The sequence below is a fragment of the Prionailurus viverrinus genome, chromosome B1 (assembly GCF_022837055.1).
Source record: "Prionailurus viverrinus isolate Anna chromosome B1, UM_Priviv_1.0, whole genome shotgun sequence".
NCBI lineage: Eukaryota > Metazoa > Chordata > Mammalia > Carnivora > Felidae > Prionailurus > Prionailurus viverrinus.
The window spans coordinates 176,664,786-176,736,874 of NC_062564.1; positions in this window are offsets into that span (position 1 = coordinate 176,664,786).

Consider the following 72,089-nt stretch of genomic DNA (forward strand, 5'->3'; position numbering starts at 1 on the left):
TTCTGTGATGCTGGTGTGGCATCTAGAGAGAAACAGAGCAGGCAGTTCTAAGTCCATTTGCGTGGAAACTCAGAATATGAATAAGACAGATTTGGGAAATGAACTGTTGATTATTATCATTATCTCGTTTAGGCTGTGGAGGTCCAGCACAGATTTGAATACAACACTGTAAGAGGAGCATGGAGAGACACTGGTGTGAGATGTCAAAATGCTCCCGGATCTTCTCGGGCAGCAACGTCTTGCTGTGAAAATAAGTAAGTCAACAACAGGTCAGTAGGTTTGAATTGTGGAACATGTCAGAATGCCTCACGAATTTCCAGATTCCCAGATTCCCTCATGAATTCCTTACGATTCCCAGAATTTTCTGGAGAATTTAATTGAAATACTGGATTTTGTATGGTCATTTGATATAGTCTCTGACTGTTGTTATTTGGTTACCAAACAGAACCATAAATAGTAAGGGGTGAACGGAAGGTCTATGTCTATGTTTGTCTCTGTCTCTAACTATCTATTAAAAGGCCAGTTTGGAACAGCCTAATAATGATGTAAATTATTGTAGAGATAGTCCAATCAGCTCTTTTGTATTGGATTGAATTCCTTTCCTCATGGCTTGGTCAAGCACTGATCAATATCCACATTGTCAGGGGGATCATTACCTATTGAGGAAACATATTCAATCCACTGATGATACTGAATATTACGTATTGACCTCAGATTTTTCCTCTGTTGCCTCCCCTTACTTGTTTTACCACTCAAGGCCACACAGAGACATTTATATTATTTAAAATGACCTATCATAACCCACTTCTCTCCAATAGGCCATGTATTTTGGGTTTCACAAGCTATTCTTCATGGCATAAGGTACTCTATCCATTTCTTATTTTATATCACATTTTTACTTCCTCATTGAATTACTCTTTTTGAATGCTAAATCTAGCAGGACAAAAGAAACTATGCACAGATAAAACCATACTAATCTCATCATGGCTTTCGTAGTCACATTTTGATTAAAATAATGCAGTGTATCACTGACATTTAGAATGTTTGTGATGAAGATTTGAGGGGCTATGCCTTTCTGTATTCTGGTGTATTGTTAAATTTTAATTACTATGTGCCAAGAACTATGCTGTTTTACAATCATATCTATGATTTTAATTTTACTATCATCCCCATTTTAGGGATGAGAAAATTAAGCCTAACTGGAATTATTTAACTTCCCCAAATGGCTAGAGCATCAATCAGGTTTCAAACGCTGATCTTTTTGGTTTCAAAACCCATGCCTGAGATGTCTATGCAAAGCTGTAGGAGAGTGAGATAATGGTGCAAAGTGTAGCCACTAATCTTAGTGGGTCCTGATACTGATTTTAATTATGCTGGGCCAGGGTTGTAATAATCCTTGTGCCTTAGACAATGCCTGATTTATTTATGCTATCCTCAAATATTTTGGCGGTATTGTTCAGGGTTTTAGCACACATAGCAACATCACACTTAACAACCGAGTGGAAGGTTTGTATATGAACCCCCATGCAATTCCATAGCTTGGTAAATTAGTTTGCAAAGCTCCCCAAGCACCTAAATCTCTTGTGGCCAGTGGGGATAATCTGAGCCTTGGTCAGATAACAGTTCTTTACCAAAACAGGGATTACTGGTAATAGCAACCTCATGTTCAAAGTTCACAAACTTGCAATGATGGTGGCAGTGCTGTAAGTTCTCTCATTCAGGATATTTGTGACAGTTTGCAAGGTCACAGAGTGTAATATAGGATGAACTGGCTGAGTAAATTTCATATAGAATGTTGCATGAGCTAGAGATTTCATGTAAAGTACAGCGAGACTCAGACTATCACCAGGACTCATTACAGTTTCTATGCGACTGCTGGGAATTCATTGTACTCTGTGAACAATGATAATAACTGTCTGTGATGTTTGTTTTTGTTTGTTTGTTGAGGGGCTGTAGTTGATTTAGAGAGCCATATGTGTGATCTTCTAGAATGTTTCAACAAGCACATTTTAGAAAGAGTGCCCCTTTGGGAACAGGGGGACCCATCCAGTTTAGCTCCCTTAACCCTACTCCCGCTTTTAGTTTGAAACAACATATTTGTGTCTGTATTTATTCATCCAACAAGTATTCATTTAGTGATTGAAATGAAATATTTGAGATAATATACTAAATGAGTTAGTCCTTGTCCTTAAGGAGCTTAGAGTCAACTATAGAACAAAGACAAGTTTATTTGCAGGTGCAATTTTAATTGCAATTAAAAAAATGATTTTTATTATTCGTGTGGTGTCTTTTGTGGGTCAAAGTTACAAATGTTGCTGAACCTTAGGAACAATAAGAATTAGACATTATTAGAATTCAATGTCTCTAGACTCTTTTCTGCATATATGTTTTATTTGTCTTCCTCCTTCTTTGTCACTCTGGGTCTCAGTCTTGCACATCATTGTCTCTTACTCTATCTAGTTTATCTTATTATAAACAAATTTTTGTAAAGGACTATGTAGTGAATATTTGGGGCTTTGTGGACCATATAAGTTCTGTTTCAGCTACTCACCACTGCTGTAGCATAATAATAACTATGGAAAATATATCCATGAGTGAGTTCCGATGAAAGTTTATTTATGAACACTGAAATTCGGATTTCACGTATTTTTTACTGAAATGATGTATTTTTATTCTTCTGAGTCTCAATAATTTTCTTAAATTGTCAACAGTTTAAACGTGTACAAACTATCATAGTTCAAGGGCCATATGAAAACAAGTTTATGGCTCATAGTCTGCCAACTCATGCTCTATATAGCAAAAAAATGGCAGCTGCTAGTTCATGAGCCTTATATCTTACAACTTAGAGCAACAATAAAATTTCTGACTAAAAATTCTTACTCATTATGGGCCAGAGGCTCAGGGACATGTACAAAATGACCTCACTGAGAAGAAATATATAAAACAAAATAAGAGCAAATGGGTATTGGTGTGACAAATGGGGTGAGTTTCCGGTCAAGTGGAAAGTCTGCTTAAATGAATATTGTGTCCAGTTCAAAAATTAAATGGGTGATTTCAATATAGAGACTTGGAGACATAATAATTAGGGAGGCACAGGGGAATCTTTTTTTTTTTTAATTGGCCTATACATAACCCAAAAGAAGGAGATATTAGCAAAAATGTGCAATGTGTAACCAGAGAAATGATATTGGTACCTGCTCAATAGTCTGGAGTAGAGACTGAGATGTGAAGTATGCTAAAGATAAGCCTAAAGAGAAAAGCAGAGAATCGTAACATTATATAAATCATAACAGCCCTCCTATGCTATCCCTAGGAGTTTGGAGTTTCTCCAAACTCATGATGGTTATGGATTGAATTATGTCTCTTACCAAAGATGTGGAGATCTTAACCCTCAGCACCTGTGCGTATAAACACAGGATTTTTGGAGATGGTCAAGTTAAGATGAGGTCATTGTGGTGGGCCCCAACTCAATATGACTGGGTATACTTATAAAAAGGGAACATTCAGACACAGAGATCTACATACATAGAGAGAAGACAATGTGAAGACACAGGGAGAAACGATGTCATCTGCAAGTTAAGGAACATCTGAAGCTACCAAAAGTTAGGAGATAGTCACAGAACTGATACTCCCTTACAGCTTTCAGATGGAACCAAACCTGATGACATCTTGATTTCAGACTTACAGCTTCCAGAACAGTGAGACAATAAATTTCTGTTGTTTAAGTCTCTTTGTGGGACTTTGTTATGACAGTCCCAGGAATTTTTTGTTCTGTATAGGTCACTGTCTTGTGAGCAATGAGAACAGTGATATCAAATTCAAAGTTTGAGATTAGAGGTGTTCCTTTGAAATCCTTAAAGATAGAGAAGAAGTGATTTAGCACCAAGAATCTGGGGCAGGTATCAGAGGACCAGGCAGCAGAACACGAAACTGTTCACTTCAGCATTTTCTTCCAGTTAGAATGTGCTGGAATTGTTGCTTTACTGACAGCAGCAGCAGCAGCAGCAGCAGCAGCAGCAGCAGCAGCATTACTGTCAACCTGTGAGTCAGGTTTAGCCACACAGACTATTTGATTGTTAATTCCATATTCAAAGAAAATGTGACCATAGGAGCCTTCAATATTTGTTTGTGGTAGTTGTCACCGTTTTTGTTATTTTGATTTCAGGGGCTTTGTGTGTGTGTGTGTGTGTGTGTGTGTGTGTGTGTGTGCCAATTTGCTCCTAATTTTCTTAAAAAAAATTAATTGTTGTGAATGTCACAGCTATGGAGACATATTGAAAAAAAAAACTCATCATATGCAATTGATATAGATGTCAACCTTTCCCTGAAGCCTGTCCTATGTGGCATGCACTGGCATTGTTTTTAAGTTAGCTTTGAGTTTAATTCTAAGCACCCAGAATTATATTAATTTATTAACTGACAACTTGAATCCATTATTGAACTAATTCAGAGTAACTGTATGTCTTAAAGATGTAACAGTGTAGCATCATCTTAAGGGTTGAAAGTATTAAAATTGTAGAGTTTCAAACTAGCTCCCAATTATTTTTTTCCTAAAAACTGCAAAAACCAGGGTGCCTGGGTGGCTCAGTCAGTTAAGCATCCTCCTTCGATCCAGGTCATGATCTCAGAGCTCCCGTCTGGATTCGAGCTCCCGTCAGGCTCTTTGCTGACAGTTCAGGGCCTGGAGCCTGCTCCAGATTCTGTCTCTGTCTGTCTCTCTCTGCCCCTCCCCTGTTCACACACAGTCTCTCTCTCTCAAATAGAAATAGAACATTAAAAAATTCATTTAAAAAAAACGGCAAAAACCTATTCCTTGTAAGTAGTACATATTACATATAACATAATATATAATTTACATCTACAAATTATCATCTACAAACAGTATATAATAGATTTAAACAATTTTTGTGTCTATAAAAGAATCTATTGAGAGTCGTAGGTGAGCTCCAGCTGAAGATGAATAATATGTAAAAATTTGGGATGGAGTGCCCTGTGAGGAAAAGGAACCAAAGAATTGCTCGCAGAGAGTGGTCCTGAACACACCATGATGCTCCGTCAAACTTCTGGCTCCACAGGTCAACAGAGTGAATTTAGAATACTGGATACAGCAAAGGAGTTAGGGAAGGGAAGCCTGGATACAGAAGGACCAGAGGCAATGTATCGTTTGTGGGGACGGATATCCTCTGGCCAGGATGGGAAGAGGATTGGGCATAAAATGGAATCATGGGGAAAGTTCCTTTGAAGTTTGCACTCATTTCTCTGCAAATTTGACTGCTGTCACTCTCTGCTCTCTCTGTGTCTCTTTACATTAGTGGGTGGAGTCCATTTCCCTGCCTTTTGGATCTGTGACTTGCCTTTATTACTAGAACATGGGTTCAGCCCTTCAGAGACTCGTAAGTTCCTACTTTTGCTCTCTTACAACCAAGCTGTCATGTTGCAAAGAAGTCCAGGCCTTTTGTTTGTTTGTTTGTTTGTTTGGAGAGAGAGGCCATGTGGAAAGGCCCTGGAGTCTGAGGCAGTATGTTGATGGAGAGAGACCAAGTGGGGGAAGATAGAGGCCCTCTATTCAGCCATTAGCTGGCTCTAAAGGCTCTGAAGTTGTGAAAGAGGTTTCCTTTAACCTTCCAGCCAAGCCTGTCCAGCTTGAGTGACCTCGTGTAGGTCTACAGGGAGACATCTGCCTAGTCAACATAGGGAATGATGAGAAATGGTAAATCATTGTTGATTTAAGCCACTAAGGTTTGGAATGATTTGTTATGCAGCAAATCACATTTCCTGTGCTGAAGTCGAAGAATTATGAATAACTTCTTTCTGGCAGAGAGAATATTAACAGAAGTTAGCTGGCTGGAGTAGTGATGGATAATGGAAAATTATGTTTTCTTCTTTGAAAGGGAACTTCAGTAGAATAATAATCTTGACTTTTTATGTCTTCCTTACTTATTCTGCCTAAAGGATATTAAATGAATTAAATCTTGAGTGGCTTTGGAAGGAAAAACAAAGAACTTTCCTTCCTTCCTTCTTTCCTTCTTTCTTTCCTTCCTTCATTTTTTTCCTCCCTGCCTTCCTTCCTTCCTTCCTCCCTCCCTCCCCCATTTCTCCCTTTCTTTCTTTCTTTCTTTCTTTCTTTCTTTCTTTCTTTCTTTCTTTCTTTCTATCCTTTTTTGTACCTGTTCTCCTCTGCTCACCCATCTCTTGAGACTTAAAAGGGATAAAAAGGGATAATTCCCACCTGGCATGACCTGCCTGTTTTTGTTTGCTTAAAGATTTTATTTTTAAGTAATCTCTACACCCAATGTGGGTATCGAACTAACAACCCCAAGATCAAGAGCCACATGGTGTACCAACTGAGCCAGCCATGGCCTGTCTTTTTTTAATTTGCTATAACTGGGTAAGTATGTCTATCTAAATCTGAGATTGGGTGTCAGAAGGACCACTTTCTCAAATGTATAAACCATATTCTACAACATTAGCTCTGTTGGTAATATTTGGTTCCCACTAATCAGCTGTCTTACTGAATTCCTCAGTCATTTAGAAGTTGGGTGGTGAAGAGGCTTACCATGTACTGAGCACTATTTAAAGACTGATACTATTAACCTCAATTCAGAGAATAATGTTTTAAAATTCACTTTATAAGCAAAAGCTTTATAAGCTGATTGTTAATTCTTAACTAATTAATAATGTATTTAGTTTTATAAAATATTGATATTCATATATTTTAAAATTGTCTGCAGGGACTAAACAAATGTTTTGTACCTTAGCTTTGAAATGCATTTGAAATCACACTTTCTGATTAGAGAGAAGGTCTTTGTTTTTCAAAAAAGAGTAAACTCTGGCAAGCCATATAACATTATAAAGCAGATAATTTTGCAAGAAGAAAGGCTTTATGGTGAAATTGGATGCAAGCATATGGATTAGGAATCAGAACGCCTAACCCTTTTATTGATTTTTTCTTTTCACTCCTTTCTTCTCATCCCTCAATTTACTCAGCTAATCAGCATAGGACAGTCTAACTCTCCAGGTGGTTGTGAACATGAGATGAGTAATGAATAATATACAGGAAACACTTTGGAAGCCATCACAAATATTAAAATACGAGGTGTTATTCAATATGTTCTCACAAATATGTATTACGTCTTTCTGGGAGTTAGCTGTCTTTGGGTACACTCCAGGCTAAGTGAAACTTCGAAATATTTTGTTATTTGGGGCCCAAGTAAACAATTCCTACAATTCCAGCTGGAGTTAAAATGAAAGTTGAGTCAGGATCATTACCAAGTGCAATAGACCTTTCTGTAGTTGTTTTGCTGTCAGTTCAAATTTTTAAGGACTTTATGTATCCTGCTCTCTTAGACCTTATGGCTGCACAGTTGACCACTATTCCCTGATTAAAGTTTAAAACCACAGCACCCTTAACAGGTCATAAATCATCTCATTCGTAAAGGTGCAGATTACAACAGGGGCACAGCCTCATCACTTTTATGGATGACTGTTTCTGATTAGGCAAAGCATACAATAGGTATATTTTCTACGCCCGACAGAATGCCTCTGGCTCACAATGGTGCAAGGAACATCTGTCATTTTCCCTCTCAAACATCCATCAGGCAAAATTATTAAATCAACATGCATCATTTTGGTATAATAGAACTAAAATCACTGTTATAGAACATAATTTTGGGATTGATTTTCCCTGCTTTGAAAATAAACAACTTGGTTTCACGTTCATGGTTATGTAACAGCAGGAGATCATTATCTTGTGACAAAATTCCATTTTATTGACATTATCTCTAAATGATCCCTTGATAGGATATATAAAATTTAATATACATTCAATTTAGAAAGATTTCATTCACATCATACTGACATATATCTGTTTTCTATTTATTTTACAGCCTACATTTGAATCCAAACACAATATTTATTTCTCTGATGTTTACTTCTTGCTCAAGTCATGCAAACATAATCCTGATGAAAATTTTGATCTAATACACAGACTTTGACACCAAATGGCTGGATGGTGACTCCTGTCCCAATAGTATGACCTTGGACAGGGGGCTTGCTCTCTAATTGGGTTTACTAATCTGTGAAATAAAGACAATAATAATGTGTAATTCATATGATGCTGCCTGGATTGACTGAGTTCATCATACATCTAACCTACTTAAGACAATGTCTGGCATATAGTAAGAGCAAAATGACCAACATTCATTTTATAGTATTCGTGCTTTCATTCATGTTTCATTCCTTGCTTGGTTCTGTGGCCTAGAGCAACATGTTTCAATTCTCTAAGCTGCTGTGTGCTAAAAAGTCTTCTACCTTTCACGTGTTTGTGGTATTAGATGAAGTGATATTTGTAAATTATGTTTTAAAAGAGTATAGAGGAATTCCCTTGCATAAATGATTCAAGGCAGTTTTGAAGCTGATTCTTTAAAATAGTTGCGATTATGATACTTTAAGAAATCATGTACTACAACGCATTATTGGAAAAGCTGTTTCCAAATGAACTGTGCATCACCATGCATATTTTCCCTTTCCTTCTGCAGTTCTGTTCTTTAACCTTCCTAATTCAGCTCTGTGCGCCAGAAAGCTGACATCTATGGACTGTATCCCTCCGCACCTTTGCCCTATGGCTTCCTGGTGAGTTTGACCTAAGCAGAGAATCAGTTGGAGATTAGAAATCAGAAGCAAGGGGAGTACAAATATGTATGACCTTAATTCTCTCCACCAGGTCACAGGGAATTGAGTGTTATCTCTTTATTGAAAGCCACATCTCTGTTTGGTGGCTCTCACTGATCTCAGTTTGGTCACTGCTTCCTCTCCTGGCCCACTTAGACCTAGAGGTAACAAGGCTCCAGCTCTTGCCAGCCCGGGGAACTTCAGAATCCCTCGTCAATTTTCCCAGTTCAACTGCTAGCTTCCCTTGTGAAGACCACCTTTATTACTCAGTTTTAGCGTGCCATCTGTTTTCTGTCTAGATCCTCACTGATACATGTACCCAAGTTTTAATTGTAGAGTAAGCAGCCACATCTGAAACATGTGAAAATGTTAAGTGCCTCAGAGAGATGAATTTTATGGTTCTTGAGATTCTTTAGTGTGTTCAGGGTGGTAGTTGAAGTGCTTGTTTTATGTGTAATCGTTTTGAAGATGTGAAAGTATTTGTCACCCTCAGTAATACAATTTTTTTTTAAAAAAGTGTTAAAAAGTATAGTGCCTTTTGGAAACATAAGGTCAGATTAGCATTCATTTGGATTTCACAAGGTAACTGAACACAGATTTGAATTGTAAAGTAGCTGTAATTATCTTTTTAACAGACACAGTAACTCTTCTTGGCAACCAGCACTGTAATTATAGACATTGTGTTCAGTACAAACTTCCATGTTTTTGACAGGCTGGAAGATGAAAAGATACACAAGGACTTCCTGTTGTTAGTCTCACTTTTTGTTTCTTTACATCTCTTTACATCTGAAACTACGACCCAAATGGGATTTATGCTTCATTATTCATGACATATTGTCACCTTTAGAAGAAAAAGAAAGTTTGCCTTCACGGAATAAGGCTGAATTTTAGTGTTGGGATGCAACTTATTGTTTGCATGATGGTAATAATCTTTCTAAATAATAAAATGTGCCTAGATATTGCAATATTTGGGTAAGACAAATAATGTTACAATATAATAATAGTAAAAATGAAGTAATTCTTAATAATAAGATACAGCACATCAGAGGTACTGGGAATAACAAAACACAACATAAAACACAAGAAAAATGCTAGAGAAGATATTAAAAAATGCATTTCTGTTTGGGATGCCATTTTCAGGGCTTAAGATAAATAGAAGTGGTCACCAGAGCAATTTTTGGTCGTTCAAGCAATTCTGCCCCAATTAGGGGCAGAAATATTCATTCACATTCAAGAAAGCTGCAAACCAAGAAATCAAACTCCAGTGACCCTGATTTTCAGGTCCTCAATTTCTCTCACACTTCACCTTTCGAGCTGGTCTCACATTTTCTGGCTCCCTTCTGCCTATTTGACTGATAAATGCCAATATGTTTACAGATACCAGGGAGAGATTTTTTGCCTAAATTCTTGAGAATGCAATTCATATTTTTAAAAAATTCATACCTCCAATAAACTTCTTTTCTATTCTGACCTGAGATGAAAATATTTATTATAGCAATTTGCAGGGTGACTGTATGGATATGCACGGAGATGAAGAAAAATTTATTTCAGGGGGAAAAAAAAACAGTGGGAGAATTAGCTTTAACATTTTCAAGAAGAAAGTTTAGTGGGAAGAAAAGGAAGTGTCTATGATGTTCCAGACTCTTAACATATTTTGTTATTTATTATGTTATTATATATAATAAAAATTGTATATAGAAAACATTACTATTATCTCCTCATCTTCCATCTACTTTCTCACAGGGGAAACAGCCTCAAATTTAAGAGAGATAAAACCCTCCTCAGGTTCATACAGCCTGCAATTTTTACAGCTGAGAACACAGACATCTCTGGGAGGGGGATAGTACACATGTGTATGTAAGCCTAACAGTATATACCGTAGGCTAGGTGGCTTAAGCAGTGGAAGTTTATTTCTCCCAGTTCTTGAGTCTAAGAACTTCAAGATAAAGATGAAAGCAGGCAGGTTTCATTCTGAGGTCTCTTTTCTTGGCTTTTAGGCAGTCTTTATCGCACATGATCTCTTTGTGTGTGAGCAGAGAAAGAGAACTCTAGTCTCTTCTGGTTATAGGGACACAAATATCAACAGTGACACCACAATTGTGACATCGTCTAACCCTATTTATCCCTTCATGGCTCCACTTGACCATATCATCACATTAAGGGTGAAGGCTGTAACACATGAAGTTTGGAGATGCGGACATTCAGTCTATAACAAAGAGGGTACCATATATATATATATATATTTATTTATTTATTTATTTATTTATTTTCAAATATAAATTTATTATATAAATTTATTATATATTATTATATATATATAATTCGATCCATTGGTATTCTAAATTAGATGATAAAGAAAGTTATCCCATGGGAGGTTTCCTTCCTTCCTTCCTTCCTTCCTCCCTCCCTTCCTTCCTTCCTTCCTTCCTTCCTTCCTTCTGGGTTTATATGTGACTAGGAGTAAATGATATGTCCCTAACTAGTTATTTCCATAGGAAATATACAGTCGTTACTCATTTGATCTACAACTTGACTTACAATTTCATCATTTTTTGAATAATGAAAAGATTTTATACACATTTTCATAGTGTATACTTTAACACTGTATAATGATTTTTCAAAATAATAAAGAAAATTAAAATTTTAGTTCCAAATCATTACTCAGCTCTTAAAACTCATCTCACATATTTGTAGCCTCTGAGGTAAGAATAAAAAACAAACAGAACAAAAACAGTGCTGATTTTAGACTTCCTTCTGATCAATTCCTTTCTTACAATAACTTCAAGCTTGTATACGTGTGTATATAAGTTCTTTGCTTTATAGGCATACGTGTATTGAGAACTATTTATATAATCCTTCAGGAAATGATAAAATTGATTAAAAAACAAGACTGAGACTTTTAATAATACAAAGTAAAGAAAAATAATATATTTAGATAAAAATGAACAAGTACATATAAGAATAATTTATGTTTTCAGAGTAAATATGAAATTAATGAAAAACATTTGAAGAGAAAGTACAAGATACTGAAAGTTAGACTGACAATTAGAATAGTTACATGTAATTTCAGGGAACATAATTTTGAGGAGAACAGAAGAATAAATAATCCAGTACTCTTTAAACTGTAGTGTTTATTTTTTAAGTTTATTTATTTTTTTGAGAGAGATAGCGAGTGGGGAGGGACAAAGAGAGAGGGAAACAGAGAAGCACAAGCAGGCTTCACACTTGACTGAGTCATGAAGGTGCTCCTTTAACCTGTAGTGTTTTATGTTATGGTGCCAGCCTTTCTTTCAAAGATTTTCCCTCCCCTCTTATTGTAATGTTGATAAACTAACTAAAAGTACAAAGCTATTTAATTTGAATAAAATAGCCTGTGTGAGTTATTACAGTTTAGTCTTCAGGAAATTAGCAAGATAAAGTCAGACCTACTGGCATATTTTGAGAGACTCAGTCAAGCCCTTCTTTCCATGTCAATCTAGAAGGAAGCCAAGCAGGCACTTATCATTGCTTTATTAGGGTACTTCAAGAATAAATCACAACCTACTGAGATAACATACAGATTTGGTAAATGTCAAAAGTAAGTTGATTTATTACATTAATTGATTACATGACAGTTTCCTTTTTAGAGGAAGAAGTCACAAAAAATTTAAGAATTGTGATATTGTCTATGCCAGATGAGGTTAAAAGATAGAGCCCATCCCAATCAGTGAAATTACTGAATAACATGGTCTGGGACCATCTGGGACATCCCATGACATTACACAGAAATTATAGAATAAGCTGCAGTCAATTGCAATCCTACTCATAAACAAATGCATAATTTATTATCACGCCTACTTGGATTTAGTTGGACCTATCAAAAATCTTGATATTTTCTCCTCTTGAGTCTCCTATTAATCGTGATACATAAAATCACACATTGAAATGTGGTCCAGAGCACATTCAGACATGCAGGAGGTTGAATTCAATATTAAGATCACATGATGCTATTGCACAAATAATTTTGGAAGTAACTGCTACGCAGACAAATAAAGAATGGAGTCTATTGTAGAAATCTAATACTCTAACACAAGAGCATTATTGTAATTTTGGGTTCATGAGTTACCTGATGCAGTGGATAGATATAGCTGTATGTCTATAGATATAGAGACATTTGACAACCTGCTAATGGGCTTTGGTGAAACATCTCCACTGAGGGACATCAAATAATATGAAAACCAAAATATCTTTCTGTCATTGGTATATTAGAGAGACACTGCAATAAGAATAGATCAGTTCAGCAAAGCTCATTGAAAATATGAAAATGTGTTACAGGAATATGCCCCCTGTATACTGTAACCATGGGTAGGTCACAATTCTGCTTTGGGACAGGCAATAAAATCCCCAGAAAAGTGGTCTCAGTGTACCATTGAGAGTAACTGACTTAAATATTCTCCACGCTAAGATAAAGCAAGCAAAATAAAAGATGTAATGCATTTGGAAGTCTGCTTCTATTTGAATGAGAAGAGACACATCTGCAGAAGGTGCAGAGATGAGGACTGTATATATGGTACTGAAGGAATAATTAGTCTCTCATTCCCAGGTTAAGGTTTTGGTTTGGCCATCAACCTTGTTGTGTAGTCTGGAAATTGGCCCTGGATAATTAGACACTTAAGAACACCCTTATTTGGAGAATGCAATTATAGAAATTTTTGTGGGAATTCTGAGGATGAATTAAGGCATTGATGATGCCCACCAATTGCCAGCTCAGAAAGAAAATGTAATGCCAAAGAATATAACCTCTGGAGATTTGGCCCCTGGAGATGACTCCTTGGGTATGTGAAATCAGCAGACCCAGAAATGGGCAAGCTATATTTTGGATAAATGATAATATGTTCCATTGTCAATGGCTGAAGTTGCAAATGTGGTTGAAGACGTACAGAATGCGAATAGAATATAAATTATCAAATATGACTGGTAGATAGTTTTCAAAGAAAGCATGTGATAAGTCATGCATGCCAATATTTAGCCCTTATAGAGTCCTCTCCTGTACTGGATATGGGCTGGCCTGAGATGTTGACCAACAGCCTGTGAAGGGGCCACCCCACCAGTTATATGTACAGACCTCAGGAGGGCAAGCAGATTCTGCCTCCTCCCTCCTGGAATGCTCACTCTCAGAGGGTTCAGATAATGGGAAAGAGGCATAACTACTCTGCTGAGAGATTTTATAGAGAAATCATGGAGAAACCACTTGGAGAGGAGAGAACTCAAGATTACATGAAGATAGGCAGAGATTCAGTAATCCTGTCTCACAGTGGAGACTGAGATACTCCAGCAGCAGCTCCCCTTTGATGGTAACTGCCTGAGATACTCTGAGTGAAACTAGTGGAGCAACTTCCCAGTGCATCCCAGTGACTCCACACAACTGGGAAAGATAAAAAGAATGAAAAGTATAGTTTTGGGCTACTAAATTTTAAGGTAGTTTGTTAGTTAGTAATCCATACTCAAAATAATGTCTTTGGATAAAATCCTCAAAGCTATATGAGAATTCTACAGTGTTAGTGTGAACAAGTAGATATATGGTGACTATGTTTACAGAGATGAATAAGATTAGGGGGCAAATGAACACAATTTGGGCAGGAGATGGAGAAGAGAGAGACTTATTCTATTTTTTGTGTTAAATTTGAGGTTCCTTCTTAGACATCCATCCAGTAAAGATGCCAAGAAGCTGGGTTAGCATATTTGAATCTTAATGAAGACTTCTAAGTTGAGGCCATACATTGATAGTCACCAGTAATATTAACAATTATAGCTATCATATAACAAGGTCATATGGAAAGGGAAGGCTTAAGATCTATCTCTGTAATACTACAACATTTAGTTTGAGTAGAGAAGGAAATGGAGAAGAGTGGTTAGTGACCAAAGAAGAAACCTAGGAGGATGTGTTAGCATGGAGGGCAGGTGAAGACAGCATTTCAGTAAGTGGGGAGGGGTCAATTGTGCAAAATGTTCCTGAGTGGTACAGTAAGATGAGAGGATGTATAAAGGATATTTTCTGTTTAACCCTCCAGATCTACTCTATCCTTCTCTTGCCTGTATTCTATCCCAGGAGGCTAAGATGTGTGGACTAATGAGGAGCTTCTTTGAGCTCTGACTTTTGTCAACTCTGCTAACTGGGATCTCCAGTATGAGATCTAATAGACAGCGGTGAGTAAAGTCAAGGTGTTCACTCCCTACCTCATTTCTTGAAGACTTGTCGTAGGCTGGCTCTGTTCCTCAACTGGGAAATACAACTTTTCTCTAGGTACACACGTCTCCATAATTCTTTCCTTCATGATTAGTAAATGCATCCTCCCTTCCTCATTCTGGGATTATGGTCAATAACAGCTCCATTGCTAATCGACCTTGGGAGCTATTTTATGTCTGTGGTTTCTCTAGGGTTTTCCTATAGTTTACACATAAACCCCATGTTCAGCCTTCCTTGAATTGTATTAATTTTACTATGTCATCTGTTTCCTGTTGCAACCCTAAGTGATACATAAAAATGACATTGGGTTGCAGTGTGGATGTTGTAGTTGTTCTCGACAAGAAGAGTTTCAGCTGCATGAGACAGGGGTACAGATTAACTGCAATATATGCATAGGGAAAATGATGTGAGAAATGAGAAACAGCAAACATAGAACATAGTTTTAGGATGTTTTGCTATAAAGCGGACAGGGCATTGGGATGCTTTCTGAACAACAGAGCATGTGGTAAATGAAACATTATTATTATTTTTTAACTAGGCAGCTTTCTTTGCTATACGAGTTCTCAGAGCCTCTAAGATGCTAAAGTGTATTTTTTTAAGTTTCATTTATTTATTTGAGAGAGACAGAGACAGTACGAGTGGGGAAGGGGCAAACAAGAGAGGGAGGGAGCATCCCAAGCAGACTCCATGCTGCCAGTGCAGAACCTGTCATGGGGCTTGAGCCTACAAAACCATAAGATCATGACTTGAGCCAAAATCAAGAATCTGACGCTTAACCTGACTGAGCCACCCAGCTGCCTCTAAAACATTATTGAGAACAAACTGAAATGAATTTCAAAAACATCCTTCTAAGTGAGATTTTTTTTCATATATGACATCCAGTTATGCCATCTTTTTATAGAGAAGAAATTCTGACTCTGAAAATCCAAGAGCGATCCAGAGGGTATCCTATGGCAGGGGGGGAGAGAGAGCAGAAACTCTGCTACTTTAGTTCAACTCCACTGCTTTATCTTAGAGCAAGTCAAAATCAAAGGCAGGAAGAAAGGACCTTTGAGATTCTTTGTAATTTCCTAGATTTTCATGGTAGGAAAGGAAGCAGAGATTAAGGGGAGAAACTCTGTTCACTGATTTCCCTTTCTGAAAGTTGTATTTTGTAAAGCTATTTGAATGTTACACATTATTGGAATACAAGCGTTAAAGGACAACATGCATTTGAAAAGTTCCACACATACTTTGTCATTTATTTTATAAATAATTTCCCTCAGCTTTTAACATAAAATTAGTGACACTTGAAAATAACAGTTAATTTCAGACTTTAAAATTTGTCCTTAATTTCTTAAAATACAGGCTTACAGCAATTTGCAGTTTGTCTCATAAGCAAAAGTCTTGGTGTTGGGTACATCTGTTGGAAAAAATAAGAAGCTTGGAACTCTGTGAGATCAAGAATTGAGAGTAAGCCCAGGGAAAGTAGGGTCATGTAGATACAAGTGCTGAGAATCACCCCTTAGGTCTCATGTATTTACTTCCCAAGGAAAGGCATAAGGAGCTTTAGAGAAGAGAGAACACGCAGCTGAGAGTAGAAAAACTAAGCAGGTGTAAAGTTTAAAGTGTAGTTGATAAGAAAGAACAAGCCCCTTAAGCTTCTGCCTTGTCAAACAATGATCACACAGATCTTGACCGTCTTCACAGGTCTTTTGTGACTAGAAGAGTTCCATGAGATGCCTCATTAGTTCATAAGAGCTGGAAATGTCATGCTACTCCATTTACATTATAGTCAAAGGAGCTATTCATTTTCACGATACACTTGATGGGTTCATTCCAATAATTAAATTGGGTTACTACGCAGCAAAAATCAAGTTTTAGCCATATATTTATTTTGTTAACCTATTATTAATGAGTTTTTCCCTGTGAAAGAATTATAGAAGATGTAGATAATAAATACAACCTAGCTAGGTCAAATATTGAAGCTAATAATGCTATTGGATTCTGAAGATTGGCAGAAAATATGCCTAGTTTTGAATTATATACGAAAGTATCTTCAAGTTGATGAGGCTAGAGCTTGAAAATGGACTGGAAAGCCTGTGAAATTATATTCTGTTCTGCAAACGTTAAGGTGTTATGTATAAATACGTGTTTAAGCTGGCTTTAATTCTTTGCCCATTGGCTGTAGCTTTTATTCAAACCAACAATTACAAAAAAATCTGAGCAACATTTTTATAATAACGTAATTTTTAAAGTTTGTGCCGGTGGTCTGGTTAACTGTCAAATATTGTGAATTCCAATAGGTTTGCTGACCATAAAAAATATTCAAAATCCATAATATTTCTTTAAGAAGGCAGAGTAGTCTTTCAACTTAATAGGTTTATTTTTTTTTTCTTCCAAGGGGAAGGCACAACAAGAATAAGAGAGCAATAATCACTGCACACAAGGAAACTGTAGTATTAAAACAATTAGAAGCATACAGGTAAGCCTATAAAAGGCAAAAAAAAAGTAATTTTTCAGAGGCAGCTGATTAGAAGTAACTTTAATTAATAAAAAAAAAACTCCTCATTCTTATAGGGCTTGAGAAACTCATGGGGTAGTATTTCTGTTTTTTGCACTTAGGTTCAAACTCCGCTAAGGAAAAAAAAAACGGTATGGCAGATAAAAATCAAAATAAAATCTTCATTAGAAATTAAGCTGATACTAGAAAATATAAATTAGATGTATTCCAATAATGTTTTAACACTGAATTTCACTGTTAGACCTACCCATGTTGTCTTCCCATGTTGGAACCTGAGCTCTTACATTTTAGAGTATTGAGATTCAGAACAAAACACAGGCTTCCTGCTGGCAACTAGCACTTAATAAGGAAAATTTGCCTGGTAGAGATGAGCAGTACTGGTTCCTGAGTAAGAATTCACCTTCATATGGAGGAGAGAGTAAAGAGGCAGGCGTTTGAGACAGTTATCTTAAAGCTTGATGGTTTTTTGCCTGGACATGTGGTACCTGTCCTTAGCCAAGATTTAGATAAGACAAATTAGCTAGTGATTTATGATGTTCTATATAAAGTTCAAAACTTCATTGGAGCCAACTAGGACAATATTTTTTTCTATTGCTTAAAGATGTGTAGATTAATAGTTCATCTTACTTAACTAGTTACACAGCCTAACTTGACTGTAATGACCAGTGCTATTAAAATATGTGACTAAAGATTTTTTCTCATAACCCCATAACTGAGATTTATAATATGTTTTTCATAGTCCATAATCAAAAGACAAAATTCATCTTTACAATTGAGAATGCATACTGAGAAGCTGCATAATGAGGGCTTTTTTGGCTTCCAATGTTTACCTGTGACTTCTTTCTGTAACTGTGGCATGCACTTTGCATTTGTGACACCCTTAAGTGAGTACGGGCTAAGGGGTCTAATGATTCTGTTCAATTATTCAACTCTGCATAATTGGTACACTTTCACCATCTTAGGGAACTCAACATTTTAGGTCTATAAACATATATGTGTGTATGAATAGAAACTTGTACTATACTCAAGAAATAAGCTCTCATTATGTTTAGCGCATAAACCACCATTAGTGAAATGTTCCAAAAGAAACAAGGCTAAATTGGCACAGGTCTAGAGTTCCTAGAACAAGTTAACTTTGCCTTTCAAGAGAGACATAATAAAATAAAATAAAAAGTCTATCTACCTATGTTGGCCTCTTAGAGGAGAAGGAAGGAAAGTGACATGGCCCATATATATAGAAAACTTCAGTAGAAAAGGTTAAATAACACACAAAACACAAAACAGACACTCAGATCAACGGAACAGAATAGAGAACCCAGAAATGGACCCACAAACGTATGGCCAACTAATCTTTGACAAAGCAGGAAAGAACATCCAGTGGAATAAAGAGAGTCTCTTCAGCAAGTGGTGCTGGGAAAACTGGACAGCGACATGCAGAAAGATGAACTTGGACCACTTTCTTACACCATACACAAAAATAAACTCAAAGTGGGTGAAAGACCTGAATGCAAGACAGGAAGCCATCAAAATGCTCGAGGAGAAAACAGGCAAAAACCTCTTTGATCTTAGCCACAGTAACTTCTTACTCGACATGTCTCTGAAGGCAAGGGAAACAAAACCAAAACTGAACTATTGGGACCTCATCAAAATAAAAAGCTTCTGCACCACGAAGTAAACAATCAGCAAAACTAAAAGGCAACAGACAGAATGGGAGAAAATGTTTGCAAACAACATATCAGATAAAAGGTTAGTATCCAAAATCTATAAAGAACTTCTCAAACTCAACACCCAAAAGCAAATAATCCAGTGAAGAAATGGGCAAAAGACATGAATAGACACTTCTCCAAAGAAGACATCCAGATGGCCAACTGACACATGAAAAAATATCCAACATCACTCATCATCTGGAGAAATACAAATCAAAACCACAATGAGATACCACCTCACACCTGTCAGAATGACTAACATTAACAACTCAGGCAACAACAGATGTTGGTGAGGATGCGGAGAAAGAGGATCTCTTTTGCATTGTTGGTGGGAATGCAAGCTGGTGCAGCCACTCTGGAAAACAGTATGGAGGTTCCTCAAAAAACTAAAAATAGAGCTACCCTACTACCCAGCAGTTGCACTACTAGGCATTTATGCACGGGATAAAGGTGTGCTGTTTCGAAGGGACACATGCACCCCAATGTTTATAGCAGCACTATCAACAATAGCCAAAGTATGGAAAGAGCCCAAATATCCATCGATGGATGATGAATGGCTAAAGAAGATGTGGTATATATATACAATGGAGTATTACTCGCCAGTCAAAAAGAATGAAATCTTGCTATTTGCAACTATGTGGATAGAACTGGAGGGTATTATGCTAAGCAAAATTAGTCAGTCAGAGAAAGACAAAAATCATATGACTTCACTCATATGAGGACTTTAAGACACAGAACAGATGAACATAAGGGAAGGGAAGCAAAAATAATATAAAAACAGGGAGGGGGACCAAACATAAGAGACTCTTAAATTTAGAGAACAAACAGTTACTGGAGGGGTTGTGGGAAGGGGGATGGGCTAAATGCGTAAGGGGCATTAAGGAATCTACTCCTGACATCATTGTTGCACTATATGCTAATTTGGATTTAAATTTAAAAAAATTAAAAAACACACACAAAAAACACAAAACACAAAAACAATACACAACAAAAAAACACTTCGATGATAGTTAGATGCAATATTAGAGAATAAAAAATGAAGATTGGCAAGAGCATGCATCCTCACCCAAGAAGGGCCATGAAGTATGATCCAGATGGAAGTAGAGCTAACTCAAGGTCAGTGGTCCAGGACCTTGGCAGCAGAAGCATAAGAAATAAATTTATAGAGACTATAGACCCATACCTTATGGGGATTTAAAAACAAAGAATGTGATTTTCATAGTTGCTGTCTAAGTTACAAAGGTCCATGTGTAAGTGAAAAGTAGCTGCACTCAACAATGCAGGTAGTCAAAATTTAAAACCTATTAAACTTTATTAGAATTATATGGCCGGGGTCGGGATGATGGTCATTACACTCTTGCAATATGAAACAAGGCTGATGCTTGAGAGACATGGAATCCAAAATAAACCAGGTATTTCCATCGATATTCCAATCCATGACATTTGGTATATGGGATGAGGCCACTTTTGTTCGGAAGGCCAAGAAAATTTTTGGTTTAAAATACTGTAGTTGTAGCTGATTTATTTTTTAATGATGTTAATCTAAATAATAACTCAACTGCCCTTTGATGTAATAATGGTATAATCAGTGAGATTGCTTTGATTGGTTTTAACAAAACTAATACAGTACTGCTACAGATGACCAAATATGTTGATAGGTTAAAGACTAAAATTCCCATAAGCTGTCTTCCAATGGAAACTAGCCAGGGCAGGGACTAGATTTGGTTAATAACCAACTAAGTATGCTATTTAATAAATCTATTAATACTTTTCATATAGTTCAAATTTTGGTGATAGAAGGAAGTAAAATAGTTGTATCATTTCAAACATGTTTATTCATTCTGTTAAACTGAAATTTGTTTATTTTTTGTTTGTTTATATTTTATTTAAAATTTAGCCAATGTACAGTGTAATAGTGGTTTCAGTATAATTCAGTGATTCATCACTTACATACAACACCAATGCTCATCACAACAAGTACCCTCCTTCATACCCATCACCCACCTAGTCCATCTCCCACCCAACTCCCTCCATCAACTCTCAAAATGTTTTCTATTGTTAAGAGTTTCTTGTGGTTTCTTTCCCTTTTCCCTTTTTCGCCCCTTTCAATATGTTCATCTGTTTTATTTTCTTAAATTCCAAATATGAATAAAATCATACGGTATTTGTCTTTCTCTGATTGACTTATTTCACTTAGCACAATATATTCTAGCTCCATCCACGTCATTGCAAATGGAAAGATTCGTGCTTTTGGATGGTTAAGTAATATTCGTGTGTGTGTGTGTGTGTGTGTGTGTGTGTGTGTGTGTGTGTGCAAGAGAGTTCCCTTTCCTCCGTATCCTTACCAACACCTGTTGTTTATTTTGTTGTTAATTTTAGCCATTCTGATAGGTGTGAGGTGGTATATGACCATGATTTTGATTTGTATTTTCCTGATGATGAGTGATGTTGAACATCTTTCCATGTGTCTGTTAGCCATCTGGATATCTTCTTTGGAAAAGTGTTAATTCATGTCTTCTGCCCATTTGTTAACTGGGCTGTTGTTTTTTTGAGTGTTGAGTTTGATAAGTTGTTTATAGATTTTGGATACTAACCCTTTTTCAGATATTTCATTTGTAAATATCTTCTACCATTCCATAGGCTGCCTTTTAATTTTGTTGATTGTTTCCCTCACTGTGCAGAATGCACAACCTATGTTTCTGCCTAAAGGAGTTAGAAAAGGAACAAAAAATTAAGTCTAAAGCCAGAAGAAGAAAGGAAATAATAAAGATTAGAGCAGAAATAAATGATATAGAAACAAAAACAACAGCAACAAAAACAGAAGAGATTAATGAAACTAAGAGCTGGTTCTTTGCAAGAATTCACAAAATTGATAAACCCCTAGCCAGACTTATCAAAACAGAGAAGGGACCCAAATAGATAAAATCATGAATTAAAGAGGAAAGATCACAACCAACATCCCAGAAATACAAATAATTATAAGAGAACATCATGAAAAATTATATGCCAACAAATTGGGCAATCTGGAAGAAATGGACAAATTCTTAGAAACTCACAAACTACCAAAACTGAAACAGGCAGAAATAGAAAATTTGAACAGATGAGCAAAGAAGTGGAATCAGTAATCAAAAATCTCCAAACAAATAAGAGTCCTGAGCCAGATGACTGTCCAGGAGAATTCTAACAGACCCTTAAAAAACAGTGAATACCTATTTTTCTCAAACTTTTCCAAATAGTAGAAAAATGGAAGGAAAGCTTCCAAACTCATTCTCTGTAGCCAGCATTTCTTGATTCCAAAACCAGACAAAGACCTCACCAAGAAGAATTACAAGTCAATATCCCTGATGAACCTGTATCCAAATATTTTCACCAAGATACTAGCAAATCGAATTCAAGATTTAAAAGAATTCTTCACCATAATCAAATGGGATTATTACTGGGCTGCAGGGCTGGTTCAATATTCACAAATCAATCAATGTGATATATCACATTGATAAAAGAAAGGATAAGAACAATGCGATTCTCTCAATCAATTCAGAAAAATCATTTGACAAAATACACCACCCATTCTTTTTTTTATTTAAAAAAATTTTTTTTTCAACGTTTATTTATTTTTAAGACAGAGAGAGACAGAGCATGAACGGGGGAGGGGCAGAGAGAGAGGGAGACACAGAATCAGAAACAGGCTCCAGGCTCTGAGCCATCAGCCCAGAGCCCGATGCGGGGCTCGAACTCACGGACCGCGAGATCGTGACCTGGCTGAAGTCGGACGCTTAACCGACTGTGCCACCCAGGCACCCCAACACCACCCATTCTTGATAAAAACCCTCAACAAAGTAGGGGTAGATGGAACATACTTCAATATAATAAAGGCCATATACAAAAGACCCACAGTTAATATCATACATGATGGGGAAAACTGAAAGCCTTTTCCCTATGGTCAGGAACAAGACAAAGATATCCATTCTCACCAATACTATTTAAAACGGTATAGAAGTCTCAGCCTCAGCAATCAGACAACAAAAAGAAATAAAGGTCATGCAAATAGCCAAGAAAGAAGTCAAACTTTCACTATTTGCAAATGACATGCTACTCTATATAGAAAACCTAAAAGACTCCACCAAAAAATTGCTAGAAGTAACACATGAATTCAATAAAGTAACAAAATGTAAAATCAATGTGTAGAAATCTTACATTTCTATACACCAATAATGAAGCAGCAGAAAAAGAAATAAAGGAATCAGTACCAATTACAACTGCACCAAAAACAATAAGGTATTTAGGAATAAACCTAACTAAAGAAATAAAAGCTCTGTACTCTGAAACTATAGAACACTTATGAAAGAAATTGAAGAGGACACAAAGATCTGGAAAAGTATTCCATGCTCATGGGTTAGAAGAACAAACATTATTACAATGTTATACTACTCAAAGCAATCTACACATTTAATGCAATCCCTATCAAAAAAAATTAACTTAAAAAATAATACCTATCTAAATCTCATTTGGTGAAAAAAATCATTAATATTTTGATGTTCGTCCTATTGTTTTCTGTGTTTTGGTTAAACCAGTTACACAGCTTGGTTACATGATTAGGGAAGTATAACAATAATCTCACTAAAAACCTTCTCTGGATTTCTTTCAAGCAAGATTTCTTGCACACATCTTTATGGGTTATAATTTGAAGATGAAGTACATTTCATGTGTCTGAGCAGGATGCCTGAGGAGTTGTGTCTGGAAGTCTCTTAGGCTCCTTGATGCTTGCTTATGTTTTCTTTCTCTTGCACCACCATATTTCTTTATGTTATTCAAGTCTCAAATGCATATACTCTGAAAAGTTTTCTGAGTCCTTTCAATCATTAGACTCTATGCAGTTGATGCATAAGAAAGGCTGAGAGTGTTCTGCGTTTGGCAGTAGCTCAATATGGTTATGAAGAATGTGGTCAGTGTTCCCAGCCCTTCTTAAACCCCTGGTATTAAACTTCAAAGCTATGGTCAGTCAGAGTAATAATGAGATAAAATAAGGAGATCAGCAGTCTTGTCAAGACAGCTCTGCCCCCACCTTCATTAAGCTTCTTCCTATGATTGAAACTACTCCTATTAGGTATTCTTGGAACTTCTTGTGGACTGTGCAGATTTTACTTCCAGAAGGTTTTGAAATGTAAGTGTATAACACCAAGGGTACTCTACCTGACATCAAAATTCAGTTTTCAAGTTATTTTCTGGGTTAACACAACCCATCAGAGTTTTAGAATGAGATTTTATGAAATCCTAAATATATTTAAGTAATATAATTTTAATAGTAAGTTGCCCAATTTGAATACAAAGTCCTACAGCCTGTGAATTTCCTGCTAATAAAAATTAAAATTCTATGAATAAATCCCCTGTACACAAATTGTATATTATTATGAAATCTAAAAAGTAAAACAATTTTAATGTCTAAAATCAAATTATTTTTTGCTTGAACATTCAAGGAAATCAGATTTCTAAATTCACTATTCTTGCACACTTTTGTATAGGGTATCAGACAGAAGAGTTGATGGTGGTGTACAGTTAATTTTCTGTAAACATTTCAACTTGGTCTGTCTCACTGAAATATAACACTTACTATGGAAGAAAAATGAGTGGATTGACATTCTGCCTTCTCAAAGAACTTGAAACATAATATGAGTTAAAAATTTGATTCTGAAAAAAACAACACTCTTTGGAAGTGTTACCCAGGAGATATGGAGAAGTCTTAGGAATTGTAATATATTAGCTACATTTATTTTAGTCACTGGGACCAATGGCTGAAGTCCACTAACTAGGTTGTTAAGTCTAATTCTGTGAGAGGAGAAAGTAGTATAATAGGCAAGGAATTCTTAGGGAAATTTTCTATTTATATAGACCACATAGGTGGGAATAATATATTTTTCTTTAAAAGCATTCTATAAACATTTATTCATTAACACTCAATTAAATACTTAAAATTAAAAATTGATCTTTTACTTCTAAGACATTCACAGTCTATAACAGGAAATAAGCCCACAAAAAGATGATTGTAACAGATAAAATACATTGGGTCTCCTGGGAATCTGGAATAAGAAAACCTAGAACAAGTTACATAGAAAATTGTATATTAATTTGAGATAGTCTTTAAATAATGCATGGGTTTTGACAAGTCCACAATCTTGGTATGGGCAGAGAACATTCCTGATAATTACTGTGAACAGGCAAAATGTAGAAGTATATTCCAGGAGATGGAGATCTTTGGTAATACAGTGAGTGGGGCTTTTAGGCTGGGATTTATAAGAGAGAAAGCTGGATTATGATCATATTCTTTCAACTTTGAACATCAATCTGCAAAAATCTTGAAGAAAAATTCATGTGTTTTTCTGTGGTCCTCACATCCTGAGTAACACAATTATAACTCAAAAATCACTGATTATCAATGGAATAATCACCAAAGAGTCTTTTGGGAATGAAGGGAAGCTTATTTAAACCCTATACAGAAAGACAACATTAAAAAAAAAATTGGAGACCACTACTATGACAAAGGTATCTTTGAACAAATTAATTACTGACCTTGCAAGTGTCAAGGTGGATATAAGCACATGCAGATTGATGAGGGGATGATGCCACTGCGCAATTTACAATGGCACCATTTGGATACAAGCAGCCCTGCAGTCTCATGGTTTGGCAAGAAGAGCAAAGCTTATGGACTGGTCCTGATTCCCCAAGCCAACTGAACAAACTTATTTCAAACTTCTTATTTATATTCAACAGCTGCTCAAAGTACCTATTGTAGATTTTTGTCTTTACTTTGACTTCCTACATTATGGTCAATATCTTTTCTCCCTTTTCTTTTAAAAAAAAAATATATATATATAGTTTTTTTAACGTTTATTCATTTTTGAGAAAGAGACAGAGCACTAGCGGGGGAGGGTCAGAGAGAGGGGGAGACCCAGAATCTGAAGCAGGCTCCAGGCCCTGAACTGTCAGCACAGAGCCCGACATGGGGCTTGAACTCATGGACCAAGAGAGATCATGACCTGAGCCCAAGTCCTTAACCGACTGAGCCACCCAGGCACCCCTCTTTTATGTATATATTTTTTTTGACAAAATCTTCCAAATTTCCTTATAGGTATAATGAGTACATGCACATGTGCATGTACACACATATTTGTGTATGTGCGTGTGTGCGTGTGTCTCAAAGTCCACCTTGTCTGTAATAAATTTTTAAATTGCGGGTAGATTTGACAGGCAGTAATGAAATACTGAGTTTGGTTTTTTTTGAGTAAAATTATAAAATTACAAGCATGTGAAATTGATCATATTTCATAAGTTTCCCTTTCCCTACAACTTACACATTTCATAAAGTGAAGGCATAAAAGGAAGGCATTTAGAAGAGTTAAAGAAAGTGGTTCATACAGAGCTGACTCTCAACAAATGACAGTTTCCCTCATCTCTTTTGCCTCTTTAACTAGACTAGTGGAGGGAAGGGATGCTTACTCAGAAATTCCAGATGGAGTTGACAATTAGATAGTGTTGGTGGCTTTAAAAATTGCCACCATTATTATTTTTTTCTCTCTCACTTTCAAAATAGATTTGAGAAGAAATAGGCCTGGTATACTTTGGTGACAGGGTCAGAAAACCACAGTTCTCTGAAATTTCTTTGTGCTGTCCAGGATTCATCAAGTCAACATATTCGCCCTTGTTATCGCTACATTTTCAGTTTTGCTTTTCAATTTTATAGTAGCTTTGAAAGACAGTTTATAGCTTAAGCTTTATAAATATTTAAGTGGCTGCTATAAGAAGTTGAGATCTGAAGCCAGGTGGAAATAGGGAAATGCAATTGGGAAAAAAAGACAAAACATTAGAGAAACCTCAAACAGTGCCTGGAGAACTTAATAGGAAAACAAGTGGGTTGACAGACGGAAACATCTCCTTTAGGAGCTAATTTCAAAGTACCTGAAATCTTAAAAAGTACCCAAAAAATGTGTTCAGGTTCCATTGAAAACATTTATTTAAAGATCTAGTATATAAAAAAAATAAAATAAAAAAAATAAAGAACTAGTATAATCAAATTCCCTTTTAGAGATTTGGGCTCTAGGATTTTAGTAAGAATAGATAAATTTAAACACCTAGTACCTATTCTAGAAACTTTAAAAAAAATATTTGTGAGTCAAGATTGCATTTCCTTGGGAAAGGACAAAGAATCACTCAAAGTACACCTGTACTAATAAGCATAGAAATTTCACATTTCTAAGTGGTAAGTATGATAATAAGTGCCACAATTGCATCATCTTATGCAATCATCCTTATGAATTAGGTCTTATTATTATCTACATTTTATGAGAGAACTGGTATTTACAGAAGTGGCCTATCAACTTCACAAAACCAACAATCAACAGACCTGGGATTTGAACCCAAGTCCGTTCACCCCAAAGTTCATGATCCCAACAACACAAAACACGGTGATTATTAACATTTGATACAGTGGGCAGACCTTAGAGTAGGCTCTATGATTCCTGCCCATTGGTGTTCATGCCTGGTATAATCATTTGCCCCTGATTGTGGCAGGACTTGTGATTTGCTCCCAGACAATAGAATATAGGAAAGATGAAGAGCTTTTGCAAATGTAAATAAAACCCCAAATTACACTCTCTGTGTAGATTTGCTGAAATAAGCATCCATGCTGGGAAAACCCACATGGCAAGAAACTGTGGGCAGCCATAGGAACTGTAGACAGCTTCTAGAACCGGAGGAAACTTCCTGCTGAAAGCCAGCAAAAAGCCAGCATCATTAATCACACAACTATAAGGGAATGAATTCTGCCAACAGTAAAAATAGAGCTCAAAGCGGATTCGTTCCCAGCAAGCCTCCAGGTGAGAATGTAGACATTGCACCCTTGTGAAACACTGAGCAGAAGACCCAGCTAAACCGTGCTCAGTCTTGATCCAAAGAAACTATGAGATAATGATTTGTGTTGTTTTATGATGATAAAATTATAGTAATTTGTTAAGCAGTAATATAAAGTAAATATGAAGTTATTATTACTATATCATATTAATTATAAGAAAATTTCTTTAAGGGACAGTTTTTTATTTGGATGGCCACATGCTTATGATCTCTCTCCCCCAACTTTATTGAGGAGTTAACAAATATAATTGCATATGTTTAAAATGTACAGCATGATGATTTAATATACATATACATTGTGGAAAGATTAAAGAGGTCAAGATAATTAACACATCCATCATCTTACATAGTTAAGTCATTGTGTGTGTGTGTGTGTGTGTGTATGTGTGTGTGCACGTGTGTGGTAAAAATGCTTAATATCTACTCTCAGCAGTTTTCAAGTATACAGTACAGTATTATTAACCATCATCACCATGCTATACATTACATCCTCAGAACTTATGCTTATAACTGAAAATTTGTACCCTTTGACCTATACCTCCCCATCTCCCCAGACCCTGACAATCATCATTCTATTGTTTCTATGAAACCAGCCTTTTGAAAAAATATTCCACATGTAAGTAATACCATGCAGTATTTGTCTTTCTTTGTCTGACTTATTTCACTTAGCAAAAAATTCTACAGTTTTATCCATATTGTTGCAAATGGCAAGACTTCCTTCTTTTTATGGCTGAATAATATTCCATTGGGTAATAATCCCTAAAGAAACCCTATCCACGGTTTTACTTTTCACAGTTTCAATTATCCAAGGTCATTGGGATCCAGAAGCAGATCCTCTTGACATAGTGTCAGAATGTCAATGGTAGCATAACACTACACTCTACTGCCTGTCATTTACCTCATGCCATCTCATTATGTTGACATTTTATGATCTTACATCATCATAAAAAGATAAATGGTGAATACAGTACAATAAGATATTTCTCTCTCATAGAAACCACATTCACATAATTTTTATTAGAGCATATTATTATAATTGTTCAATTTTATTATTAGTTATTGTTATAAATCTCTTACTATGCTTAATCTATAAATTAAACTTCATCATAGGTATGTATGTATGTATAGGAAAAAACACATAAGATTTGGTAGTGTCGTTTCAGGCACCCACCAGGGGTCTTCGAATGTATTCCACATGGATAAGGGGCAACTACTGCTACTATTACACACAAACACACACACACACACACACACGTAAAATATATAAAATATATAAATGTGTTATAAAATAACATATTTTCTCTATCCATTCATGTGTCGAAGGACATTTACATTATTACCATATCTTAGCTATTGTGAATAATGCTGTGTTGAACACAGATGTTCAGATTATCTCTTTGAGATAACTTCTTTCATTTCCTTCAGATGTATACCCAGTAGCGGGGTTGCTGGATCATATGATAGTTCTATTTTTAATTTTTGAGTAATTGCTGTATTGTTTTCTAAAATGGCTATACCAATTTACATTCTTCCAAAGAGTGTATAAGGGTTCCCATTTCTTTACATTCTTGCCAACATTAATCTCATGTCTTTTTTTTTAAGTTTACTTATTTATTTTGCGACAGAGGGAGAGGGAGAGAGGGAGGGCGGGAGGGAGAGAGAGAGAGAGGGAGAGAGAGGGAGAGAGAGAGAGAGAGAGAGAGAGAGAGAGAGAGAATATGAACAGGGGAGGGGAAGAGAGAGAAAAAGAGAGAGATAATCCAAAGTAAGCTCCATGCTGTCTGCACAGAGCCCAATGTGCGGCTCGATTTCGTGAACTGTGAGCTCAAGACCTGAGCTGAAAGCAAGAGTTGGACACTTAACTGACTGCACCACCCAGGTGCCCCATATCCCATATTGTTTTGATAGCAGTCATCCTAACAATAGTGACATAATATCTCATTGTGCTTTTACTTCCCTGATAATTAGTGATGTTGAGCACCTTTTCAAATATCTATTGGCCATTTGATTGTCTTTGGAAAAATATAATTATTTCCTTTACCCATTTTAACTGCATTCTTTTCAATTTTTGTTATTGGGTTGTATGAGTTCTTTTTTTTTTTCTCAAAGTTTGTTTACTTTGAGAGAGAGAGAAAGCACAAGTAGTGTAAGGGCAGAGAGAGAGGAAGAGAGAATTCCAAGAAGGCTCTGCACTGTCAGTGCAGAGGCCAACACAGGGCTCAAATTTATGAACTATGAGATGATGACTTAAGCCAAAATCAAGAGTTGGATGCTTAACTGACTGAACCACCCAGATGCCCCAAGTTGTATGAGTTCTTACATATTTTGGATACTAACCCCTTATCAGATATATGGTTTGCAAATATTTCCTCCTATTTTATAGGTTGCAATTTCAATTTATTGATTGTTTCCTTTGCTATGCGAAAGCTTTTAGTTTGATGTAGTCCCACTTGTTTATTTTGGCTTTTGTTGCCTGTGCTTTGGTGTCATATCCATTGAATCATTGCCAAGACAAATGTCAAAGATCTTTCTCCCTATGTTTTCTTCTAGGAGTTTTATGGTTTCAGGTCTTACACTTACCTCTTTGATCCATTCAGATTTAATTTTTGTGAGTGGTTGTAAAATAGGGGTCTAATTTCATTTCTTGGTGGAGATCCAGTTTTCCCAGCACCATTTAATGAATAGACTATTCTTTCTTCATTGTATGTTCTTTGATCTTCTGTCAAAACTTAGTTGGCCACGATTTGTTTGGGTATGTATCTGAGCTGTCCATTTTGACCTGCTGGTCTATGTGCCTGTTTTTATACCAGAAATAAAATCATACAGTTTTAATTAATATAGTTTTGTACTATAGCTTGAGATCAGGAACTAAGATGCTTCCAGTTTTGCTCCTTTCTCAGGTTATTTCATCCATTTGGGGTCTTTTGTGGTTCCATACAAAGGTTAATAGAGTTTTTTTATATATTTATTTATTTGTGAGAGACAGAGAGAGAGTGAGAATGTAAGTGGGGCAAGGGCAGAGAGAGGGGGACACAGGAGCCATAGTGGGTTCTGCACTGACAGCAGTGAACCCAATGTGAAGCTCAGACTCCCAAACTGTGAAATCATGACCAGAGCTGAAGTCGGACGCGCCACTGACTGAGCCACCCTGGTGCCCACCCCCTGCCCCCAGCCTAATATATCTGAGGAAAATTCTGTCAGCATTTTAACAAGGATTGCATTGAATCTGTAGATCACTTTGGGTAATATGGACATTTTCAAGATATTAATTCTTCCCATTCAAGAACATGGATATCTTTCCATTTATTTATGTATCATTCATTCTCTTTTATCAATGTCTTATACTTTTCATTGTACAGATCTCCTTAGTTAAATATATTCCTTAGTTAAATATATTCCTAAGTATTTTATTGTTTTTAATGTTGTTGTAATAGAGATTGTTTTCTTAATTTTTCTGTTGGATAGTGGGTTTTTTGTTTTGTTTTGTTTTGTTTAAGGTATAGAAACACATCTGATTTCTGTATGTTAATTTTGCATTCTGCAATTTTACTGAATTTGTTGATTAGTTCTAGCAGTGTTTTAGTGAAATCTTAGGATTTTTTATATATAACATCATGTCATTTGCAAACACATAATTTTACTTCTTTCTTTCTCACTTGTATACCTTTTATGTCTTTTTCTTGCTTAAATGCTACTGGTAGGGCATCCAATACTATGTTGAATAGAAACAGTGAAAGTGGAAATCTTTATTTTCTTCCTGATCTTAGAAGAAAACTTTCAGCTTTTCACCATTAAGTATTATGTGAGGTATGGGCTTGTCATATATAGGCTTTATTATGTTAAGGTGTATTCCTTCAATACTTAATTTATTGAGAATTTTTATCATATGATTTTTTCCTTTATTCTGTTAATGTAGTGTGTGACATTGATTGATTTGTGTATATTAAGCCATTCCTGCATCCCAGAAACCAATCCCATCTGATCATGATGTACAGTCCTTTTGATGTGGTCTTGAATTAAATTGGCTAGTATTTTAATAAGGAATTTTCATATATGTTCATTGTGAATATTGGCCTATAATTTTCTTGTTGCGTCTATTTTTGGCTTTGGTGTAGGGTAATGCTGGCATCAAAAAAACTTAGTTCAGAAGTTTTCCTTCCTCTTCAGTTTTTTTCAAGGAGTTTGACAAGAATTGGTGTTAATTCTTATTTCTTTAAAGAATTTTAAAAATCTAAAAGCAGGAGAGGGAAGGGATGAGTAGTCTGAACTCAGAGAATTTTTTACAGCAGTGAAACTATTCTTTATGATATTATAATGGTAGATATATATTATACATTCGGCAAAACGCATAGAATGTACAACATCAAGAGCGAACCCTAATGTAAACTATGGATTTGGAGTAATAATAATATGTCAATGTTGGTTCATCAATTGCAGCTAATGTGCCACTCTGATGTTGTATGTTTATAGCAGGAAAGATGATGCATGTGTGGGGGCAGTGGGTATATTAAAACTTTAAATTTCACTCAGTTTTGCTGTGAACCCAGAACTGCTCTAAGATAAAGTTTATTTAAAACAAAATGATGATAAATTAACTTTTGCTCAACATTTAATGCTAGTGATCTATATGTGAATTATGACTAAGAAACAGATTTTACTTATGTTTAATTTAGAAGACAGGAGTGAGGAGAACCACAGTTTTTTGCAGTGGCATGAGTAAGAAGGAAGCTCTGACAGGCATGAGGGTTTGATCCACAGTGTACTCTCCAATCTACTACCTTGTTATCAACTCTATGGGTAGGACACCGCTGTGTTGAGGAAGGGATGGTAACCAAGGTAACAGCACTTACCTGAGCACCAGAGTGCAGCTGCAGTGATGTGACTTGAAACTCAAATATCAGAAGCTTATTCTATCCTTTCCAATGATTCTGTAAGCACCTAACAACTTGTAGTAAACATATTCTGTTTGTAATTCCTTGATGGACTGTGTGTCCTTTACAGAGAACTTATTGATATACTGGCATAATAAACATAAAATCCAACATCATTACGTAGGTGGTTGTGAAAAACCTGAAGACACATCAACGCCTGAACTCACTAAGAACACTCTAAAGAGTACGTTCTGTTGGTAGGTGACACCATAGTTCTTAATGTGACTGGTATGATTCTTTTTTTAAAAAAATGAGGTAAACTTGGTATATACCATTATATAAGTTTTATTGACTCATTTTTAAAATAAACTTTTTGTTTTATAAGAGTTTTAAATTTACAAAACAATGATGCCAATAGGGCAGAGAGTTTCCATAACTACCCTAGCCATTTCTGCCTAGTATTGCCATTTTGTCTTAGTAGTCTCAATTTCTCATAATTAATAAATCGATATTGATCTGTTATTATTATCTACAATTCATACTTTATTTAGATTTCCTCAGTTCCTACATAAGGTCTTCCTGTTTTAGAGTGTCATCTAAAATATCACATTAAATTTAGTAGTCATGTCTTCTTAGGTTCCTTTTGGTTGTGCTAGTTTCTCAGGTTTTATTTTTTTTTAATACCCTTGACATTTTTGAGGACTACTGACCAGGTATTTTGTAGAATGTTTCTCAATTAAGGTTTGCTTATTTTTCGCATGATTAGACTGTGGTTTCTGTTTTAGAGAGTAAGAGGCAAAGTGCCATTCTAATTACATCACATCAAGGCTACATACTGTCAACATGACTTACCGTAGTTGATGTTAACCTTGATCACCTGGCTGAGGGCATGTTTTTCAGGATCACATATTAAAAAGTTACTTTAATCCTCCTTTATGTACATTACTCTTTGAAGGGGGTGGGGTTATTATACTCCACCTCTTTGAGGTTATACTATCTACATAAATTACTTGGAATTCTTCTCTCTGTTATTAATTTCTATTTTCATTCCATTGTGGTTTGAGAACATACTTCATATATTTTCTGTTGTTGTAAATTTGTTAAGATATGTTTTATGGCTGAGAAGAGTCTATCTTGATAAGAGCACTAGAAGAATGTATATTCTGCTATTCTTGAATGTCATGTCCTATAAGTTCAAGCAGATTAAGCCGATTTGTAATCATGTGCAGGTCATTTATACTATTCATTTTCTACCCATTTTATTTGTTCATTATCTAAAGAGAGCTATTGAACTCTGAAAGCGTGGCTTTATCTATTTCTCCTTTCAATTTGGCCTGGCTTTCCTCTTGTACTTGGACTTTCTATTGTTGGGTGCTTAATGTTGCTAGGAGTTCTATGTCTTCTTTGAGTACTAGCCTTTTTAATCACTATGTAATGCTTCTCATTATCTCTGATCACTTTCCTTGTTCTAAGGTTTCTCTGTAACTATTTTCTATGTTACATAAATTCTTCGTTTCTGTAGCGCCCTCTTTCTGCCTTTCCTGGTATTAACTAATCCTTTTTATAATTTCTTTTTATCTCCTCTCTTACCATATCAACTATATATTTTTTAAGAAAATTATAATGCTTGCCCTACATCCTGAAATACATATTTTCAACACTCCGGGTCCATCTGCAAAAAACACGACGATGCTTCACAGGTTGGGCAGGTACCCTAAAACGGTTTTCTCAATTCTTCCTTCCCATTTTTTTTGTGGCATTGTTGTCAATCGTGTCACTTACTTTGTGCATTCATTAGATTGTGTGAATGAATTCCTATAGACTTTTTGATATCAATGGCAGAGATTCCTTGGATCAGAAAGTAAGAAATGGCCGCGCAGCTGTGGCTGAATGCTATCAGGCCACTCTTACACACAGGCATTTGCTAGAACAACTCAAGGGAAGAAGTAGGCAGCAAGGATACGAGATAAGATTCAAGAAGTGTGCACTGTGGCTCTGGAGCCAGACAGATATAATTTAATTGCCTGTTTTACTGTTTTTAGTTAGGTAGCATTGGGGAACATTACTTAAATATTCTGAACTTGTATCCTTATCAAAAAAATGAGAATAATAAAAACATATAACTCGTGGAAATCTTGCAAAGACTAACTAACTATTATAGATATGTAGATAGATGATAGGTAGATAGATAGATATAACATATTTACACATGTGTCTGCATATATTAATTGTCAAAAAAGTTTTGCGGTTAATATTTACAATACAATTAATCAATGTTTAGATTAAATAACAATAATAAATAGACCAAAATCTCTTAGATGAAAAATTTAAAGGAGTATCAAGATATTTGTGGGAGGACAAGTGAATTGGTTTGAAGACAGTGACGCTTGTTAAATTCCTCATATTGGAAGAAGTATATTTGAAAGATGCTACTCATTTTCAACTCAGAATAATACATATATTTTAAAGAATTCTCTGGAATACTGTGAATTAACCATTAAAATTGGATGAGACATAGATTCTATACCTTAAAAGCATTAGAAATAAAAGCTGAAAAGTCTTAATTAGGAGTATAATTTGCAAGTCTTTAAAAATGGCAAGATGACCAAAGTAACATCAAGTAAATCACTTACAAAACAAAATGTTGGGGCCTCTGGGTGGCTCAGTGAGTTAAGTGTCTGACTCTTGATTTCGGCTGAAGTCATGATCTTACTGTTTGTGAGAGCAAGCCCCACTTGGGACTGTCAGTGCAGAGCCTGCTTGGTATTCTCTCTCTCTTCCTCTCTCTCTGCCCCACCCCTATGTGTGCTCTCTCTCTTTTAAAATAAATGTTTTTTTAAAGAAATGTAAATGTGATACAAATTAATTTTTGTAAATGTGAGGAATTTTTTGGTAGCAAATTTAATACCTTTTCCAAGGTCATATAATTTGTTGTCATACTTTTATTTTTATGTGTATGTATATGCACATGTATTTGGCAAACCATGTGTGTATACATCACATTTTGCCCAAAGCATTTGAAGTGCTTCCTATGACAAGTTAAAATATGAGTTTTTTCAGTTCTTGAATCCTGAGAACTACTAAACACAAATTTGTGAAGAAATATCTTCTCTTTCTTTTGTCAGTATATTTTATGTGCGCTATAGATTTGTTTGGGGGTATTTATCTTTGAGAAATAGAAAATATAGTATCAGAGTCCATTCCAAATTTCACGATATAATTTGATGAGGAAGAAACATAACATTTATGGTATTATATAAATCCTTTATGAAAAGGTTGATATCACAAATTTGATAACATTTATTGGAAGTTGTAAAGCATAAAGTGACTTCATAAGTTTTATCTTTTACCCCTGGAAGCAGAGATACTCCAGATACTTATTAAATTTAAGACAATATTACTTCTTATTTCTTATATATTTTGATATGACATATTTTTATCCAAAAACATTAGATTGAAGCTCTATGAAACCTTAGGACAAAGAGTAATGAAAATTAAAAAAAAATCAGTCTTGGGGATTGTTATGTACTGAATTATGTCCCCAGAAATTTGTATGGTGAAGTACCAAACCACAATGTAACTGTATTTGGAGACAGAGACTTTAATAAGGTAATTAAGATCAAATTAGATTATAAGGAACGGGCTTATAAGGACCTATGTGTTTCTGAGGAGACAAAGAGACACCTGAGATCTTTCTCTCAGCACATGTGCACATAGGAAAGACCATGTGAAGCCACAGCAAGAAGGGGGCCATCTCCAAGCTAGGAAGAGAGGTCCTACTAGAAATAAACTTTAAAAAATAAATTTCTGTTGTTTAAGGCTTCCCACGTGTGGTGTTTTAGTGAGCTAACTAATACAGTAATAAAATTGAGACTATTCTAGGGGAGGTGTGAAGAAACAGAAGGAAACATTGGGAATATCTACAAAGGTAAAATCTAACTCTTAAGTTGGTAAGTAAGATACTCCTCAAATGAAGAATATGGAAAGATGAAGTTACGTTTAACTAAGCTAAGAAATATGTCAATTGAGTCTTAACATTAAAGTCTTGAATTAGATCTTTAAAAAATAAAAATATAACCAAAATATGTAGCACAAAGCATACATCATTTCTAGAAATAAGGGCATTTAAAATTCAATGGACTATGTTTCTATAAAATTTACATACACCAAAACTTGTAAGAACTGAATGACTCTGCTTGAAAAAAGTGTGTGTGTGTGTGTGTGTGTGTGTGTGTGTCTGTGTGTGTGAGTGTGTATATTCTGCACTTTTATAGCCAGCATAATTTTTTCAGTTTACAATGCATCTTTAACAGAACACAGATATACCTTTATATAATTAATTCCATAAACAAATTCATATGTAAAATTAGTTTTTAAATTTTTTTTTCAACGTTTATTTATTTTTGGGACAGAGAGAGACAGAGCATGAACGGGGGAGGGGCAGAGAGAGAGGGAGACACAGAATCAGAAACAGGCTCCAAGCTCTGAGCCATCAGCCCAGAGGCTGACGCGGGGCTCGAACTCACGGACCGCGAGATCGTGACCTGGCTGAAGTTGGACGCTTAACTGACTGCGCCACCCAGGCGCCCCTGTAAAATTAGTTTTTACGAGCATTCAGATGTTTCTCGACAATTGACAAACTAATGCATTTTAAATGCAAATAAGATGTCAAAGTATTCATAATATGCATTATAGACATTTTAAAGCTAATCATACCACAGGTCTTTTATTATTAGCACTCAGGAGACTTTATATGTATCAGAATATAAATCAAAATTGTATATGAAAGCCATAACACCTCAGTGCAACATTTTATCGTTAAAATATTAATCATTCAGGGAGTTATTCTAATGCTTTATTTTTTCACTGGGAATAAAGTTAAGAAAAACAATACATCATGCCTTAATTTGATCATTTAGAGGAGGTCTCATTAAGGCAGGCTTTGAGGAGAAGGGGCTTGCATACCCACAGGTAGGAATTTCCATGGTGCTGACATTGATACTGAATCACAGTATTTGCTGGAGATCCATTGTAGCTCCAACCTGGGACTAAACAACTCCTACTCTGTGTAAAAACACTTCAGTTCTCTTCTCTTAACATTTTTTTTTACTGTTTTTTCTTCTTTTTCTTTCTTTTTTTTTTTTTTTTACTTTATGGTTATATCAAAAGTAAAAATAAAAACTGAATTTCAATATCAATTTAGCTATATTATTATAACTTCTTGAAAGTGTTATATATATATTTTTTTTAATTTTTGGTATAGACTCTGAAAATTCTTATTTCTTTCCTCCTATTCTAATTCCTAATAACACATTTCTGTCTGTCAGAAAGAAATAAAGGAGAAGAAAAATTTTACTATACCTTTCCTGAGGGTTCTTCTTTCTCACTTTAAATTTTAATTGTGAGAGAATTTAATAGGAAAACTTCCTAGCTTTTTTAGATGTTAGATTTTTACACTATGGTTGGGAAAACAGGATATTTTCAATATAATTTGCAAAATATAATGTCATGCATGTTGAAACATTTCAGGATGATAATCATCTTTGAGCGACTTCAATCTAGAACATGCCACACTTTTGCCTTGTCCAAATCTATGTAATAACCAAATTGGTGAATCTAAGACATCCTGTGAATAACTGTGTATTGTCAAAATTTCCAGAATATCTGGATGGTTAATCTTAGATGGGAGAGTGTGAAAAGGACAAAATAAGAGTATCTATATTTAATTACGGAGGACTGACTGGTGATGTCAGGAAGAAATGATTGGAATCCATTTAACTCATTATAAATTCTTAAATAAGAATTTATTTTTAATTCTTTTTTTTTTTTTTTTTTTTAATTTTTTTTTTCAATGTTTATTTATTTTTGCACAGAGAGAGACAGAGCATGAACGGGGGAGGGGCAGAGAGAGGGAGACACAGAATCGGAAACAGGCTCCAGGCTCTGAGCCATCAGCCCAGAGCCCGACGCGGGGCTCAAACTCACGGACCGCGAGATCGTGACCTGGCTGAAGTCGGACGCTCAACCGACTGCGCCACCCAGGTGCCCCTATTTTTAATTCTTAAGGAGGCCAGTAGGGAAGAAAATATTTTGGAAAGAATAATATAACAGTACTGTACAACATGTAAGAAGTTATAGAAAAATGGAGTCATGATAGCCCAAGGGAAATGTTCTAAATGTTAGAGGGAAAGGTACCAAGGCAACATGAATAAATGCAAAGTAAAGATAAAGTTTTATTTCCTGGCTAGATATAAACAGGAAGGATGAGAAGTGGAAAATGAATTTGGGATTCTGATTTGGATAAATGGAATAATGTGGTGCATTTCACAAAATAAGCAATTAGATATATGAGGGAAAGCCGTGAATTCTCCCTTAGGTGTGTTGAGCGTGAAATGGAAGTACAATACTCGGTAGCTATAAATCGTCAAGGACTTACTACTTGCTTCACATACTTCTAAGTACCTTACATGTATTTATTCATTCAACATAAAATAAAATAATTATAATAAAATGTAAAATTACATATTTTATGCAAAATGTAATATACACTATATATTTTTTATTTAAATAATATTTTTAGAAACTGTCAATATCTGAATTAGAACTGCAAGCTTTCTCACATGATCATCAAGAATTTTCATGGTTCTTATCACAGACTTGTTTGTGAGAAAAGAGCAATAATAATTTTAAAATAACTTTGTCTAGAGACTCCATAGAAAATAATGCAATCATAGAAAGACAAAGGCTAAACTGTAAAGACCATTCATGCACTGGCCCTAAAGTTACAAAATACGGAAACTAAAGTTTTGAAAGCCATATCATTTCTCCTTAAAAGAGCTTAGAAGCAGTTAATAGTTATCTTGTGCACTCACATTCTTTTGCCTCAAGGCAAATGACTTTTTGTTTCCTGTTGGATCTTAAATGGTTCATGTTTTGGCTTACTCTACTGATCATGAATTTATATCATTCTATAGTAATATTACAACTTAATCTACAATATGAAGTCTTGCCATTTCTGTTAGCATGTCCAGTTAATGCCAGTAGGAGTAATAAACGTCTGCCCTTGAGCAAAAATTTCATTCACTTAAGAATCTCTCTCAAAAATAAGCTAAAAACTAAAAACACATTATTTGCAAGGATGAACTTTTTATTTGTTTTGGAGACCTATTGACCAATAGATGCATCTAGACGTTTATAAAATAATGTTTAGGAACTGACAGCCATATATAGTAACACTGTAATATGTGAAAAAATAATAAACTGTCAGAGAAATCGTGTTTGACCGTGTCAGAAGATATTTCCCTCTTTCACCACGTTTATCTGACTTTCTTTTATTCCTACCTTCTTTCTCCTTCCATTGATCCCACTGTCATGATCTCTTTCTCGTTATATCTAGAGCTTATTACCTCCATTTCCAGACTTTTCCTTATTACATTTTCCTTTTGTCTTCTCTTCTAATTATTATTTTAGCCCACGACACTTAATATTTTAAATTTTTTATTTATTTATTTATTTATTTATTTATTTATTTATTTATTTATTGAGAGAAGGAGCGCGCAGGGGAGGGGTGGAGAGAGAGGTGAAGAGACACAATCCCAAGCAGGTCTTGTGCTGTCATCACAGAGCCTGATGTGGGGCTAGATATCATAAACCCTAAAATCGTGATGTCAACTGAAATCGAGAGTTAGCTGCAAAACTGACTGAGCCACCCATGCGCCCTCACAGCACTTCATTGATCTTCTACTTTAATATCTCCTCTTTCTTGTTTATTTTACCCAATGATTTGGGTAAAGCCTTACCCAAGGCTTGAATTTGATGCCAAGACAGAAGTACATGTCTCCTAATCTCAAACGAGGCAGTATAACCATCTTCCCTTTTTGCTACATACTGGAGGAAAAGACAAAATAATGTACACATCAACGTTTAATATCACTGAACTTTAAAAAGTGGCAGATTTAATGCTCATAAAGAGATGTATTTTGTACTTTTTCTTAAATTGAAAAATGAAAAAAAATGCTTATATTTTATTTTCAAAGAGCTTCAATAAAACTTTTATGATTATAGTGCATAGATAGAAATTGTGACCCTGATGACTCAATATGGAAAATTCATTGTTTAACTTTTAGAGTGGTATATCATCCTATTTGTTCTAGTTTATAATACTTGCTAGCTGTTAATTTTTTTGAACTGTCACAAATTTTTGTCTCATTTAATATGATAATAATCTAATATTATAGCTTGGCTGTTTCTTGAAAGTTAAGACATATTGTCTCCTTGGGTGTGAATGCAGATCAAAACATGCAAGTAATAAGAAAAATCAGTTTATTTAATTTTACAGTTGAAAAGGATACCAGCCATGTAAATAATACATTTTTAAAGCATGATACTCTATTAGTTGTCTAATTTTCTTCCTTGTTTTAGAGGTGTAAAAACTGAGATCCAAGGAGGCTAAGGGATTCCTATGAGTACAGTGGTATTGATAAACCAGAACTCAGCTGTGCTGAATCCTTTATTTAGTAGACTTTGAAATTTCATTCTGCTTAAAAGAAACAACAGAAAAACAAATGCATAAAAATAAAGCCAAGGATTTAAAAGTTTTCTTTGTCATTATGGAAATCTCAGTGCACTAATCAGTTGTTCTCATTTTCTATGCCTCCAAGAGATGAATGCTTTAAGGAATTTGAACCAAGTTCAGTCTTGTTCCAGTGTTCAGTGGCTATGTTCTAGAGAGGCTTGTTTATGTTCATAAACAAGTTCTAGAGATAAACAATTATGGAATAATCTTATTGCACTGTGAAAATGTTTGATGTATTTGCCCAGCCTTCTGGGATTTGAATATGGTTTAGATTCAGGAAAATATGTCAGCATTTTAAACTTAATTACAGCTATAATAAATAAAATGCCTTAAGAAACTATGCTAAGTCTTCATAATGCCCATTAGCCTACAACCACTTTGATTTTACTGGAATGTTTGAAATTTCCTTTCAAACTGTCTTCAAATGGAAAGCATCTTGAAATTATTCCATCTCGTAAGTTCATAATTAATTAAATTTACTACTAAGACTTAGTACATGTACTTCATTTGCATAACCATCTGCTACGTTTGCATAAACACAGCACAGGATCTATAACTTACTTACTGAAAGGACTGAACAGCATTTACAAAGAGCTGCTCCAGTGGGAACTTGCCTAGTGTTGGCACAGTGCTTGTATTTGAAATTATCATAGAGGTGACTTAATTCCAGTCTCTAGCCAATCTATAATTTGAGTATGTAGATATTTTATTTATTTATTTTTCTTTCTTAGCATATAATACACCTTGGCCACAGCTTCAATTTCCAATTATAAATATAGTCCATTCACCTTCTCAGTCCATGTTAACTATTGGCAGAGGGTGGTCACTTGTTATAGGCAGTTTAGTGTTTGACATGTGAAAATTAAGACATCCCTTTGATAACCATGTGGAGGTGTCAAATAGACACTTGGTCATGTAACCATAACATTGTTAAGAGAGATACACGATAAAGATATAAATTTGATAGAGAGTAGTTAGAACATGGGATTATCTGGAGAATATGTTTAGAAACTAGGAGTATATCTAGATACTAATATATCTAGATAATAAAATAAAATACTATATTTAAATACTAATGTTTAGATGTAACAAAAAAGGGAGGAGCCAGTAGAGGAAAATGAGAAAATTCACCAACTCATAAGAAGAAATTGAGGTTACTTTGAATTTCTAGAAACTAAGTGAAGGAAGTTTACAAAGGAAGAGACAATGAGGAACTGGAACAGACACTACTGCTAAGACGAATATAATTAGAATTGACCTTTGGATTTTGCAACATAAATAACATGGGTCACATTTCAAATGTAGTTTTGTTGGAGTGGTGAGGGCAAACCTCCAACTGGAATGAGTTTAAGAGAGGAGAGTGAAATTGGAGAAAATGAGTACAGGTATCTCTTTTGAGAGATTTGCTATAATAAAAAAATCAAAGGATTAGTTGTAGAGGTTGAGGTAGGGGTTGAGAGAGGGTTTCTTATTAGGGTGAGAAGATAAATGTCACATTTGAATACTGGCAGGAGTAATCAAGCAGTCAGGGGACAATTGGAGATGCAGAATGTGGGAGAATTTCTGTTGTAATGTTCTTGCGGCAGAAGAGAATGAAAACTGGTGGAGAAGTAGGGTGGTTGCAGTAGCTAAGATCATAAATGGGCCCTCCATATGAGTAGAAGATGAACTATAGTCATAGACACATGAATATGTATGGATGCGTGGGTGAGAGATTTTGAGGAATCTCCTCTGACTCAATATGTTCTTTGTAAAATTTGAACTAAGGTCAGAGCTGATAATGGGAAGGGAATGATACCGGTGGTGAAACACAGAGAAAGGAGAAGGTGTGGAGGAGTCAAATGGAAGAAGAAGATAGGAAAATGGGTTTATTCCAAACGATATTAAGGAACACTTGAGGTGAATGATAATGACATTAAACTGAGAATAATCAACACTGTTTTTGTGGGGGTTTTTTGTTGTTGTTGCTGTTGTTGTTGTTTATTTTCCTCAGACATATTCAATTCTGGGGTTTCTGTCCTGAAGTAGATTTACTGTTGAATTTAACCAGGCTTTGTTTTAATCAAGCACGTATGTCAAGAAGAGGGAGGGAAGCAAAGATGTTGCTGGTGCATGCAAAAAATTATAACTATTAAGGAAGGAAATAAGGGAAGAAGAGTTAAGTGACAATAAAATTTGATAAAAATCAGTGTGCCCTAGGTTTTGGTGGAGCCAAAGATTTGTTAGAATATGGGAACTAAGTGGGTTAACCAAAAAATGGGAAGCGGTGGTTAGGTATTTAGAGGTACAAAAATAAGATTATGGAGGGCTTTCAGTTATTAATAAGAGTAGCCAAAAAAGAAAGAGGACATGACCTTGGAGGATAGGCGATACAGGCAGGGAGGTTTCAGAACTCAAATTTTAGGGTACTGGAAAAATGATGATGGTTTAAGTAGTGCGGAAGAGTGTGACAATGATCCAGGAAACACGAAAAAATGAGTAAGAGAGCCTTGGGATATAGATGAATGCAACAAAAGGGAGGAGTACGTTGTAGAGACCAAAGACATGAAATGCAAAATTAAATGTATTTTTCTTATTTGTTTTACTATTGCCACTCTCCTCTTACTAGAAAATAAACTGTATGAGACTCAGATTTTGTGATTTTTGTTAACTACCATATCTGGACTGTCTAGAACAAAATGTGTGATTTTTTAACTACTCTGATGTGCCTGATGCTTACTCAGAATGCCTTTGTTGAACTAATCATCCCAAGACAGAAACAGATCATATATGTATATATATGCATACATATACAATATATATTAATTATACAAATTATATTACATAATTATATATAAAATATATAATTATATTAATGATAAATATATTAGCATATTATATATTATAAGTATATAATATATAATGTATAATAATATATAATATTATCAATATATATTATATATGTATGTATATGTATGTATAATTTTGGATATGATATAAATCAGGGTTTAATAGCAACTCAGAGAAAATGCTAAACAACTCTACTTGGGAATGGTGAATCAGATAAGGCTTCTGCGAACAGGTGACTCATGAACGGAATTACTGGAATATGATTGTGTGTTATCAATAAAAATGAAGAGAGAAGGAGGGGTGCCTGTTAGGCCCATAAAAGAAAATTACAGAAGAAGAGGTATGTGAGAACAAGCACGAAATATTTTACACTTCTAAAAAGTGGTTTTGTTATTATTTTACAGTAACAGTAGAAAGTCATTGAAAATAATTCAAGATATATTGACAAGTAAAAACAGTCATTATTATCAATTTTGTACTTATATATCAAGACACACATATGAATGGAGTTTTAAAATATGAATTGTATTATGCATCAAAAATTTTTTCATGACTCGCTTTCTATCTTAATGCATAAAGACCTGCCTCATTATTTTTTTGCTGACAGCATATTAGTATGAGGGATTTGGTTTGGAGGTATATCATTTACTCAAACATTTCTTTGTTTGAAAAACATGGCTGTATTTCTCCAGAGAGACAAACGAATAGGGTGTGTATATGTCTACATATTTCCATATGTATACCTGTTTATATCTCCATCTCTCTCTTTCTCTCTTTCTCTCTCAGTCTAGAAAGAGAGAATGCTTCATTTATTTTAAGGAATTTTCTCATGTGGTTGTGGGTGCTGGTTGAGTCTGAAATCTGTAGGGCAAGACTGTAGGCTGGAGACTCAAGATAGAGTTGATGCTGCAGTCTTGGATGAAGACAGTCTGGAGTAGAATTCTTTCCTTCTCAAGACACTTCAGTATTATCTTATAAGACCTTCAACTGATTGGATGAGACCCACCCACATTATGGAGAGTAATCTGCTTACTTAAAGTCTACTGATTTAAAGATTAATCACATCTAAAAAAAACACCTTCACAGCAACACCTAGACTAGCATTTGACCAAAAATTGTGCCATGGCTTAACCAAGTTGACACATAAAGTTAACCATCATAGTGGTTTACAATTTACTTGCCATTACAATCATTGCAAAGAATTATCTTTTTAGATATGATATATCTATAGAATATCTTGGATGTATGACATAAATAGTTATTATTATGACATAATATGATAACATTATTATAATATTTTTAGGACATTTTTCTAACTGTTGAATTGCTGGGAAAAGATGTTATGTGTTCAATGTGAAAGATAGTGTCATCCAAAAGTGCTCCATCAGGGCACTTGGGTGGTTCAGTTGGTTAAGCATCTGACTTAGGTTCAGGTCATGATTTCTGTGCTGACAGTTCAGAGCCTGGAGCCTGCTTCTGATTCTGTGTCTCCCTCTCTGACCCTCCCTTGCTTGCATTCTGTATCTCTCTCTCTCACACAAAAATAAATAAACATTAAAAAAATTCTACATCAAGGTACACTCTAACAGTTTATAAAATTAGAAGAAACATTTAAGGACTTTCCTGTAATTCTCTCTGACTACTAACCATAGAAAGTATTATTTCTTTATTCACTGTTCAATCTAATATATAATTACTGAGTTCCTTCTCTCTTTAGGCATTAGGGAACTAATCATTTAATTAAGTCATTGTCCTCAAGGAGCTTAAATCTAGTGGGGGAAATTCACACGATCAGATAATTATAAATGATGTGGCACGTGTTACCACAAATGTCTGCACAGGATAATATGGCAGCATTCAGTAGGAGCCTTCTAACTTCTCCTACTTAGAGTTTGGGAGGGAGGGACATCTGAATTGAGACTAAAAAATTGGGAAAGTGCCTGTTCAAAAAGAAAGGAATGACATTTTGAAAACAAAATCATGTATGATCAAAGACCCAGAGGTTAGGAATTATATTGTGTCCCTGGGGACTCTATACCCAATTTCACATTGTTAGAGCATGAAGTGTGAAGTCAATCAGGGCAGCAAATGGGGTTGCAGAGCCGGGACAGAGGCAGATCATGGATGACCTTGAGGGCTATTTTAGTGAGCTTGCATTTTACGTGCTAAATGATGGGGAGATTTTACAGAGTGTTTGGCAGGACATGGAAATGATCATATGCAAATTGCTGTTGCATTGTGTGGAGAATGTGCTTAAGGAGTTCAAGAGGAATGGCAGAGTAAGGTTGAGATAGTAGGCAATGGCCAGACAAATGAGAACCTTATTTGAATAAGGAATTTCAACTGTATCATACCCAAAATGGAGGATTTCAAGCAGAGGACTAATATAATTAAATTTAAATTTCAGACAGATCACTTTTGATGACTTGAAGGATGGATGGATGGAAGTAGTAGGGTTAGCAATTTAATTCACTGCTAGTTAATAATATTTGCCAGTCAAATGATAAGTGTCTGTGATATTTTAAGGTATCTGTCAAATTGTAAGGAAAAGTCAAGCAACTCAAAATAAAAACACAATTTGCTTTCCTATATTTTCTTAATTTTCTACAGTCAGCACATAGTCTTTTTTTTTTTTCCTTTCTTTCTTTTAATATAATGGGCTGTGAGAAAGTGCAGAAAACAGTACTCATCTCTTTCAGGTTGTGGATCAATTGGGAATTACAATAAGAATCAGTAGTGAAAGAGCAAAATGTTAACTTTATTATTAATGAAGAGAAAGGTACCTAAGGAAGGTGATGTTTTACTTCCAGTCTCTGCACTAGAGGAAGAAACACTAGAAGAATTGTACAATGGATACTAAGCACTGATTCATCTTATAACCCGATTTCCAAGTCATGGCAATTCCCTGGAAGGGTAAGAGGAAACTGTGGGGAAGAGGTGAAGCAAGAGCCATTTCCAACTGTTTTTTCTTTTTTTCCGCATAGCTAAGGTTACCACCTATCAGAATGATAGGGCTCTAACCTCCCAAGGCCATTCTCAACCTAAAAATGACTATTCCTTTGGGTTTCTTCCTTAGACCATTGGTCAACAGAGTGGATTAAGTTTATACCCTCAAAAATCTATAAAATGAGTCAGATTGGTCTTTTAATTGTTTCTTTCAGGGTTTTTTGTTTGTTTTGTTTTGTTTTTGTTTGTTTTTTTGCAAGGCTAAAAGTTAATTTCATTCTATGTGCTATCACAGATTTTGTTCAGCTCACATTGTCCAATATAATCTATTAGAGATTCTGTAATGAGATGAAATAAAATCATAAAGGAATCTAATATTAAAATACTAGTCATCCTAATAATAAAATGTCAGACACACATTGAAATACTCCAAATTTTAATAAAACCTTTTTTTCTATTATCAAATTGTAAAGAGAAATATCTTAAAGACTTAAACTCTTTTGAAAAATTAAATCCAGAAACAAAGTCTGAAATAATTTCAAAGTCAAATTCTATTACCCTTGAGTCCAAAGTCCAAAGTCTATGATTAAGTTAAATTTTTTCCAAAATTCATTCTCCCCACTCTCCTTATTTCAGACAAACTCACTAAGATGGTTCTCAGTGCCAGCGTGTGGTTGGGATTTTTAGAAGCTACAGTATGAGCTGTCTTTCACTGAAATGAGTGTGGTAGTTTAGGGTCTCGAAAGTTGTGTTAATTTAACATTAAATCTTTCTTTAGCTTTACTTTGTTTTCTTCTTATTTTAATATGATTTTTATTTTAATAACAGTATAGTTAACATACAGCGGTATGTTAGTTTCAGCTGTACAATATAGCGATTCAATAATTTGGTGCATTGCTCAGTACTCATCATGATAAATGTACTCTTTAATCGCCATCACCTAGTTCACCCATTTCCCCCTCCCCATCCCCCCCCCCCCCCCGGCAAACCTTTGTCTCTATAGTTAAGAGTCTGTTTCTTGGTTTGTCTCTCTCTCTCTCTCTCTCTCTCTCTCTCTCTCTCTCTCTCTTTTTCCTTTATTTATTTTGTTTCTTAAATCCCACATATGGCAGTGCCTGGGTAGCTCAGTGGGTTAAGCATCTGACTCTTGACTTTGGCTCAGGTCATGATCTCATGGTTTGTGAGTTCCAGCCCCACATGGGGCTCTGCGATGATGGTGCAGAGCCTGCTTAGGATCCCGTCTCCCTCTCTCCCTCCACTCCCCCATTTGCTCTTGATCTCTCTCTCAAAATAAATAAAAATAAACTTTGAAAAAATGGTTAAATTCCACATATGAGTGAAACCTTATGGTATTTGTCTTTCTCTGACTGACTTATTTCACTTAGCATAATCCCCTCTAACTCCATCTATGTTGTTGCAAATGGCAAAAATGTGTTCTTTTTATGGCTGAATAATATTCCATTGTGTGTATAGATATATAGAGAGATAGAGATATCTCCATATATAGAGAAATAGATCTCTCTCTCTCTCTCCACACACACACACACACACACACACACACACACACACACGCACGCACACCACATCTTCTTTATCCATTCATCTATCTGTAAACATTGGGTCACTTGCCTAACTTGGCTATTGTAAATAAAGCTGCAATAAACATAGGGGTGCATATATCCTTTTTAATCAGTGTTTTGTATTTATATTCTTTGGGTAAATATCCAATAGTGTCATTACTGAATCATAGGGTAGTTATTTTTTTTTAACTTTTTGAAGAACCTCCATACTTGTTTCTGCAATGGCTATACCAGTTTGCATTCCCATCAACAGTGCATGACAATTCCTTTTTGTCTACATCCTCACCAACACTTGTTTCTTATGTTTTTCACTTTAACCGTTCTGACAGGTGTGAGGTGATATCTCATTGTAGTTTTGACTCGAATTTCCCTTATGATGAGTGATGTTCAGTCTTTTCATGTGTATGTTCGTTATCTGTATTTTTTTGATAAATGTATATTCATGTCTTCTGCCCATTTTTGGAAGGTTTGTTTATCTTTTGGGGTGTTGAGTTGTATAAATTCTTTACATATTTTGGATACTAACCATTTATAGGATATATCATTTGCAAATATCTTCTCTTATTCAGTAGGTTGTCTTTTAGTTTTGTTGATGGTTCCCTTCACTGTGCAGAAGCTTTTTATTTTGATGAAGTCCCAATAGTTTATTTTTCTTTTATTTCCTTTGCCTCAGGAGATATATCCAGAAAAATGTTGCTATGACCAGTGTCAGAGAAATTACTGCTTATGCTCTCTTCTAGGATTTTTATGGTTTCAGATCTCACATGTAGGTCTTTAATTCATTTTAAGTTTAGTTTTGTGTATGGTGCAAGTAAGTGGTCTAGTTTCATTTTTTGCTTGTAGCTGTCCTGTTTCTCCAACACCATTTATTGAAAAGACAGTTTCACCCCTGCATATTCTTTCCTGTTTTGTCAAAGATTAATTGACCATATAATCATGGGTTTGTTTCTGGGATTTCTATCTGGTTCTATCGATCTATATGTCTACTTTTGTACTGTTTTGATTACTATAGTACAGCTTTGTAGTATAACTTGAAATCTGGAATTGTGATATCTCCAGCTTTGGTTTTCTTTTTTGTTTGTTTGTTTGTTTTTGTTTGTTTGTTTTTCTTTTTGAAGATAGTTTTGGCTATTTGGGGTCTTTTGTGGCTCCCCGCTTACTGCTTAGTACTACAAAAAAATTTAATGAGTTAATAAGATGTATAAGAAGATCTCAGCACTGAGCCCATATTTAGAGCACAAATTAGAAAAACATGTATTCTAAGCCTCCAGGCTAATTATGTCAGGTATAATTTACAATTATATACCCAGAACTCTAGTTATAAATTTAACACACACACACACACACACACACACACACACTCACACATCATGGTATAAACTTAAATAAAGGAGGAAAGATGGAGAAAATCTTTATTTTTATCTTACTAGAATACTACTTGACCTATGTCAATTATCTGAAATTCATGACCTGTGAATTTAAACTTATTTGGGTCTTATACATTATCAGGTGGTACAATCCATAAATCTACTCTCTCAGAGTAAAAATGGAGACATTTGGGAAGGTGCTGACTTCTCACAAAGTTGAGAGATTTATAGTGACTGCACTTATTTTCAAGTGCTTTTTTTATGCTTTATTTCTAACTATCTTCCTCTACCCTATCAATAATGAATTGTGTATAGACTCTAAGCATTAAAAGAAAAACAAAAAATCTCCCTCTTCCATGAGAGAGCATTAATTCCTAGGTCATATGCTGCAGTGTTTCTACTCACTGTTGTAGAATTGTTTTGGCCTGAGAAACCTACCTCCTCTTAAAGGGTCTTTTGTCATATATAATTAATCCTTCCAGAGCTAAATTTACTCATTTTGGTACTGGGTACTTCTTTAGCATGTGTTCAAGATGTGGGCATCCAAATTTAGTCAGCTCTTCTGCTGTTCTCTGTTTGCAAATAGAGTTTGAAATAGCCAACTTAGAGATGCTATATCTTCAGTGATCCTCTGGAATGGCTCTCTAATGCGGATGGATCAACTCCTTACAGTTTAATTCATCAAACAGAGTTCAATCTTATAATGTCTCAAAGGTCTCTAAATGAAGCAACCCTCTTATACATTAAAATTACATCTTTGCCTCAGGGTAACCTGTTTGCTAAGACGTCTGATCTGCCCAATCTGCTGCCACCTGCTCACATTTGCTGTGAGTATTTTAAGTTCAAGATACAGCAGCTGGTGCCCTAAAGTCCTCTTGCACCTGCTAAAGCCTTTATCTTTGCTGAAGACTCTGAAGTTATGTAGCCTGCACTTTGGGGCTGCCAATATTTGGTGCATTAATATACTTACAAATTATTCATCGCTTATCTGAAATCCAAATTTAAACCAATATCCTTTAATTTTAGTTGTGAAACCTGGCAACTCAACTTGCACGTTTGTGTACCTATCTTTTTATCACCTCTGCTGAGACCAAAGCCCTCAACCTTTGGCTGCAGCCTATGTTTTTATTTAAGCTTGGGGAAACTCAAAGTCTGTTTGTACCTACAACTACAGTCCATTCTCTTAAAAAATACCTTTGGGCAAAGCTGTCACGAACTGGGGTAAGCTTCTAATGTAAAAATACTAAGTACTCCCAAGCTCAATCCTTCTTGCTCACGTCAAAACAGTTAATGGGTGTCCAGATAAAAAGATTCTACAGACCACTTCATGAAGAACTTGCTCCCCAAAATGTCAATTTTGTCTCCAAATATTCTTTGCTCTTGAACCCATTTGGGGATGTTAAGAGATATTTCTCTCAGAATCAAAGCTGGCTGAACCACCACACAGGGAGCCATCTGGCCCTGTATAATTTATGACATGGAGGCCTGTGGTGGGAATCACATGCCCTGCGTGGATAGGCACATCGAAGCTTAATACAGCCCACTTATTTTTTTTTCCAGATTGACCAATTATAAAGGCCAGAGAGAAAAAAGAAATGAAATTTACTGAAGTTACATACAGAATGGAAGAATATGAGTAGGGAAAAGCATTCCTCCTTTATAATAATCAGAAATATAGTAAAGCTAAAAAAAACCGCAAACACAATAATAATATACAATAGATAGGGTACACACTTTCAGGGATAGTGGGAAGAACAAAGTTACAGAGAGAATACCTGACTCCATAGCCAATGTATGATGTGCGGAGAATGATAAGTGAACTCTAGAGCCAGATAACTTGGCCTTGAATGTGGCTGTTTCATCTCACATGATTGGTAACCTTGTGAAGGCTTCTTAACTTCTCAGTGCTTTGATTGCTTATGTTGAATGAAGAAAAATTGAAACAGAGTCTATCTCATCTGGTGTCATGTACATTAAATAAAATAATAAAAGTGAAATGATTAGACCAGTTCTAATATATAAGTGCTTATTACATGATTAAATTATAAATAGCATCTTTTCCTTGAGTATGATATTCATTTATTCAGGTATCCACTTATTTATTCATTAGTTGGAGCAGTTCTGTATGGGTATATGTATTTCCATCACTTGTCCTCCCTTTTCTCTTTTCTCTTGAAGAACAGAAGTTTAGAGCAATTTTTTTTTCCAGATACCACTAAGTATAAAGAGAATGGGTGTGCTATAGATTCAAGGAATCCAGATGTTGAGAAGAGAGAAAATTTCCTGAGATCCTAATGAATTGTAAGAGAGTTAGATACATTAGTTACCTTAGTAAGAAAAGAAGGCAGGCAGATGTCATCCGATTTGAGAAAGCGTACTCTGATGTGTTTGTCATTCATGTAGGATGGCATAGGGATATGTACATATTTAGTTTGACTACTATCTGGAAGCTCCATGTTTCTACTCCTACCTCCCAAAGTAGTATTGACTCTAGAGATATATAATATCTCAATAGCTTTAAATAGGAATTTTTGGATAACTGTTTTTTTTTTAATAATGTTTATTTTTGAGAGAGACACACACACAGAGTGTGAGCAGGGGAGGGGCAGAGGGAGACACAGAATCCAAAGCAGGCTCCAGGCTCTAAGCTGTCAGCACAGAGCCCTATGCGGGGCTTGAACCCACAAACCAGGAGATAATGATCTGAGCTGAAGCTGGATGCTTAACCGACTGGCCATCCAGGCATCTCTGGATAACTTTTAATAGCTTTAAATAGCTAAGGAAAAATAAGATTTTCTCCATCCCTCATAAATTATCAGAGAAATGTTATTTGTCAGTCATATAGTGGGTTTTTAATGCCTAATGTGAAGAATCAGCTTTACATTCAGCCTTGGTATATTTGACTGGCTATGTTGTTTTATTAGCCTGTCTTCTTTCTTTCTAATTTCCATCTACTATTATAGCAATAAGGGTGATAACATTTTGTAAAGTTGAGTATACAATGCAAATATTCAATATCAAGTACATGTAGCGTAATATACACTTTTACCTTTTTTATTATAAAACTCATAGGTAGAGAAATAACCATGAACAAATGTATTACTTAATGAGTTATTAGAAGTCATTACTTAATAAATAAATAGTTATTGCTATATAATTTATTTACACCCAGGTTAAGAAATATAACTTTGCTACCCACCCTGGAAGCTCCTCATATGAGCCATCCAATTTCAAATTCCATCCCCCGCCCCCAAAGCAGCCTTAATCATGACTTGTATAGTGACAACTTTCTCAAATTTCTTTATAGATTTATCAATTAAGGCACATTCCTAGACACTATACTCTTGCCTACTTTTTTAAAGTTGTGGCATATTTTTAAATTCTTTTTATATCTATGAGTTCCCCTTCACTGCTTTCATTTATTTATAATTTATCTGTTGATGTTCCAATAATCCGAGTTTTGCTGACTGCGTATGAGTAGCTGCATCCAGAGATTTGATCAGAATCTTGCCTGATCCTTTTGTCAAGATTATAGAGATATGTTCTTACATTAGAAGGTGCATGATGTCTAATTGTGTTAGAGATGTTATTGATACTCAATGCCTAGTATATTGAGTATTTCATCGGATGGTTACAAAAATGGTGATACTAATTCAATCACATCTTATTAATTAGGTAAAATGTTTTTTATAAGAGACACTTTACATAATTTAGTATTTTGTCATACAGTGCTACAGGTAATATAGGCAAAGTAGACTGAATGGTTGTAATTTCCTCATATTTACTCGTTTTCAAAATAATGAACTGATTCCTCCAAAGTTAACTAATTAAGCTTTTCTTTCTTTGACATAATTTTCAATGCATAATTTAAATTAACATAATGAGTTTCAAGTGATGACAGTCATTATTCTATTTGAGGCTTTTATTTGCAAGTCAGTTGAAGATACTTTGAGTTGGTACTTTTGGTTTGTTGTTGCTTCTTTGTTTGACAACCCTAGTTGACTGATAAGCCCCTACTTGACTTTGATAGCCTCCTCAATATTTTGTATGTCTAAGATATTCCAGTGTTATCCTATACATTTTATTTCCTTTACCTGGAATCAGCAGTTATTCAAGGGGTCCTCATTTCACTGATAATAAAATTTCAAACTATGATCTTAACTCTAGAGATGCCCATGGCTTCAAAGCTTATCACTTCTTGCCAGGCTTGTTCTTACTGATACTTCCTGTTTAAAATGAAGCTTAGGCGTCTAAATTTAACCCTTTATACTAAATCTAAATCTCCTTTTTTCCACTTTGAGAATTCTTGCTACAAAGAACACATAATAGATGAGAGATTTAAAATATCCTCCTAATTTGTCATTAAATTTATACACACAACAGTCTTAGAATCGGATTGCAAATATTACCACTTGTGCTGTCAAAACTCTAACTTTTAATGTTTCTTTATTTTTGAGAGAGAGAGAGACAGACAGAGAGAGCAGGGGAGGGTCAGAGAGAGAGAGGGAGATATGGAATTTGAAGCAGGCTCTGAGCTCTGAGCTGTCAGCACAGAGCCCCACGCAGGACTTGAACTGTGAGATCATGACCTGAGAGGAAGTCAGAACTTAACTGACTGAACCACCCAGGTGTCCCATAACTCTAACTCTTCACATGGCGTTCCCCCTGTGTGTGCTTCTATCTCCAATTTTTTCTTTTTATTAGGATACCAGTCATACTGGAAAAGTGCCCAACTTTAAAATGATGTCATTTTAAGTTGGCGATTTCTCTAAACACCCTGTCTCCACATAAGGTGACATTCCGAGATATAGGGGATTATGAATTTCAATATATGAAATTTGAGGGGATGCAATTCAATCCAGAACAATCTTGGTCCTTTCAATTGTTTAATTTTATTTGATTTTTGTTTTCCTAAAAACCTTCGTCTTTTGTTTTTCTTGTAGTGAACAAAAACATGGTGACCTGTATTTTTAAGATTTTCTGGCTTTACCACCCCCTCCCCATTTTTCTGTGGATTTTCACTTTCTAATATTACTTTCCTCCTAAATTTTAATTCTACTCTTCATATTTTATCCTTAAAATAGGGTCTTAATCCTGGAGAGAAGTTCTGGATGCTCAGTTTCAAAAGTTTATGAATGGCTACGCTGATCCCTTACAGGTGTTACCATGGACCCCTCTCACTAACCTTTCTAAGTTGGGCAAAAACTCTCCCCATTTTGTCTGCTGTTCCAAAGTTGTCTCATCATGATTTTCATTGAGTTCCTACTGATTATCTTTGAGCTCTTCTTTCTCAGGTCCATCAGATCTCTTGTTGTGAACATTTGCTTTCTCCTGCAGAAACGCTGATGCCATGCAGTTATTTTGTACTGTGACTTGCAGTTTTGAGTTCATAAAAATAACTTTTCACCTGACTTGGTTTTAAGAGTTGTGAGTTTTATCTTTTGCTATCCATTTCCTTTACTTGCTTTTATACATGGATTTGAAGAGACTCAAAAATTAGCCACCCTTGTACTTTTCCCAGAATTGACCCTGAAGCAAGGGAAATTGCTTGACTTAAACTAATGTAGTTAGTCATTCCAGTAATTCTTCCCACCCCCCCAACAACATGCCATTTCAACCATTTAGGGCTATATGAGAAATATGGCCTCATCAGGACACAGAGCAAATGAGTGAATTATCACTTTCTGAATTTTAAAACCGTGTTTCAAAATTTCTTAAAATCATAATAATTTGAAAAAAAAAAAAAAGATTTTCTGCTCTCCCAAAGTAGATCTGCTTTCCAAATGTGAAGGTTATTTAAAAATAAACATCAGATTTTGGAAGAATATCTGCTAATTTAAGGGTTAGGTTTTCTATCTTAGACTTGGTAAAGATTTCATGACTGGGCTAGAAATGGTATCAGAGAAAACAGTCAACTCTAACAGTGTTGAAAAACTCAGAGAAGGGACTTTGATCTAGAGTGTATATTTTAGAGAATGAATGTGTTGTGATGACTCCTGTCCTAATTCTTTCACAGAAGCCCAGTAGAGAGTAGCTTTGCCAACACATTGTAGTAATAGTGGGAGAGAGTTGGCTTTCATAATTGCAGTGGCATTGAGAAGGAGCCCTATGGCATTTTCTGTTGAATGGACTGGAGGAACAGCAGCTTGCCCAGGGCCTTGGAAAGAGTACATCAATTTGTCAGGTCAGAAGCAAGCACCCAGACGTGTTCACAAGTGATAAGAGGCCATGAGGGTGATAACCAGCTTGGCCTGGCTAGCAGAGTTGCAATGGGACCTTACCCTTTGTGGAACTTAGCAGAGCAAAGAAGGAAGAAGCTGAGAATTGTGCCGTATTAGCATACATCAGACCTCGGCAGATGTCAACGAGTGAAGGAACATAGACCCCCAATCTTATTCACCCCAGGGAAAAGAATAGCAGAGGGTGAGGTCTGGAGTGATTTTGAAAGAAAAAAAAATACTGGCATGACCATTTATTTTGCTATGATTACATGGACTGAATGCTTAAAATAATATGAGTTATTGGTAAAACAAAAATAATTTTTTCTACATATTCCAAAAGTGATATTTGACTCTTTTGTTCTCTGGTGTTCTGCTGAGGCCATCTTCCTCAAATAGCTCTGGGTGGTTGAAATGGAAAGTGAGAGGTAGGAAAAGTTAAAGAAAAGAAAAAGGGGAAGAAATTTTGGAACAAACACCTTAGTTTAAACCAATACTTGTGACTTGAAAATGCCATTTTTTTTTAATACAAGTTAGTTAGCATATAGTGTATTAATGGTTTCAGGACTAGAATTTAGTGATTCATCACTTACATATAAACTCAGTGCTCATCCCAACAAATGTCCTCCTTAATGCCCATCGCCCATTTAGCCCATCCCCCTCCCCTCTCCTCCAGCCACCCTCAGTTTGTTCTTCGTATTTAAAAGTCTCTTATGTCTTTGTCCTTTTTCCTTCTTACCCCCACGTTCATCTGTTTTGTTTCTTAAATTCCACATATGAGTGGAACCATATATTTGTCGTTTTCTGACTGATCTATTAAATTTAGCATAACATATTCTAGGTCCGTCAACATTGTTGCAGATGGTAAGATTTCATTCATTTTGATCCCCAAGTAATATTCCATTGTATATGTACATACCACCTTTCTTTATCCATTTATCAGTTGATGGACATTTGGGATCTTTCTGCGATTTGGCTGTTGTTGATAGTGCTGCTATAAACATCAGGGTGAATGTGCCCTTTTAAATTAGCATTTTTATATCCTTTGGATAAATATCTAGTAGTGCAATTGCTGGGTCATAGGGTAGCTCTATTTTTAATTTTCTGAGGAACCTTCATAATGTTCTCCAGAGTCGCTGCACTCCCTCCAGTTTGCATTCCCTCCAACAGTGCAAAAGAGTTCCCCTTTCTCCACATGCTCGCCAACATCTGTTTTTTTCCTGAGTTGTTAATTTCAGCAATTCTGACAGGTGTGAGGTGGTATCTCACTGTGGTTCTGCTTTGTGTTTCTCTGATGATGAGTGGTGTTGAGCATATTTCCCTGTGTCTGTTAGCCATCTGAATGTCTTCTTTGGAGAAGTGTCTGTTCATGTCTTTTGTCCATTTATTCACTTTATTTGTTTTTTTTTGGGGGGGGGTATTGACTTTGATAAGCTTTTTATGGATTTTGGATGTTAGCACTTTATCTGATATGTCATTTGCGAATGTCTTCTCCCATTCTGTTGGTTGCCTATTAGTTTTATTGATTATTTCTTTTGCTGTGCAGAAGGTTTTTATCTTGATGATGCCCCAATAGTTTGTTTTTGGTTTTGTTTCCCTTGCCTCTGGAGACATATCTACTAAAATGTTTCTGTAGCTGAGGTCAAAGAAGTTGTTGCCTGTTTTCTCCTCTAGTGTTTTGATGGTTTCCTGTATTGCATTTAGGTCTTTCACCTATTTTGAATTTATTTTTGTGTCTAGTGTAAAAAAGTGGTCCAGTTTTGTTCTTAGGCGTGTCACTATCCAGTTTTCCTAATACAATTTGCTGAAAAGACTACCTTTTTTCCATTGGATATTCTCTCCTACTTTGTCAAAGGTTAGTTAGCCATACACTTGTGGCTCTAATTCTGGGTTCTCTATTCTGTTCCATTGGTCTATGTGTCTGTTTTTGTGCCAGTACCATACTGTTTTAATGATTACAGCTTTGTAATCATGATTACAGCTTTGAAGTCTGGAATTGTAATGCCTTCAGCTTTGATTTTCTTTTCAACATTACTTTGAATATTCAGGTTTTTTTCTGGTTCCATACAAATTTTGAAATTGTTCTAGGTCTGTGAAGAATACTGGTATTATTTTGATAGAGATTGCATTGAATGTGTAGATTTCTTTGGGTTGTATACATATTTTAACAGTATTTGTTCTTCCAATCCATGATCATGGAATGTTTTTCCATATCTTTGTGTCTTCTTCAATTGCTTTCATAAGCTTTCTATGGTTTTCAGTGTACAGAAACCAAAGAAGTTTCAGTAACCAAAGAGGTTAGACTTATTCCTAGGTAATTTGTGGGTTTTGGTGGAAAATACCAAGTTTCATATTAAGTGATTTAGATAGTAATGCCCATATAATTGATAAGGAGTGTTCTCTTTTAGCATTGGTCTTCAATACAGGCACAATAAAATCTCCCTAGGACCTTAAGGGAATGAATTTTATATGTTGCTTAAATTTTCTTGATAGCTTAAGTTTCACTTCTTAAACACCTACAGTTTTACAGTTTTAATAATTTTTATTTGGACTCTCCCAATATGTATTACAGACTTTCTGCACTTTTACATAATAGAGAATAGTGTGAAAATGAGGTGAATTTTTCTATAAAGGGCCATGATCTCAAATATCTTAACTCGTTAATTTGTTTTTTTTATCCAATGCAGCAGTAGTTATCAGTGAAGGTTAGAGGTCCTATGACAGTTCCAGGTTCCTGGTTTCATTTCTACTCCAGTTTCTTAATCTCAATGAAGAAAAACTCCAAGGGATGATCTTGTAGGAGCTAGGAGATTACCTAACAAAAATGACAAATTTGTTGACTCAGATACATATGGATGAGAAATTTTACCCAGTAACAAACATTACTAATAATTTCAAATATGTAAGCTATCAGAAGGATAAGAACATATAGGGAGGACAGGCATACTGAGGGTGTCTTCCCAGATCCTTCCTTTGCTACATTAGATATGAACTCTCTGGCCCTGAACAGATGAGAATCTAAGTGAAGCATGTGAAATATTACCTGACACATCCTAGAGCATTTAATTTATGAAATCTCTCCATTTTATACACCAGTTTATCTGATATTTTGCATAAATCCACAGATTCTGAGTTTATTTACCAAAAGCAAGAGTATTACATAGATAAGCATCTTCCTCCTGGTAAATATCATTAGACTACTACCAGGAAGGACATTTATGAGTGTATTTACAATATTAGGCTATGTCACATGACCTTCCCCAGAAGCCCCCATCTCCCAATAAAGACAGTGAATGGATTAGAGGAGAGGATCTTTAACTTCAGCTACCCCAATTACCAATACATACAAATAGCCACTTGCACAGAATTTTGTTTATACCTAGCATTTAATACCAAGTGTATATTTATGTGTCTATACAACTGAACTTTACACTGAAAAGAATCTTCAAGACAACTCTCCCAACACACACACACACACACACACACACACACACACACACACATCACCACTACCACCACTATCAAATAGCATTCTTACAGAAACCCCAAATCTCCATTGTATTTAGATTTCATCTCTATCTCTTTTTAGCAACTCTATTGCTAAAAACCTCCATTTTTCCTGAGACGCCTCAGAAAATTTCTGTATAAGCTCAGTTTTTAGATTGTTGAAGTGCCTTAGGGCTCAGTTCTGTCCTTCCTTGTGGTTTCCCATCCAGTCTGTGGTTACAAATACCATCAAGGTGTGATAGAAACACTCATTTATATGACTCCCTTTTGAGTTTCAGACTGGTATTTCAAATACTCCCATTTGAAGATCTGATATGTGTATTAAGCTTAACACATTTAACAGACACATATTCACACACACACACACACACACACACACACACACACACAAACACACCCTGCCTTTTACACCCCAGATTTGTTCTTTGTTATTTTTTCTAATATTTCTCATTTCAGTGAATATCACCACTTATCTTTTCTGTTGTTAAGATTAAAAACACCACTTATAATCAAGTCTTTCTTTGTTCATCTTTCCCATTTAATTCCTAAGCAAGTATGGTCCATTCCCCTTTACAGTAACTTTTCTCAAGCTTCACTATTAATAACCTAGAAAAAGACACTAAGTTATCTTTACCTAGCTATTGCACTGGCTAACTGGTTCCCTTTCACCCTTGCCCCTTTAAACTCCTTTTGCCTTAAAGGGACAAAGTGATCTCTTACTCATGTTGCTATAGGTCAGTCATCCTCAAAATGATGTTAAAGCCCTAACCTACAGTACCTCAGAATGTGACCTTATTTGGAAATAGGGTCATTGAAGATGTAATTGAGATGAGTCATATTGCCCTAATCATATATGACTGAGGTCCTTATGAACTGATAGCCCTGTGAAGGCAAAACACACAGGGAGAATGTCAAGAGAAGATCAAAGCAGAGATCAGAGTTACACTGCCACAAATGAAGAAATGCCTGGGGCTATCTGGAAAGAAATGCTTTAAAGAAGCAAAGAAGGGTCCTCCCCTAAAGGCTTTGGAAGCTTCCCCTGCATGGCTAACACGTTGATTCAAACTCCTAGCCTCTAACACTGAGAGAATAATTTTCTGTAGTTTTAAGCCGTTGGTTTGTAGTATTTTGTTCCAGTAGGAAAATAATACAAATGTAAATCCCATCAAGCTACTTCTCTGCTGAAAACCCTCCACTAACTTCTTACTACAACCTTTTTATGGTCTCCTGGCCTAGATGGTCTCATCACTATCTATTCCTACAGACTCCTATCATTCTTTATCAGTGCCTTCCAACCACAGTAGTCCCTTCTTTTTTTCTCTTCCAAGGCCCAAAACTTTTATTTCCTCAAGGCCTTTACCCTTGCTGTTCTCTGGACTTGGAGGCCCCTCAGGCTTTTTACATGGCAGGTAACTTCTCATCATTCAGATCTCAGCTTCAGAGAGGCCAACCCTGACTATTCTGTGTTAAGTGCCCTCTGAGTCACTTTTTTATTGAATTACATTATTTTTTCTACAGTACTTTTTACTGCTCAATATTATTTTTGTTCTTTAGTTTTTTGGTTCTTCTCATGTAGAATGAACAAGGGCATTCTCTCTCTTGTTCAATATCATATTCTTATAATACGATAGGTACTCAATAAATACTTGTTGAGTGAATAAAATCCTTGTGAAATAATACTAAAAGAAATGGTCAATACAATGCTACATCTTGTCAAATTTTTGCATTTCCTCTTGTCCTGCTTTGAGGCAAGACAAATCACCTTATCTTTCCCCTACTCATTCTTCCAGTAAGTGATACTATGTTTGTTCATGTTTGTAAATTCTTCTCAGCTACCAGCTCACAATTTAGACTGTATGAATGAAGTCCACCTATCATTATTACATCTTTCATTTTAATCATTTTATGAGAGTCTTTAACTTTTACAATCATTTTATGAGAGCCTTAAAAAAGAGGCTTCCCGCCTGTCTTTGATATTATCGTCTGTTGAAATTCTAGGAAAGTTAAATTTTGAAAAATTGAGGCACTGCATATTGCTAAATTGTCTATCTATCTAGTTTTAAAATTTTTAATTGTGTTCTCAAATGTATGAAGATACATATATGTAAGGTGTATTTGTGTGAGTGGTGTAAGGTGACCAACTTTCCTGGTTTGAGACTGAGAGATTTCCCTGGCAAAACTAAGGTGATCTTGGCCAAACAGAGATGGTCGATCTCTTTGGTGGGCTGAGTATGTATTTGTCCCTGGCATAAAGGTATCTTATGTATTATTACATTTACTATGTATTAATTACTTATAATAATTATGTGAAATGAATTTTATTACGTTTCCATAATCCAAATGAGAATTAAATAATAATAGTTCCAGGTCCTAAACTATACAAATAGACTCTGCCAAGGCTTGACTTTAAACCTGTCTTTATCTATTTGTAGAGTCTGAGATCTTTAGTTTTTACAGAAATAGATGGATCCCAACCAGATAAAATTATCACTCACTGAAAGTGACCTAATGAGGAAAATCTCAGGAGACAGTATGTTTTCTTGCAGCCTAAGTGTTATGATTTGTGCTGATATCACTGATTATTCGTAACTATCTCATTTATACAAAACAGAAATATAATATTTATAAAATCTGTCCAAAGTTGAAGTATTTTTGTCAGAATTGTTCTTTCTATGAAATCTGTATATATCTTTTTTAACTGGCAAAATAATATTAATATTTCATTAAGAAGTCATGATTATAAGTATAATTGAATCACGGTTTCACATCTGGGTTTCACATGTAAATTGCTTGTCCTCATAAGGTAGAAAAATAACCTTCATATGAGTTGATTAAAAATAATATTTCACAAAATGAACAATTTATACTACCACTAGATTACTTTTACATATTATGTACACATAAGGACAGCTTGAAACTAGAAAATAGTAATTAATATGGTTAAATAATTGTCCCATATTATTAATATTTTAAACATGTTACAGAGTTTTTTATATTTGGCACAACAGAATTGTAGAGATGAATTCCATAACCGTAGCTAATATGTAAAGGTCTGGATTAAACAATTTAAAATTCATATCATACATGCACGTTTCAATCTATATTTCATTGAAGGAGGTGTTTCCAATGAATGCACATCTGCCTATAGCATTGCACGTTATCAAGAACATGGTGTCGTATCATAAAGCATGTGTTTGAATCCCAGCCCTCCCAAGTGTGAATTGTAAAGTCACGGATAAATTACTGAACTTCTTAGTGCTTCAGGTCCCTGGACTTTATGGTTCCTATCTCTTCAAATGCTTGATTAAATGAGCTAATATCTATACGTCACTTAGAACTGTGGCTGACACAATGAGCTTACTTTTGTGTCATTTTATATACAGGCTTTGATTTTTAGATTAAGCGATGGACTGCATTGTATTGTTGTACTATTCTAAAACATAGGTTTTATTTTACGACTGTTAACTAGTGCACCCTAAACTAGTCCAAATATCTTATTGGTGAAATTAGAACTTACACAATTAATGGGTTTGTATTCCTTTAGAGAAGCTAACTCATAATATTCACTTCTTTACATCTAAACTGAAATTAAAGGTGCTTTTTCCCCAAATTGGTTAAATGTGTACTTGATACATTCCCAGCATTTGTGGAAAGAGCTGTTAACTGAGCATGTCCCAGAGGCACAGCAGTCAGCAAAAAGGTTCTTAGTCCTGTTAGCCTGAGGAATGTGTGTCTCTAACAGATTGCCAGGAAAGATTAACTGCTGCGGATAGAACAGCTGCTGGTTCAAGCAATTTTGATCTTTTTATATCTTGTGTTCATTCTGTTTCCAGGTGGAATTGGCCCACTTGTTAAGGAGAGCCGCAGGTAGTCCAGCTGCTGGTTCAAAAAGTCTGGTCTTATATGTTTTGTTCATTGTGTTTTGACACAGAATTGGCCCAGTTGTTTTTGGAAGGCCCCCAAGGGAAAGTTTTTACAAAATAGTTTCATAACCTTTTCAAGGAGACAAATATACCTCCCGTTTTTACTCCCTTTGGCAAGTAAATTAGGCCATTCAGGAAACCCCACTGTAAAACTTTTGCCCTAAAATGTATTAAGGAGAGTAGTATATTGTTCAATAAATTAACCAGGAAATGCATAAATATCGAGACTTTCATGCTCACCTTCACCTTTTTCTTTTCTCCTTTTTTTTAAAAGGGCCATTACAGTGGAGATTTTATATTTGTTTATGTGTAGGAAGGTTTTTGTGTATAAAACACTGAAAGGAAATTGTTCTGCTAAAGCATGTGTTAGGGAGAATTAATCACTCTTTACTATAGGGCTTTCCTACACTCCTGATACTTGTCAAAGAAGTAGATACACAAAGCTTGGAAATAAGAGAGAGGGAATTTACTTATGTCTGAAATGAGAAAGATTGAAGAATATATATTAGTGTGTGCATGTGTGTGTGTTAACATATATTTATTTTTAAATTATATATTTATATATAATTTATTATTGATAAGCCAAGGATAGTTTTTTTATTGTGGAAAAAATATAGTTTGCAATGTACAGAGTTGTATTTTTTTATTATTTCTTTGGAGAAACATTTTATGGAAAAATCTAATAAGATGAAAATTCATAATACTTTAACTATGGATCATCTACACATGATTAGATATTGAAAAAGTAGATGATTGACTGACATGTATAGCATTGGTACAATTTCTCACCCCAAAAAAACCCAAATAGCAGGTTTTTACAACTGATTGCCTATTTTTAATCATAGAAACAATAGATTATCTACCAACTTAAAATCTATATGCAAGAAATAGTATTTAATGGATTAAGTAAGTTTTTGGAAAGTTATATCTTTCTTCTAAATCCTTTCTAGTTTCAATATTGTAGAGGTGTTTATGTATATGCATTTATAAGACTTTTTTCTTTGCATTATTTCCATCTCTGATAGCTTTAGTTTAGAAAGGATAGTTGTGAGCTTCTGACAGCTTAGTATGTGTTACTGAAGAAATGAACTGAGCAATTAAATCCTACTTGAAAAAAAATAGATTTAGCCACTGCTTACGCTACTTCAAGTGCTCTTATCAAGCTTTAAGAGATGCTCTTCTGAAACAATACCACCATTTCTGTTAACCTCAATAGACAGTTTTAGGGGAATATGTAATTTGGTTTTCTATGCTATTAAGATTTATTTTATGGAACATTTCTTTTTCGTGTTTGGAGAGTAAAAATCAACACAAATAGAAATTTAGCATACAAATGATTTAAGTTTTTACAGATAACATATTGAAAATGTAGCAAAATTGTCTCAGTAGACATTTTGATCCCTAGGACCGCATATATTTGATATTTTTGATAATTTTATGTGATATTTGAGTAATAGAGCGTTTAACTAATGAAATCAGTTGCGGTAGAGGCGTGCTGGTTCTCAGTTTATATCCTGAAACATGAGGACTAATTGCCTTTCGTTTGTCTAGATAGCTACAAGCAGCTTAATTGGTCATAAAGTTATATAGTCCTTTTCAAAATTCAGACACGATATTTGACTCTAGAGCCTTCTGCATCAGTAAATTCCATTAGAGATAGAATTTTTTTTTTGGAAACAATCTAATTCTTTTGGACGATTGCTTATATAAAGTTTCTTTATTTGTATATACTTCCTTTTATTTGATTAGATAAATTTTGCAATAAAGTAAAAATAAATAAATGAGTCAAAAATTTCTTTTTGTTATAATCTGATTTGCTATGAAGAATAATTCATGTCCTCCATTAATTTAAGAACAGAAATGTTAATCCTGTAGATTATCATGTAGAATAACATCATGTAGAATAACTATTTCACATATTTTCTATATCTTACTATGTCTTACACTTTCTTGTTTTCAATCCTTTTCTTACAGATGACCATGTGTCTTTCTTTCCAAAGAAAACAGAGGCTGTTGGATAGAAACTCCACACATTTCTGCAACCACTTGCAGGCTCTGCACCACCACCCTACCCCATTCTTCCACGTAAATATTTTTCCAATAGAGGAAGCGGTCCTTTCTAATCCCAGGATATCTCCTAAATTATGTTTTGAATTCCATACTTCCCAAACTTCTTTGGAATTTTACATTGATCAATTATCTCTACTCTTTCTTCCTGTAACTAACATCTCCTTTACAAATGCATCCTTCCTATCAGTATTTTCAGATCTTCTATCTTACCTCCTGCTTGAAATATTAAATACACAAATCTTCATCAGAACATACACCTACATCCAGGCAATTCTCTCCCTTCTTTTTTCCTCCAACTAATTTCTCCCTAGATCTATCACCCACTCTTCAATTCACACAAATCTAGATTTTTTTTCATTGTATCACCAAAACCATCACTACATGTCCAAGAGTAGTCTTTATGTTTCTAAAACCAGAAGACATTTTTCAGGGTTCTTTATTATTTATCTTTCATTTTTTCAATGTAATCTTTTTCAAAAATTTTATTTATTTATTTTTTACTACTTCTAATCTCTTTTCATGCTCAGTCTTTTTACATCCAATCCAATGTTGGAGTTTCTCTAGGATTGACCCTAGAGCCTTTCTTCTATAGACTTTCCTTAGGCAATGTCACATACATTATATATCCTCGTGTTTCCTAAGACTCTCAAGTAGGAAATAAATATTTACTAAGTGAATAATCAAATAGTGATCTCATTTCAAATTAGGCCTTTGTGTACCTTAAAACTCTTCACTTTCAGGTGCACCTGGGTGGCTTCAGTCAGTTAAACATCCAACTCTCATTCTCAGCTCAGGTCTTGATCTCGGGGTTATGACTTCAAGTCCTGAATGGGGCTCTGCAATGGGTGTAAAGCCTACTTAAAAACAAAACAAAACAAAACAAAACAAAAAAAACAACTTCACTTTTAAAAATTGAAACTAATGTGTTGAACTTATTGGAGAGCTAATTTTTCCCCCTTGGGAAAATAAAAAAAAATATCACCTAGGAAGTTTAATTACCTATTATATGAAAAGTAAAAAAAAAAAAACCTCCCCAAAATAAATATGAAAAATTTGTTTTCTTTTTTTCCACTAAATATATGAACATCTCAGATAATATTGGGTATAAATAATTAAACTGTTTCTCAACTGAATGCTTTACTCCAAGGGAATTAGAAAAAAAATCTTTAACATTAATTCATTTTTGAGAGGCAGAGCATAAGTGGTGGAGGGGCAGAGAGAAGGAGACACAGAATCTGAAGCAGGCTCCAGGCTCTGAGCCGTCTGCACAGAGCCATAGGTGGGGCTCAAACTCAAAGACCTTGAGAGCATGACCTGACATGAAGTCAGAAGCTTAACCAACTGAGCCACCCAGGAGGCTCTACTGCAAGGGATTTTTAAATTTTTTTAAATTTTTATTTATTTTTTGAGGGAGAGACAGAGTGTGAGCAGGGGAGGGTCAGAGAGAGAGGGAGACACAGAATCCGAAGCAGACTCCAGGCTCTGAGCTGTCAGCACAGAGCCTGATGCAGGGCTCGAACCCGTAAACTGGGAGATCATGACCTGGCTGAAGTCAGAGGCTTAACTGACTGAACCACACAGGCACCCCAGGAATATGTAATGGTCATACACATGAAGAACAGTGTCCATTCATGGTTCAACCCTGTGTGAGGCACCAAATTCAGCTGCAATTTCAGTTTTTCCAGCTTAAGCAAAAGATTCAAAATAACTACTTCTATTCCTTTTGAAAATAAAGATGGGGTGGGCAGAAGTCTGTTCAGAGAAGAGCAGCTGTGATTTAGGAAATAAAATGCATCAGTGCATAAGCTTAGAGACATTAGTATTTGCCATATAAATAATGAGTGGAGAATTGAATCGCACTGGGTCTGTGCATTCTTAAATGTAAAAAGAGACTAATATGATTTATCTGTAATTTATGTTTTTCTTTTTAGTTGAGATCACTTTGCTCATTGGTAATATGGAAATTATGAGGTTTTCCACAAATTATTTTAGGAACAAGTCAAATAAGTTACATTAAAGTACCAGCATTGTATTTGTCTCATATTAGGAACTCACTAAAAATTTATCTTTCTTTGTTTTCCCTTCTCAGTGTCCTTCTCTTCCCTAAGATGTCACCCAATATCAGTTGTACTAGTTCTATCTATCTATCATCTATCTATCTATCATCATCATCTCTATCTTCTATCATCTATATCTATCTGTCATCTATCTATCCATCTATCTAATCTATCACCTGCCACCTATCTTTCTTTTCCTTCCTTCCTTCCTTCCTTTCTATCTATCATCATTTATATTTTTTACATAGCTGTTGTTATATTTTATTACCCACTAAGGTCTTAAATGACAATATAGTGTGTCATGACTTCATCAGACAGTAGAAGATAAATCTAGAGGAGCATCCTTCCTAAACTCTTGATTAAAATATACAAACTATGGTGTCAGAAGGAAGTGAGTTTGAGTTTTACCTTGATTATTATAATTTCAGGCAAGCAATATTCTCTTTCTAAGCCTTCATGTAAGAAATTAAAATAACTTTAAATTTGTGAACTGCTTATGATGTTTATAATATCTGATATATACTGATATATATATATATATATATATATATATATATATATATATATATGACAACTCAATAAACATGACCTCTTATTTTCTTTGCTATCCCTGAACTACTAGTACACCTGGAAATTTCTTATTCTTCCTACTTATAGGAGCTGATCTTATTACTAATATGAAGCATTGACTGTGTGTAGATATTTGTGTGATTTTAATACCAGGATTATAATTAATGTTTTTGCAAACTTTTAAAAAAGAATTAGTCTCTGTGGTGCCTGGGTGGCTCAGTTGGTTTGAGCGTCTGACTTTGGCTCCAGTCATGATCTCACGGTTTGTGAGTTCAAGCCCTGCATTGGGCTCTGTACTGACAGGTAAGAGCCTAGAGCTTGCTTCCAGTTCTGTGTCTCCGGCACTCTCTGGCCCTCCTGTGCTCACACTCTGTCTCTTTTTCTCTCAAGAATAAATAAACATTAAGAAAAAAATTTAAAAAAATATATAACTCTTAAAAAAAGAATTAGTCTCTGTAATATCTGAGTAAAGTTTTATTTCCCTAGATTTACTGATTTAATAACTGAAACTCTGGAAGTTCCAGAGAGATTTAGCCACAGTCTGCTTTTTTAAGTTCATACCAATTCTCTCATTTATCTTTGACTTATCATAGCCTGGGATTTTACACCTCTCTACTTGCAAAATTAAATTAAATTGCTTAGCCTGCACTTACTGTCCTGGCCCAGGCTCCCTGCCCAGTGGACTTGTAATATTATTATTACTTAGTCATATCTGGGCTTTCCACTAAAAACAACAACAAAAAATATTTAATTAGAGTTTAAATTGAGGATGTAAAGAGCTTATAAAATATGCAGATTATAGTATTTTATATGTTTCACACAGTTTCAGTACTAAAAAGAAAATTTCAGAAATGTTTTATACTTAAGATCAATAAGCTGACCTATAAAACAAATGATAAGTATCTTACATTATTGTTTCCTTCTTTGAGCTCATTTTTGTATAATCGTCTTATTTGGGACAGACTTTTTTTAAAGTAACTTCATAAGGAAAAAAATAGGGAATAGCTGTTTACTGAATTCTGTCAACACTTCTTACCCTACTTTAGTATGTTTTTAATTATTTTAAAAGTTGGGATGGAAAGTGGCCCTGCTAATATAACTATGTTATCTGCAATTTTAAATACTACCGATCACAAATACATAACATTTACTTCAAGAATAGTTCTTTTTTAAGCACTCAAAACAAAATGTATTCTATTATGTGCCTATTTCCTTTGTTTTAAATTTTAGGGATGTGAAAGATCATAGCGTTGCTAGGTTTCATATATTCAAGCTTGCATTAGACGTCAGTCAATGCATAGTTTAAATGCCAAGTATCTACATTCTTGCTTCAGCATGTTAAAAACTTAAGTGATGATATATTTTTAAAAAACACTGGGCGCCTGGGTGGCTCAGTCAGTTAAGCGGCCGACTTCGGCTCAGTCGCGGTCCATGAGTTCCAGCCCCGGGTCGGGCTCTGTGCTGACAGCTCAGAGCCTGGAGCCTGTTTCAGATTCTGTGTTTCCCTCTCTCTGACCCTCCCCCGTTCATGCTCTGCCTCTCTCTGTCTCAAAAATAAATAAACGTTAAAAAAAAATTAAATAAAAATAAAAAACACAAAAACCTCACAGTCAGTGTACATATATTCTTAGGTACCATTCTATGCCTTTTTATATATTAATTCAATAATACCCAATAACTCTATGGGTTGAGCTATATCATTACCCTGTTTTATAGTTGAGGGCATCAAGATATAGAAATTCTCAAAGAGTTGCTCAAGAATACTGAACTAAGAAGAGAGTACCACGAATATGACCCAGATTGTGGGCCTCCAGTGCTCTTATAATCATGACACTTACTTGATTGGCCTGGTACAATATACACCAAGTGCAATAAACTTATGACATTTAGCTTGCTGAACACATGAGATGTATCTTTTATAAGTTCTATGTTTTAGTACCAATTATGAAATATCATTTATACATTGATAGCAATTAAACACTGAACTTCAAAATTTGTTACAATAGAGGAAAAATGTATTTGCTTTCTAAAGTTTATTTATTTATTTTGAGGGGGGGGTGGGGCAGAGAGAGAGAGAGACAGAGAGAGAGAGAATCCCAAGCAGGCTCCGTGCTGTCAGTGCAGAGCCCGAGGATGTGGGGCTTGATATCACAAACTATGAAATCATGACCTGAGAAGAGATCAAATATCAGAGACTTAATCAAGTGAGCCACCCAGGTGTGTCCCTGCATTCTAAAGAGAAAGAAACTTTGGCCAGAATGAGGTTGCAAATTTAAAGTTTGCGTGGAATAGTTGCTACAACCTCTACAAATGAAATTATTAATGCTTGACTAGGATTTTAAAGGCTATGGTTCTGTTTGATTTATCATCCAGACACAGGGAGAAGCGTTCCAACATAACTCATTTAAAAGCTATGATGGGAAAGATTTTTTTTTTCCTAGTGTGCATCCTATCAGGCCAGTTTCTTCAATAAACAAGTAAAGTAGGTAATAACTTTAAATAAGGTAGAAGTCTATGCATCATTAAATTCCAAAGGCTGGTAAGTTTGAGTCTGTTCCCCAGTATGAGTTTATCCCACCTTATATTTATTGTCTAAATTTCCTCAATCAAAAACAGTCTCTGTGAAAGGCGAAATAAAAACTCATATCTGATTGGAAAGCTTGGTGGATAGGCAGAAAGATGGCTCCCCAGTGATGTTTACCTTTTATTATTTATTTATTTTTAATTTTTTTTTCTTAACCTTTATGTATCTTTGAGAGAGAGAGAGAGAGAGAGAGAGAGAGAGAGAGACAGAGAGAGAACAAGTCGGGGAAAGGCAGAGAGAGAGGGAGACACAGAATCCCAAGCAGGCTCTGAACTGTCAGCACAGAACCTGACACAGGGCTCAAACTCACGAACTCCAAGATCATGATCTGAACTGAAGTCAGATATCTAACTGACTGAGCCACCTAGGCGCCCCTATTTTTTATCTTTTTATATTTATTCATTTGTGTGTGTGTGTGAGAGAGAGAGAGAGAGAGAGAGAGAGAGAGCAGCAGAGGAGCAGAGAGAAAGGGAGACAGAATCTGAAGCAGGCTCCAGGCTCCGAGTGTAAGCACGGAGACCCACCTGGGGCTTGAACTCAGGAACTGTGAGATCATGACCTGATCCAAAGTCAGATGCTCAATCTACTGAGCCACCCAGCTGCTCCTGATGCCAATATTTTAAATCCCAGTGTTAAAATTGTGAATATGTTAGCATTATATGACAAATGGCAATTGTGATTGCAGACAGAATTAGTGTTGCTAACCAGTTGACTTTAATATAGGGAGGGTATCCTGGATTATCCCGGTGAGTCCAATGTAGTCATATGGATAGTTAAACGTGGAAGAAGGCAAAAGAGCTGATCAAAGAAATTCAATAATGGAAAAAGAGGCAAGGAAGATGCAGCAAGAGAATGATTTTATGCCCTGTGGCCAGTTCTCAGAAGTAGAGAGCCATGTACAAGGACAGAAGAATTTTTTCCTGGAGTCTGTAGAAAGGAAGGAATGCAGGCTCCTGACATGTCGATAGTAGCCCAATGAGACAGTA